General features: G+C 29.7%; 1 protein-coding gene across 1 annotated transcript; it reads right to left on the bottom strand.

The window, feature by feature from the left end:
- Positions 1-4926: 4926 nt before the first annotated feature.
- LOC135960810 (G-protein coupled receptor dmsr-1) lies at positions 4927-47947 on the bottom strand. Its single transcript, XM_065512202.1, has 6 exons — positions 47522-47947; positions 30711-30882; positions 26490-26616; positions 21970-22158; positions 6338-6493; positions 4927-5462 (listed from the first exon to the last, which is right to left on the bottom strand). Exons 1-6 carry the CDS (start codon positions 47843-47845, stop codon positions 5120-5122), a joined length of 1311 nt encoding a protein of 436 aa, XP_065368274.1. The 5' UTR covers positions 47846-47947; the 3' UTR covers positions 4927-5119.
- Between the last annotated feature and the right edge of the window lie 7886 nt (positions 47948-55833).

Raw genomic sequence — 55833 nt, 5'->3', positions numbered from 1 at the left:
ACACTTAATTTTGAAATCTGTGTTGAAGAAAGTCCTTTAAACTGTTTACAAATTCTTTCTATAATTTTTAATCCTTAATTTTTTCCTATTGTTTGTTCAAAATTTATTTTAGTATTAGTTTTAACACTACAATTTGGTATTTTATTAAATGCTTGTTCCACTAAATTATACTGTTCGATCATTGTAAGCCCAGCTGTTTGAAGTTTTTTAATAAATGTTTCAATAAATCCAAAATTTGACGTTATAAAAATTAAGTCATTTTTTATTGTAGGTGTATTTAAAGCATCTTTAGCAATGTTAATAAACTGAGACTCCTCAGCATTTAAAGCATTGATAACTTTTCAAAATTGTTGGCGTAATAACTAACAGCTGAAAGCCATGTTCCCCAACGAGTTACAACAGGCTCTGGTGGCAGTTTATCAAATTACGAAAAAATAATTATGAAACAATTTGTTTTTGATAAAGTCAAAGTATGCTATTAAACAGTAAAATATGCTCTAAAACGCAAAAATATGACATAAATAGGCTCATAAAACAAATATATGCAAAAATATACATTTAAGGGTAAAATATGCAAAAATATGCACTAACAAATCGATGCCAAAATTCTTAAATAGTTCTGAAACGTGTAAATATCTTATCCATGTGCCCACTAGACTCTCCAGAAAAAACATGCATTTGCATATTTTGGTTTCCCTGGTGATCACAGATGATCGTCCTTTTTTCATTTGGACCACTATTTACCGACTTATAAGCAATTTTAAGTTTTACTTGATTTTCATATAAAAATCGATCTTTGGTTGAAAATATAAGTGATCAAAGATGATCGCAATTTTTCCATTTGAACCACTATTAACCGAATTATAGCCAATTTTATGTTTTACTTAATTTTCATATAAAAATAGCTTTTTTTTTGGAAAATATTAGTGATCGGAGATGATCGTCCTTTTTCCATTTGGACCACTAATTACCGAATTATAGCCAATTTTATATTTTACTTGATTTCATATAAAAAAATCGGTTTTTGGTTGAAAATATAAGTGATCACAGATGATCGTCCTTTTTTCATTTGGACCACTATTTACCGACTTATAAGCAATTTTAAGTTTTACTTGATTTTCATATAAAAAATCGATTTTTGGTGGAAAATATAAGTGATCACAGATGATCGCAATTTTACCATTTGGACCACTATTAACCAAATTATAGCCACATAAAAATCGCTTTTTGGTTGAAAATAAAATGAACTATTTCACGACTTATTTTATGTTTTACTTGAATTTCATAATAAAATAGGTTTTTGGTTGAAAATATAAGTGATCGCAGATGATCGAAATTATTTCATTTCTACCATTATTTATCGACTTATAGCCACATTTATGTTTTACTTGATTTTCATATAAAAATCGATTTTTGGTGGAAAATGTAAGTGATCACAGACGATCGTCCTTTTTTCATTTCGACCACTATTTACCGACTTATAGCCAATTTTATATTTTACTTGATTTTCATATAAAAAATCGATTTTCGGTTGAAAATACAAGTGATCACAGATTATCGTCCTTTTTCCATTTGGACCACTATTTACCGAATTATAGCCAAATTTATGTTTCAATTGATTTTCATATAAAAAATCGATTTTCGGTGTAAAATATAAGTGATCACAATATTTTAGTTTTTTAGGTAAATATATTTATATGTTTGATTAAATAAAAATAAAGTACCTGTACGGAGACTTAATTGATTCAGTGTATATATTTCACGTTTTGAAGGATAGTGCCAAAAAAATTGTCATGTTCAAGTTTTGGTGTTCAAATTTCCTACATTTTGATTCTAGATACAATTTTTGTGCAAAGTTAACACTATAGCTCATTTAGTTAATTTTCGTAACAATCTGTTTTTCAAACTTCAATATATTCGACACGAATAAATTTGGTTACAGAATCACTTTATGCAATTTCCACTCATGTAAATTTTGTGAATTTAAGTAGTTTGATGAAAGTGGTCACACTGTAACCTTTGACCTCCATTATCTCATGTAGCTTGCATGTGGTTTATGGTGATCTTTAGCACCTTATTCAGAACATAAAGTTTTCATTTCACTATCATTCATTCCGCAATTTATATAATTTATTATAATTTCTTTCTTATTTTCTTCTTCTTCAGAATCACAATTTTTATTACAAAATTTTTTAAAATTATTAAAAATTTTCATGTATTTTAATTTCAATATAGACATATTTTATTATTATTTTTTGTTTTAATTATATTTCCACTAATTTTAATAGTAAGTATGTAGTTACAAAAAATATGTATAAAAAATTAATTGTTAATAATTACTTCTGTATATTAAATCTATAATAAATAAGTAATATTGAGAGATATTTTTACAGAATGTTATTTTTCACATACATTATAGGTATTTGTATGCAATTTATAGTTATTCATAATTATTCCCTGACCTAACTATGAAAAACAAGTTCTTTGCAAGTGAAATCATTTGAATTTTTTAACATAAGCTTAGTATTGTTCAAAAATTCGTTCGTAAAATATTTGCGAAATAATTTCGCAAAAGCAGTAAGTATTCTGTTCTTATTGTGAAAAACATGTGAAATAATAATTAACTACGAAATAATATAAGCAGCACTTCTTTCGCACGAAATTAAAACCAACAGTTGCATATAAAATTTATCGCAAATAGCAACAGAGTACTAGGCTGTAGTCGTTAAAAGCGATTCAGTACACTCATGATCTATGCAGCCTTTTAATAAAAAAACTTCACCACATGAGTGGCGAGGAAAAGAATGTTCTAAAGTTAATGTTTCTAATAAGTCTCATAGGTTTTTAAGGTGTTTTATTTTAAGAAATTGGCCTTATTTTGAATCCTATTACATCAAAAGGTTAACTTTGATAAAAAATTTAGTCATCAGTCTGACTCCATGGAATATTTCTTAGAAGTTGTATCAAAACGTGCTAATAAATACCAAACGATAAGATAACTTTTTATGAAAAATTAAAAAATATACATACATAAGGATTCCGAGCCAAAAGAACTGCTAATTTTTTTGAGGCCAATAACGAATCAAGCCAATATTGGATACTCTGTACTCAGATAGAGCGTTCTGCTTCGATCGAAATAAATACTAGTCGGCCGGGTTAAGGTCTGGACCAGGGCACACTTAGGTGACTGCCATGAAACAGCTGATTATTTTTTTATTCAGTTTGAATTATCAATTCACTTGTGGTTGTTGTGGCGAAAAATACAACAAACCCAAAAGCAAAAACAACAACAGGCAACTTTGACAGTTCACCTACTTTTTAACAAAAACAAAGTACCTGTTGTTTTTGTATTGTTGTAGTGATGCAGTCACCTTTCTAAGTGTGCCCTGGTCTGGACTATAAAGCGGGTTAGGCACATACGTTCTCTTATGCTTCGGGTTATCGAAATAGATTAATTTTTCATCTCAAGTGATGATACGGTGCATTTCGGATATGCAAAATCGTCATTCATGGTCTCTCGACTTTAATTTCCCTGTTTTTGGATGAATCCTGCAAAAGTTTTTGCTGCTTGAGTAGCTCCTAACTGGTATTTCTAAATGGCTAGTCCGATCGCGATAAAATTTGACGCATGCGTAGCCAAGCAGTATTTGAGTTTTAGTTATTAAAATGGGCCCTACAAATGGTACAGGGGAGGGTACCTTCGACATGTAAAATTGTTAAACACGTGCCATTTTTTTGTATCCCAAACGATTTCAAAGATTTTTATAGTTTTGGAAAGCGATTGCCTAGGTCTTGAAAAAAATGCATTCCTTATAATTTTTCGAGTTATAGGTATATCAAAATTGAAAGTTGGTCCGGTTTTTTAAAAATATAGGCCGTATTTGGACTTGAATTTTTTTTGTTAGTTAGACAACTAAATTACGAGTAATATACAAAAGATTTCAGAGCAATATCAATTATGGATCCAAAAATAAATGATTTTCAATTTAAAAAGTTCAAAAAATAGTAGTTTTTTACTGTTTTTTGGGAGAAAAGATGACTTAACTCTTTTTTTATTAAAAATAAAACTTTCTTTAAGAACATATAACATTTTATATTTTTATATAAGGTATCTTTTCATAGAATATTTTGGTATAAAAAATATGTCCTATTTTTTGAATATGTCGCACCTACGCCCTTCGGAATTTGACCTATTTTTTTCATAAAAATTTAAATTTTGGGCCACAGGTTCTAAAATCCCAAAGCTGGAATCAGAAAACGGAAAGCAGCTTTAGAAACCTTGATGTGTTCCCTATTTATACCCAAAGTAGTTTCCCCAGCCTCAAAGGAAATGTGGAAATGTGGAAATTTAAAAAAAAAAAAAAAATTTTATAAAGTGAAAAGTTATTTTGTGGAATAGGGAATCCTTAATAAAATCCTAGAGTAATTCTTAAATTTTTCGATTTGTGGAGTTTTGAAATTGTTATACAAAAAAATTACCTTTTTGGAAGCAGTTAGGAAGGAATTAACGTTTCAAAAAATATTTCAATAGGTCTTTTAGGAATCGTCAGAGAAATATAGAAAAATGGTTGATGCAACCGATTTTTTAGTTTAATATCTTTTCAGAAAGATAATTCTGTAGAATTATAATTCCGAAAATTATTAATTAATACCTAATTTTTAGCAAAAAACTGCAAAAATAAAACTACAGAGGTGTCTCGCGACAGAAGATAACCATGTTTTATATTTATCTCTTACTCACAGAACTGCCTTTTGATTTTGAAACGTCAAAATTGTCACCTCCGTATACTCTGTGGCGGTAACATTATCCGATTTGCTACAAGTTAGGTCAGAAACTTTCATTAATCCATGTTGAAAATACATACGAGTACATTTATTTAATTTTATATCAAAAAAAAAAAAAATAAGTAAAAAATAAGATTTCTTCAAAAATATCACACTCCTGTTTGAATTACTGGACTCTGGGGGCAAATACATCTGCTGTTGCGGCTGCTGCAACTATTGAGACTTCAGTCTGCTTAGTTTTCAATTTATTCCTGGTGAACAGTGTTGTGCTGGCTGTAGTAGTTTGTTGGGTATTTGTATTGTTATTAACAGCAAGCATTTCTTTTTTGTAAAATCATACACAGGTCGTTGTCAAACGTGTGGTACGTGTCAGTTCAATGCTGCCAAAGTGCCTTTTAAAAAATAACGACTTAAATGTGGTGCGGAATTGTTTTGACATCAAACCGTACAAAACGAAATCAATAGCGGCATTTATTAGCGCCAATAGATCCATCAATTCGCCAAAGGGTGGATAGCAGGCATTAAAGAAGCACTTCTCCATAATGCCAGACATTAAGCCTAGAATACCTTGAGGAAATTCCGTTATAAGAAAGAGTATGAGAACGGCAACCAAGAGCATGGTAGTACGATCCGTGCGACGATCACATTTGGGTGGCCTGCATAAATGAATGGCAACAAGAATAAACAAAATTTATTAGCACTTGAATATGAAAATGAATCAAGTAAAATATCCAAAAACTTTTATAAACAAGCTTTAGACTCTAAAGCAATCCCAATAAGCATTTTTACTGGAATTCAAGTTGAAAGCAAGTGTAAGTCAAGCCTTGAATTATAGTTAGTACCCAATAAACCCCAAAGACCCAATAATTCAAGCACTTGAACATTTTGATGGAATTTGACTTCAATGTAATTATGTTTTAAACTTGAAAAATATTTGAAAAATTAAATATTTTTCAAACAAAAAACATATGGCTTGAATTTATGTTTCCTTTTTACTGGAGAAATAAACTACTTTATATCAACCCAATAAGCACTTTTACTGGAATTCAAATTGAAAACAAGTGTAATTCAAGTCTAGAATTATAGTCAAGTAATTGAATTACAGTTGTATTAACTACTCTTTATTTCAATAACATTCTCTAGTAAAAAGGAAACATAAATTCAAGCCATATGCTTTAAGTTTGAAAAATATTAAATTTTTTCAAACATTTTTCAAGTTTAAAACATAATTACATTTGCATTCAAGTCTAATTCCAACAAAATGTTCAAGTGCTTGAAGTTTTGATGCTTTGGTGCTTATTGGGAACAGCATTCTCCAGTAAAAAGCAATCATAAATTCAAGCCATATGCTTTAAGTTTGAAAAATAATTAATTTGTTCAAACATTTTTCAAGTTTAAAACATAATTACATTTGCATTCAAGTCAAATTCCAACAAAATGTTCAAGTGCATGAATTTTTGATAATTAGGAATTGAATGTGGATTGGTTTTTCTATAAATTGTGTTTCTATGTACATATGTATATAATTTACCTGGTTTTTGGCAGACAAGGTTGCTGTGTCGTACTCTTGCTTGGATTACTGTATTCCTTGAGCTTTTGTTTGCGTTTCGATGCTTCACACAATACTCTTACCAGTACAAAACTAATGATGGTCAATATGCAGCAGGGTAATAATTTTATTATAACCGAATGTATCCAAAAGTTAATTCTGTCAGAAAAATACAAAAAGAAAGAAAATTTTATATTCGCTGTAATAAATATTTACGTTGATTGTTAAGATAAAGTTAAAATTCATCATTACTAGAATTGTTCCTATTATTATAAAAGAAAATCAAAAATTACATTTCAAAACATTTTATTGTTCTAATGTTCATCTTTCAAACTTTTAAACCAGACTGAGCTTTTAAGCATTTTTAAAAAATTTGTCTTATTTTGACCCCAAGTACATCTAAGGGTTAAATAATATAAATAGAAAATACTAGCTTAACCCGATACTCTTTGCTACTTGTATCGTTGTAAAAATATGAAAGAATTTTATACAAAACTAGTTGACCACCCCGGCTTCGCCCGGTAGCTATTTACTAATGTTAGTTCTTCAAGTTTCTCCAAAAATTGTCTCTTATTAAGAAAAGTAATAAGTGGAAAGAAGGCAAAAAAATTAAAATTTCAGAATTTTTGATCTTTTTCTTTACAAAGCATCTCCTGAAAATTTCGAATCGAATAAAAAAAAATCATTCAAATCGCTCCAGCCGTTATCACGTGATGCCATTACATACGTGAACCATTTCATTTTTATATATGGGGCATTTCATGTCAAGTGAACCAACTTTTGAAATCGATGTCTTCCGATTGGGATGAAATTTGCACAAAGGTTAGTTCTATTGGATAGTAACTCAGACACAATTTTTCGGAGTTATAGGGGGTCAAATTTTGACATTTTGGTCAAACAGGGGTTTTTTCTTATCCATGTAACTTATTATACTCTTCACCTTCGTGAGAAGGGTATATATAAGTTTGTCATTCCGTTTGTAATTTCTACATTTTTCATTTCCGACCCTATAAAGAATATATATTCTGGATCCTTATATATAGCGGAGTCGATTAAGCCATGTCCGTCTGTCTGTCTGTCTGTCTGACCGTCTGTCTGCCTGTCTGTTGAAATCAATTTTCTGAAGACCCCAGATATCTTCGGGATCCAAATCTTCAATAATTCTTTCAGACATGCTTTCGAGAATTTTGCTATTTAAAATCAGCAAAATCGGTCCACAAATGGCTGAGATATGAGGAAAAAACCAAGACAACCGCGATTTTTGTATGGATATCTAATGATAGATATTTCAAAGACATTTGCAACGTATATAAGACCATAGTAAGTTGGACCTACAATGGGTCAAAATCGGAAAAAAAAATTTTTAACCCGAATTTTTTTTTTTCAAAAAAAAAAAATTTAAAAGACAAAAAAAAAATTTTTCAAATTTAAAAGACAAAAAAAAAATTTAAAAAATTTAAAATAATCGAAAAAAATTTTTTTCCAAAAAATTAAAAAATTAAATTTTGTTTACCTAAAAATATTTAAAATTTTAAGGTATAATTTGGTGAAGGGTATATAAGATTCGGCACAGCCGAATATAGCACTCTTACTTGTTACCTATTGTTCTTAGCAAAATGTGTCCCAAATAGTTTAGATAGCTCTTTCTTCAATCTTTCGAAAAAAATATTAAAAAAAAAATAAAAAAATTTTAATATTTTTTTTCCGAAATCAATGGGCCCTTTTTTTCTTAAAATAAAGCTTAGATATTTTCCTTGAAGACCTATTTGGTCGCTTAGTGGGATGCGAGTGGGATATCTATCAAAATAAATATTTTGTAACTCAAGACATACAATGTTTGACTTTTTTTTTTTTTTTTCAAAATCGAAATTTCTTTCCAATATGGGCCGAAAATCGGTCCACAAATGGCTGAGATATAAGGAAAAAACCGGCTAAAAATTAACCCTTTAGTGCGATTTGGCTGATTTTTTTTTTATTCGATTCGAAATTTTCAGGAGATGGTTTGTAAAGAAAAAAAAATTCTGGGTAAAACTCGGAAATTCTTTTTTTGTGAGTCCAGTCAACTGTAATAACAAAGCTCCCTAAAGTATGCAGTACAAATTTAGATATTTTATTTGCAAATAAATAAGAACAGGCTGGTGTGAGTGGGTTGGAGAAACTTGAAGAACTACCATTATTAAATGCTACCAGGCAAAGCCGGGGCGATCAACTAGTAATAAATAAAAATCAACTAAATATTTGATACTTTATGGAAAAATAAAAGTAAGAATCATACATTCAAGTGTCAAAAAAAAAATTTAAAAATATAATTGGAAAAAAAAATTCGAAATTTTTATTTTAAATTTTGTTTATCTAAAAATATTTAAAATGTTTATTTTAAAGTATAATTTTGTGAAGGGTATATATGATTCGGCACAGCCGAATATAGTTCTCTTTCTTGTTATATCTGTTATGTGCAATAGTAACGAAATAATTCATTTCATTCTCCAGATATTGAGAATCACTAAGTCGATCCCGCCCAACTTCAGTCAAACATCTTAAAAATATATGAAAGTGATTCAGACAAAGCTTAAAAACTCTCGAAATTACAATTTTCTTTGTAATGCAAGTCCTTACATTTACTGTTGCGATCTCTTCCAAATTTTAGCTAAACATCGTACAGTGATTGATTACAATTATTGTTCTTCAAATAATCGAAAATAACTAAACCAATCTGGCACATACATAAATTCCCACTTAGTTATCGAAAACGTCCAATTTTTTACCAACAAAGCGTCATATGCGGGAAGTTTTGCTTTACTTCTTAAAACTGTCGCTGAAGGTTTCAACTTGCGAGAGATGGTTTGTTCGGTTCAGAACGCAACTGATTCGTTTGAAGTGTTGCATTTGCAGAAAAACGCTCAAAATATGTGGCCAGATATGAAAACGTAATATTCTACCATAATAACGCTCGAATTTTAAGCCATTACTTTATAATGCAAACTTTTGCTGGGCGGTTAACAATATGAGGCACGTGTTAGTGTTAGTCTTTTTTGGGTCCCTCGAGTATTTATGCACAAGTTTCATTATCTTAATATCAAAATACTTGTATGTTTATAAAAAAGAAAAATCAACACAATGTCCTAAATTATTGACAAACTATTTTGAATATAAATTGCGGTTGTCTTTAATATTTTTTCCCCCCATCTACATAGATTTGTATTTATGTCTGTAAAACATTTTAACGACTGATTTTATTAGTCGAAATATGAAAAGCAAACAAAGCTATAAATAAATTTTAATTTTATGCATAGACCGACAAAAACGTGCCAAAATAATTGTTTATAATACAATTAAACATTGGAGCTATTAATCAAATTTGAATGGGCAATTCCACGATAATCGCTACCACGACTGAAAACACAAAAACCCTTGAAACTTTTTTTCAAGATGATTTGAATAGAAGAAAATAATAAAATGTTACTATGTGAATATATTTAGATTATATTACAACATTTTAAATACAAAAATAATAGTTTAAACTGATTATATTTAATTTTTTAAAGTTTTAGGCTAAAATTGCGGCGAAAACTAGGCTCCCAGTAAGCTTGTAGTATGAAATGAATTGACTCTGATTGTTTTTTTGCTATTGTCAAATTGTTTATTGAAACCGAATGTATATTTTCTATTAATTTTTTTAGTTTTTGTATGCATTTATTTACAGGATATATATTGTTTTATTATAAGAGAAAAATCTGTCACGTACGGTATGTCACGTACGATATTAAATTTTATTTATTATAAAATCATCCAAATATTGTTTTTATTTAAATATGACGGTTTGTAAAGGAAAAATATTTCGTTTAGTGGAAGAAATTAAAAGAAAACCTAATGCCTCTCACGATTCGAATATTTTTGCATATTTCTACATGTACCTCAAAATGAGTTCCGTTTTATGTCACGTACGATATACGCTTATTTCGCTCTATATTTTGGACAACAATATTTCGAAAGAACTTTTTATTATTTTAAAATATAGTACCCTCTGAATGGAACATAAAGACCAAATTATTTTTCAGATACTCTTATTTTTGCAAAATCTATTCCACTCTATAGGCGTACAAATGTCACGTACGATGATATGGAATTGCCCATATGTAGGTGTAAACCAGGGATGACACAAATAGAAAATGTAATTTTATGCACTTCATTTTTGCGTTGTAATCTGATTAGCTATATTGCGATTGCGATGTTTGTTTAAAATTTTATAATTTGTAGGGACTTCGTTGACATTCGTGTAGTTTACAGGTATGTAAATGGTTATATTTGTGGTCGTCACTCATAGCCACCAGGGCTATGAGTGACGACCACTAGTTTAAAGGGCTGTTATGAATACTAAAATGTTTTTTATAAACTAAATTAAATTAAGATTATTATTAGCCAATCCATAGGTAATATATAAAATTCTAAATTTATTATCGGGTTCAAAGGTGAAATTTTAGAATTTTTATGATTTTACATAAAAACGTATGGAATTAGCATTTAATGAAATCAATAATCCATAAAGTCTGAAGATTAAATTTTATGCATAATTAACCCTGTGATATATCGACTTGGCTACAAAATAAAGCAAATTTTATCAAAACGCAGACTGATTGAAATGTTTGAAAAATCAACTTTAGAACATTTTTTTTTATAGATTTTTGAAAAGAAAAATTTAATATTAAACATTTTATTTACTTGACGTAAAAATTGGCCAAGATATGTTGTTCAGTAATTTTGCTACCAATTGCTCTTAAAATGGTCAATTTCCTACAATCTAATTCCTAAACCTTGGATACGTAAATTTCCTTTAGGTACACTTCAATAAATTACAAATTTAAACTCTGAAAGTATTTTGTTTTGTTGTTTATTTCTTTGTTAATTCATTGCATCTAAAAAGGGTTAATATGAAATTATATGTATTTACGTACATTAGTATTCTAGGGTTAAACTAATTTTCAAGTGTTTAAACTTAAACCATTGACCCAGTAAAGTCATTTAAATATATTTTCTATAGATTGAGTAATGATTTACTAAATTTGAACAAAATTATCAAAAAATATTACACATTGACTAAATGATTGCCAAAATTCTAGTTTTTCGAAATCAATCAAGTTTAAAAGGTGGGTAAGGCAAAATTATGCGTGGCAAAGATGTAATTATATTTGATTTCTATTCTTGTATATATCCCTAACAAAATCTTGAAGAGCTTTTTATAAGATTGTAAAAACTCGTTTCAGCTGTGCCGAATCTTATATACGCTTACCAAATTATACTTTAAAATAAAAAATTTAAATATTTTTTGGTAAACAAAATTAATTTTTTTATTTTCAAAATTTTCTTTTAATTTTTTTTTAAATATTATTTTTATTTTAAAATTTTTTTTAAATTTACGAATTAGTAAAAAAAGTCAGCAAAAGTTTTTTTGGTGAAAAAAGAAATTCGGGTTAAAAAATATTTTTCCCGATTTTGACCCATTGTAGGTCCAACTTACTATGGCCTTATATTCGTCATTGTAAAGGACTTTGAAATATCTATCATTAGATATATATATTGTCTATATTAATGACTTAGTTATCCAGATATATTTTCAAAATAGTTGAAAACTCGAGGTTGTCCTGTTTTTTCCTTATATCTCACCCATTTGTGGGCCGATTGTCTCGATTTTAAATAGCAGCCGAAACGGATCTATAGCGGATATATTGATGTATAATTCATGTATGTAAATTATTTGGGGGCTACGGAAAGTTGATTTCAACATACAGACGGACAGACGGACGGACACGGCTATATCGACTCCGCTATCTATATATATATACTTTGTGGGGTCGCAAATGAAAAATGTAGAAATTACAAACTCATGGTGGAGGGTATAATAAATAAATGTTAAATAAAATACTGAATTCATAAATTTAATTTGTTTATTATAGGATTGTATTATAATTAGAGTGACTTAACTCATTGAGGAAAAACCCCAAGTTTAAAATTGTTTAATATTATTTGAAATATATCCATAATTGGCTCCCATAAAAAGTAAATATGTTTTTTGTTTAAGATTTAAAGAATGTTGTTGTCATTGGTGGCATAATATTTTATCGTCTCAACTCATGTGCCCCAATATTTATAGCATCAGGTTCAGCGTTGCCGCTTTGGTCCAATTGGACCAAAATTGGTAGTTTTAAGTTAACAAATTGACTTTTGGTAGTTTGGTTGGTTTGTTCCGATTTTTGTCGCATTTTGGTAGGTTTTTTGAATATGTATTTTTAAGAACAAATTAACAAAAAACTTAACAAAAAAACTATGTTAATCCAAAATAATAAAATTATTTATAAAATATGAAGACAGATGTAAATGTGAACGTATTTAGTAGTGTTCAGTTCAAAAAATGCCAAAGGCCTTGCAATACTAAAACTTTTAACGTATTATAATACATTTAATTTACACATTTTAAATATTTCAAAATTATAACACATGTTATTTAAATTGAGTGTAATTATGTTAAATTGTGAAATTTATGAAATTTATTTGTGTTGAATTTTGTCGGGACACCAACACTTATTTATGAGTGGCAACGCTGATCAGGATAGAGACGAATTTCTGAAAACATTTCTACTCTCTCTAATTTTTTTACAAAAAGAGATTATTCTTTGAAATTAAGTTGAACACATATGTATTATAGTGTCCCTTAGAATTAAATTTTTTGAAATTTTGACACGGTACACCCTGAAAACATTCGTAATGACCTAAAATACCACCAAAAAAATTTTATGTTTAGCTTGTTCTAAGAAGGGCAACACGTGCCGACTTTCGATTTAGTTTTGAGGTGCATTTACAAAAATTGCATTTTTTATTTTTTTTTAAAAATTTTGCTATTAAGTGATTACTTTTGCAACTTAATTTAAAAGAATCGAAATGTGTACGTTATTGTCGTTCTAATGAGATATAAAAGACACAAATTTGTTACAAAATGTTGAAGTTATTAAAAAATCGCCAGACCAATAACGTGTTTCAGGCCACTAGAACAAGAAATGTAGGAACAAAAAAAAATTATCATATTTTGAGAAATATTAAAACAAATGTTTATTATACTCTTCACCTTCGTGAGAAGGGTATATATAAGTTTGTCATTCCGTTTGTAATTTCTACATTTTTCATTTCCAACCCTATAAAGTATATATATTCTGGATCCTTATAGATATCGGGAAAAATATTTTTTGAGCCGAATTTTTTTTTCATCATAAATTTTTTTTCCAAAAAAAAAAAAATTTTTAAAAAAATGTTTATAAAAAAAAAAAAAAATTTTTAAAAAAATGTTTATAAAAAAAGAAAAAATTTTTTTTAAAAAAAAATTTCGAAAAAAAAAAATTTGAAAAACAAAAAAAAAAATTTAATTTTGTTTACCTAAAAATATTTAAAAAAATTTATTTTAAAGTATAATTTGGTGAAGGGTATATAAGATTCGGCACAGCCGAATATAGCTCTCTTACTTGTTCTTACTTAAAATATATCCATATTAACTTGTATATGAGTTTTTATCTTCATAGGATACAGTTAGCCTATTCGCAGGTATAACCAAAAAAAAATATTTTTTTTAACGGCAGTTTCAAAACTGCAATTTCAAATTTTTAAAATTTTGTTAAACAAATTTCAGAATTTTTTGATCATCTCATGGGGATTCATTTACAACATAATAGGGAATAAACATTTTAAAAAGTATGTCAAAAAGTCCTATAGTTTTTCCGCACCTGCGATATAAATTTTGAGATTTTCGAGAAAAGTTGATTTTTTGGCCATATTTTGGCGAATAAGCCCAATTTCCTTAATGTTATTAATTTTAAATAAAATCTGTTCAAAATATTATAGTTCAGGTAATTTTAAATATAGTCTGAAAGTTTTCCTAAAATCGGAAAACGTTAACCCTTAAATCGTGAAGGTCAAAGATCAAATTTTTCAATATTTGGAATTTCTAATTGAAAGATAGCGAAATGTTATATATTTTTTGATGAAACTTAAGAAAAATATAACATGAAGTCTAGTATTTACAATAACAGTACAAAAAGGGTTAATACCCTAAAGATTACTTGGGGTCAAAATGACTGTGTTTTTCGTGATTTTAAAAGTTCAGGGTCATTTGGACCCAAGGGTTAATTTCCATTTTTGTACTGTTATTGTAAATACTAGAAATTAACAAATAGTATGCAATAAAAATATGCAGTTAAATGTCAAAAATATGCTTTAATATGCAAAATATGCTGTAAAGAGCAAAATATGCAAAAATATACACTAACAAATCGAAGCAAAAATTCTTAAAAATTTCTGAAATAATTACTATTACTTCTGGATGAATTACTAACTTATATATTTATACGACTCATTGCAAAAAAAATATAATATTGTTTATTTTTGGTTGCCCTAGTATAATAATCCCACAAAAAAACCATATGAATTGGCATTAATTTCAAGCTGAACGCAATTTGAGTACTTTTAGTATTAACGATTCATCACATTCGCATTTACATAGCATTTTTACTTATTTAGAATCTATGTATTTCTAAAAACTTGGCAACGGAAAATTACTTTCATATCCGCGGGCATTTCAATACAACAGCTATTTGTAAACAAATTGAACGTAGTCATATATTGTTTTGCCTGCAAAAATACCAATATTTGTTTTTTAGTACTTTTTTTTATTTGACTTGATTCATTGTCTATTCAATTGTCAATATATTTCCAAATATCTCCTCTATTGATTCCGTTGGAATTCATATAGAAAAAAACTGTTGTTTTGTTCACCTAAAACGCAGTTAAAAAAAACCATAGATTTTTGAAATCCAGGCAACGCTATAGAGTTTCATTAACAATGAGAAAACAAAAACTCCTTTGGGCCATTAATAATTTAATCTACAACGAAGCTTACATTTTCCCAATTACTTTTCATATTTAGCAAATAACCTCAGACCTTTTAGGGAATAACCACATGTTTGCACTTGTAGTAGATGTAATACAAAAAAATACAATATAAATATATATGAATATTATGCGAGTACATAGTAAAATAAATCAGAGACTGTGTCGAATTTCATATACCCTCCATCAAGTGGAAAAAATACGATGTTTGTAGAACAATTTTTCAAAAAGCTCTAGAAATTGAACATTATAGTTTTGTCCGTTAGATAATTCATGAAATTACTAGCAGATGGCACTGTGTATATAAATAGTAGCAGCGGTTACCAATGTATTCTTGTACATTATAAACTTATATTAAAATAAAGTGACTATTTAAATTATTGTGTAAATTTAAATAAATAAAGAGTTGTTACAAATTTTAAACTACTGATCGCTTTTATATGCAAATAAGACAATTAGTTTTAAAAGAAGGAAACCACCGTTTTTAAAAGGTAAAAACGGGTATTTCATTAAGTGCTTCCTATCTTTAAATTTAAATAAAACCAAGTGTGTGTGAGAATCATCTACATTTATTAATCGTTTGAAAGGCCATTGATGCCATTATGTATGAAATATAACATTGCTGAGTGTCGCCCATCCGAAATGTCCAATTTTATCATTTGCACGTGGTGGTGTTGAACCTATATCCGTCCATTCTGATTTGCAAAAAAAACAAACTGAATAATAGCTAATTCGACAGATGTAGCTTCAACAATATGGCCGCTATCAACTGTCAAAGTTCGGCAGTTCCTATTGGAAGATCCTTTATATGTGTTTAGTATACGAGATATAAACCAAAATATTTCCAAAATATTTATATTTTTCTTGTTACTGATTTTCTACACCAATCTTCTGAGGAATATATCTGATATATTGATACCGCAAATGAGAGGTCCGTATCTGGGATCTTATTCAAATCAACATGAGATCACAAATGAAAATTGTGTAAAATACAAACGGAATGACAAACTTATGGACACATTGTGTAAATAAGGTTATAATAAATTAACTTGCTAAATAATTCCACACAACAGATGCATATCTAGGCAAAAGTGGTTGACAAATTGTATAAGTAAATGAATTTAGAGCATAAATACTGCTGCAGGCATAAACTAATATAGAGGGTGGTTCAAATACAAGTATCGTTTTGAAAAATAAATTTGTTTTGGTATATTATGGCTTTAGTAGAAATAAAAAATATATCCATTATTAGTGAAATACGATTTCATTAATGTGGCTGTCACTACTGGCTTCGCAGAAGCTAATTTTCAAGACTTTGTTGATGGTTTCTGCATCTATCTTTCGGATGGCTCGAACGATATGAAGGACTTTAAGGGTGTAAATCGTTTCTAGAAGCGATGATAACATGATTACCGAACTTAATGTAATATTTCCTAAAGTTGATCGAGTATGACTTAAAACAACTGCTCATATTTTGAGGCCAAGAACGAATCAAGCAAATATCGGATATCTTATTAAAAAGTGAAGCGTATCTTAGATAGAGCGTTCTGCTTCAAGGTCTGAATATAAAGCGGGTGAGGCAAAACTTCCCAATCACTTCTTTCTAAATAGTTTTTAATAGGTATTGTAACATGCGGCCTAGCGTTGATGGAATACGTATTATTGTTTCTTGTCTGGTCGCATATTCTGGGCGTTTTTCATCAAATGCTCGCTTCAAACGAATTATTTGCGTTCGGTACAGGTTCTCTATGATGTTCTGGCCAGATTTCAGCAGCTCATAATAGATAGGACCCTTTTGCTCCCGCCAACTACACAGAATTACCTTGGCGACACCTACACCGAATTTTGACAGAACTTTTAAGACCAGAATACCGACAAGGGATGATTGGGCCGCGAACTCTGTCCTAAAGGATGACGTGATCTCAATCTACACTGATGGTTCAAAGACAGAAAGAGGCACGGGCTCGGGAATCTTCTCAGATGAACTGGACCTTTTGATGTCTATTCGATTACCCGATACCTGCACGGTTTTCCAGGCAGAGATTTATGCCATCGATACAGACGCGAGAAGAATCCGGGAACTGAATCTCGAAAATTCGACTATACATATATACTTGGACAGTCTTGCATCAATCAAGGCTCTTAACTCCAACGTGATCAGGTCGAAATGTCTTCTCAATTGTATCAAATAACTGGCACAACTGACACAACATCACGTCGAGTTGATATGGGTTCCAGGACACGAGGGCATCCGGGGAAATGAAGTATCTGATGAGTGCGCAACCAACGGGTCGTCCCTAGCGCAAAGGGATATTCACACTCCCCTGGTAACAGTATCGAGATTGATAGATGAATGGGCTTTGAGCGAGACGGAACTCAGGTGGTCAAATATCATCACTTGTAGAATATCCAGAATGCTCTGGCCCAATCTGACAGAGGATAGAACTAGGACTCTTTTGTATCTTAGCAGGAATTCGATCAGGCTTCTTACGGGTATAATTACTGGGCACTATATGATTGGACATATGTCGGAACGTATGGGTTACCCACGTTATAGCTACTGTAGAAGTTGTTTAGACGAAGAAGAGGAGGAATCGGTACAGCACCTTCTATGTGAATGCCCAGCCTTACAAGAGCATAGACTACTACATCTTGGTAGAGCTCTTTTCCATGATCTGGACTGTCTCAGAGATGTGTCACTAGTAAATATGATCAGGTTTATTAGAAGTACCGGTTGGTTCCCACGGGGACCACAGGAATCACATGGTCAACGAAATTAGGGAGGGAAACTATTCTCACTTTATGTACGAATTTTCAGCATAAGGGAATAGTATTTTAAGGGTATCACAATGGGCCACAAGGCCTCCGAGTGAACTCGCTAAATTGCGAGCAACCCACGTAACCTAACCTAACCTACCTTGGCGACATGGATATTTGGCTTTGGTGTCGATTCGGCTGGTTGAAATGGCTTCACATACGAATTGATTTTACAAACATACAAAATCGTCTTTTAAGGTCTGTCAGCTTCAATTCATGAGCTACTTAATGTAACTGCTTTTGGAAGAAAATATATATTCTGGATCGTTATAGATAGCGAAGTCGTCCGTCTGTATGTTGAAATCAACTTTCCGTAGCCCCTAATTATCTTACATACATGATTCATACATTAATATATCGAGAATTCTTCCGGCTCGGTTGCCGGCAAATCGACAAAATTGGCCCACAAATGGACAACCTCGATTTTTGCCCAATTTTTAGTCAGTTGGACCTCAATAGGTCAAAATCGGAAAAATATTTTTTAACTCGAATTTTTTTTCATCAAAAATTTTTTTTTGTAAATTCTTCTTTTAAAAAAAATAAAAAAATTTACAAAAAACTTTTTTTAAAAAAATTAAAAAACAATTTGAAAAAAAAATTAAATTTTTGTTAAATAAAAATAACCCGGTGCACTTCGCTACCCCTACCCTAGTAAAATTAAAAAAATATGAATGGAAATACCAAAATAACACATACAAAATTTGAGAATCTCTCAATTACAGTTCACTTGATATTCGAAAATAACTAACTAATTCTATATGGGAGATACCACTCCACTGCTCTGATCTCACCCATTTTTAAACCTTTTATGTAAATATCAAGCTTTACTTTAACTTTCCTTTATAAGGGAGGGGTCATTCCTATTAAGCCGATCATGCTTAGCTAAACTTCGAACAGGGATCAGGAATAAATTCGTTTTTAGCTAACCTTCTTAGAATGGTAATAAATTGATTGATACAGAGTTTAAATTCTTTTCGAATTATAGTTCTCCAGATATTCAAAATTAATTATTTACTTTGCGCCATAACCACTAATGCAATCCCGACTATTTTCAGCTAATCTGTATAAAATGGTTAGAGATCTATGCGGACAAAGTTTGAAGAACCGTGCAATTATTACTTTGTATGGGAGGTGACTCACATCCTTTTCCGACTTCTCCCATTTTGGGAGCTATGCCCTATAATCTAATTCCGTCTATATTAAGCTAAACTCCGCACAGTAATAAGAAATTAATTCGCTAAAAGTTTAAACACTTTTACAATTATAGTTCTACAGATATTCGAAATTAATTATATACTTTGTATAGGGTGTGCCACGCCTACTATTCCAATCCCGAACAATTTCAGCGAAACTTTGAAAATTTATAAAAGAGCCATTTAGACTAAGTTTGAAGAATATTGCAATTATATTTCACAAAATATTTAGAAATAACTATTTACTTTGTATGGGAGGCAACTCACCATTTTTTCCGACCCGTCCCATTTTTCATTAAACTTCATGCAGTGATAAACCGTTGAAAATCGTCACAATTATAAAATAACTATTTACTTATCTACAATTACATATTTACCCCCATATGCATAAATAGTTTTTTAAATTTGTCAAACGTTTAAAAATTTAAAAATTGTTTATAATTATGGGAGTTAGAAAATAAAAAAAACACCTTCAAAATATATTTATTAAAGCGAATTTAAATTACTAAATTCTTCTTCTTTGTTTTCTATAACAACTCTCACTTAAAACAGAGCGAAATCAATACGGTTTAATTTTTTATTTACAACAACAAATTGAACAAACACGCATTGCTTTGTTTACTTTTTAGCTTAAGGTTCACATGTACACATTTTTGCATATATGTTAGTAACATCTTTAAACGCTTATAACTCCTAAAAAACTGAACCGATTTCAATATAATATATATTCAGCACTTCTGTGAATAAATCCCTTTAAAATGGTATTTATAATGTGAGAGTAAAAGGGGTATAAAGAAATCGACTTGCCTATTAATATTATGATTTGGTGAAGGGTATATAAGATTCGACACAGCCGAATATACATAGCTCTCTTACTTGTTTTTATCTATATCTGGATTACTAAGTCATTAATATAGACAATATGGATATCTAATGATAGCTATTTCGGAAAAATATTTTTTAACTCGAATGTTTTTTTTCACCAAACAAATTTTTTTGTCATTAATTTTTTTCACTAATAAATTTAAAAGAGACAATTTCGAAAAGAATATATATTTTGTTTACCTAAAAATATTTAAAATTTGTATTTTAAAGTATAGTTTGGCAAAGGGTATATAAGATTCGGCACAGTCGAATAATAGCTCTTTTACTTATTTTCTGTATATATTTTTTACGTCAAAAGTTCGAATATGAAAATAATTTCGTTACTGTGACGAATTGAATTAACTAAACGTTTTATAAAATCGTGGTTCATTTAATTTTTTATACCCTACACCACCATAGTGGGAAGGGTATTATGCGTTTGTGCAGATGTTTGTAAAAATATTAGTCTAACACCCACCTTAAAGTATACCGATCGACTTAGAATCACTTTCTGAGCCGATTAAACGATGTCCGTCCGTCCGTCTGGTCGGCTGGCTGGCTGGCTGTCCATGTAAACCTTGTGCGGAGATTACAGGTCGCAATTTTGAAGATATTTCGATCTAATTTGGTACATAGGACCCAGCCCAAGGACCCAGCCTATTGAAACTGGCTGAAATCGGTCCATTATTTCACCTAGCCCCCATACAAATGTCCTTCCGAAATTGGAATTTATCGGTCATAAATGTTTAATTTATAAATGCATCTCCACAAATTGCGCTCCAAATAAGTTTTATATATACAAAATTCATGTCACCAAATTTTGTTACGATCGGTCCATAATTAGTCATAGCTCCCATATAGACCCGCTTCCGAAAATGACTTTAACGTGCATAAATCACTTAAAAATTTTGGTATACTCACAAAATTCAACATAGTAAACTTTCATATAGACATAAATCACGCTACCTAATTTCATGGTGATCGGTCCATAATTGGTCATAGCCCCCATATAAGGCCCACTTCCGAAAATCACTCAAAACTATAAATTATTGAAATTTTAAAAGAAAAATGTTTTTGATCTTTTACTTAGTGTAGGGTATTATATGGTCGGGCTTGACCGACCATACTTCCTTACTTGTTTTTTTTTTAAATTCATGCAAAATATTCAAAACTTCAAAGCAAATGTGCAATTACTCGATTTTGCTGAAATTTTCAGTATTTTTAGATAAAGAAGAACTAATTTAAAGCTTGGAAATCGAAAAAGTACTGTATGAGAGCCATCCTGATATGAATATGTTGTATACATTTTACATAATATGTAGTAGGTATTATGTACAATTAGAGTGTCAATTATTCGACTTTTATTGTAATCGAATAAAAGTTAATATTTTTTATTATACGAGTGATCGATTAGTTTTTAAAATTTCCTCGATTATTCGAACGAATAACGAGTCGAAAATATTATTCGAATAATTTAATATAATACATATATTTAAAAAACAAAATTGATAATATCTAGCCATTTAAATAAAGTTTCATGATGTTCTGATCCTGAGGTTTTAATCCAAAGTCGATTCTAATAAAATATTCAATGTAACAAACTGACAATAACATAATTAACTATGGGGCTTGTCTATTTATAATAGTTTTGTCTAAATTTTTGTTTATATAAACAATTTTTTTTTAATTTGAAAATTAATTTATTCGATTAATCGAATAATTTTTTATGCAAAATTTGAAAAATGTTATTCTTCTTTCGAATAAAAAATGTAATTTTTCCTCAATTATTCGAATAATTTTTAGTATGTAAGTATGTTTGTATTTCTCACTTACCTGTACAATTGTGTTGCTTTATCCGCATCAACATGATAGAGTGGCACATCGCTGTCCCTCACCATTCGTTCACGCACTTTAAACACAAACAGTGTGGGAAAACAAACAATCGGCGAGATGATGAATGAAAACAATATGGATTCTTTGCAGTGAGACAGCAGGAAACTGGCACAAGGTCCATGTGGATGTCTGTAAAAACAAGATTGCGATAATAGAAACAAACGTTGGCTACACTTGCAAGCGGATCGTTTGTTCGGGTGCACACCACAAAATAAATTGCAGATAAAACAAATTATAAAATCAAAAAATAAAATGGAACGAAAGAAATGGAGAAAGAAAACAATACAATGGTTTTATATTAAAAGTTTATTATTATTTTTTATTGCCAGCCACTTAATTGTATGTAATTAACGTTCAACAATATAAAGAAGGCGAAGAAATTTAACAAGTACATACATCCATACTTATATATAGAATACGTAAAAAAATAACACTCAAACCATAAAGTAGACATCATAGAATAAATATACTCGTTCATAGAAGGGGTAGAAAGAGAGATAATGACAGTGAAAACAAAATTAAACAAATGATTACCATATCAGGACTCGTTCCACCTTTGCACTTCTGGGTAAATTTACAAATGGGTTAACGGGTATTGCCAACATTAAACCTACGTATTCTGAAAATATTTGTGAATGACTGGTACATCAGGGTACCAGACTGATTAAGCAGTCTACTGGTTTTAGCATACATGACCTTTGGGGTCCTTGTACTAACAACACTTGGTGGCATAAGGAGTCTAATCAAGTATGGAGAATAGCGAAACTGATGCGGGTATTTACTCACTCAATATTTCAGGCGGAAATTTAACTCATCTTTATTTGATATTGATAGTGCTTAAGGAGAAAGATAATCATAGTGCTCAAGGAGAAAGATAATCACCCTAACCATAAAAGAAATTTTAAAGCTAATTATTGTTAAAATCGACTTTATTTTAAAATATAACTTTTGTTTTTTCGTACCATAAGAAAAAAAGCGTTCAAACTTTTTCAAATAAATGAAAATAGTTGTCAATGAATGTAAATAAAAAAGTAATTTCAAAAAATTAAAAAAACAAAAAGCTTATTTTAAAATAATAAAACAATATTTTAAATTATATTTGAAATTTATTTTTTGGTACGAAACAAAGAATAATAACAAGAAGTGAAACGCTGTCAAAAAAAACCTAAGTCGGTTGTCAAAAAAACCTAACTCTTTGGATGTATTGGTATCATTTTATTTATATGTATTGGTTTTCAAACCACTTTAACCACACTCCTCAAACACACAGAGTTGTATAAAATCGACCTTAAAAATTATAACAAAATTTTATTACAATTAAATTTAAAAATTCAAACAATTCTCAAATTATTTGAATTGTATTTGATCTGGAAAGGTTTTATAAATAGATTTTCCGGTTTTTATTCCATAATTTCTGCAAAAATTAAGTTTATTTGAACTTTTTTATTAATTTCCAATACGAAATTTTACAAATGTGTTTTTTTTTAGTTTTAATTTCAACGCCTATAAAATTAATGTCAAAAAAAATAAAAAAATATTTTTTTCGTTTGTGCAAAATATACATTTCGGTAATGGTTTAAATGTGTGGAAAAAAATAATAGAAATATTATGTGATGGTGAAAGTGTGTGTTAGAATTGCAATTTTGTGCAATTTTCAAAAAAAAGTTTTGAAGTTAAATCTCTTTCAAGTGTGTTGAATTCACATACTACTTGTATGTGAGAAGAGAGAGAAGTTTTTGTTGTAGAAAAAATGAGAGGCTTCCCTTCTTGTTATTCTTTGGTACGAAATTTAAAATAATAGTCAACTTTATGGACTTAACCCTTAAATGCTTGATTTTTACTTTTATTTTTCTATAAAGTATCAAATATTTAGTTGATTTTTATTTATTATATTTCCTTTAGATTTAGTTTAATTTAGAATTTCGTTAGCTGAAACTTTTCGTACTCCATTTGATTTTTCTGAATTAGTATCAAGCTTATATTCGTCTAAAATTAAGTGGAACTGGAATGTAGACAATTGGCAACAATATGCATTAAAGGGTTAAAATCGACTTTAGGCTTTTGTGGTTAGGCTGAATGAGTTCAGCAGTTCTTGTGATTTCGAATAGTCAGGCTTTATTCAGGCTTTATTAGAATTTTCCAATTGAATTTCAGAAATTTTCATTGGTATTTCTACAGAATTTTCTGAAATGCAAAGGGAAATTTCAAAAATACAATTAAACAATTATGAAATGCATTTGGAAGTTTCTGAAATACAATTAGATATTTCTGAAATTTAATTAGAAAATTCTGAAATACAAATGGAAATTTATGAAATTCAATTGGAATTTTCTGAAATATGTATAATTAGAAACTTCTTAAATTCAGTGGAAAATCTCTGAAATTCAATAAGAAATTTCTGAAATATTGGGCGTATTACTTAAAAATGTGGAATTTACAATATATGGCGTATCTTTTGAACGCGCTTTTAATAACTTTTTAATAACTTTTATGTCATTTTGAAGGAAACATATCTGTTATTATTCTCACTGAGTTATTGAACATTAAAGCATAATAAAGCGTCATATGCGGGAAGTTTTGCTTTACTTCTTTAATTTGAATAAGAGTTCCGCTGAAGCACACCGATAGCTGACCGAAGCTTATGATGAATGTGTTTCATCGGTTTCAACTAGCGAGAGATGGTTTGTTCGGTTTAGAAGTGGTGATTTTGACACGGAAGACAAAGATCGCCCAGGCCAGCCAAAAAGGCTTGAAGAGTTGGTGGCATTACTCCATGAAGATTGTTGTGAAACTCAACAAGAACTTGAAAAATCATTCGGAGCTATTCAAACAACAATCTCAAAACGTTTGCAAGTAGAGGGATTCATCCAAAAGCTGAGAAATTGGGTACCGAATTGAAGGCCAGGCAAAAAAGCTTGAAGACCAAGAATTGGAGGCACTACTCAATAAAAAATGGTTGTGAAACTCCACAAGAGCTTGCAAAATCATTGGGAACTGGATTCATCCAAAAGAAGAGAGACCTTGAAAGACGATGATGTCAGAAATTATGTTTGAAAAATGGATCCATTACAATAACCCGAAGCGTAAGAGATCGTATGTGAAGCTCGGACAAACCAGCCGAATCGACACAAAAGCCAAATATCCATGGCGCTAAGGTAATTCCTTGTATTTGGTGGGAGCAAATGGGTCCTATATATTATGAGCTTCTGAAATCTGGTCAGACCATCACAGAGATCCTTGTCCGAATGCAATTGATTCATTTGAATCGAACATTTTGCCGAAAAACACCCAGAATATAAAGATTTGAAAGATCACGACAACGTTCGAAGAACTATTGCAATATCTGTTTAAAAGTATTTAGAATAAGGTGGTTCGGAAGTTTTGCCTATTTGTTTCGATCGATGCAGAACGCTCTCTCTGGGATACGTTTCACTTTGGAACAGAGTATCCGATTTTGGCTTGATTCGTTCTTGGCCTCAAAATATTTTTCTTAAAAAAATAAATTTTTTTCTTAAAATGTTTAAGTGTTCACATCTAGAATTGTTCCTTTTAGTGTAGAAATACGATTGCAAAAGTTTTAGCTCAATCGGACTTTGCCATCCCTTGCCGAAAGAGTCCTGAAGTTTTCAAAAAGGCTATCGCTAACAGCTTCTGACTGACTTTTTAAAACTTCGAGGCACTTTCGGCACAGGAAGGCAAAGTCCGATTGAGCTAAAACTTTAACAATCGTATTTTTACACTAAATGGCACAATTCTAGACGTGAGCATCTATAAATATCGGAAATCGATTTTATAAAACCACCCTAATAAGCAGTTCTTTTATCCCGGAATCCATATGTTGCCAGAAAGATGGGGAAAGGTTAAAGCTTACAATAGCCAATACTTTGAATAGATTTATATCGTACAAATGTTTCGAAATAAAAGCTAAAAATTTGAAAAAATTCCGCATTTTTAAGTCATACACCAAAATACAATTGGAAATGGTGTAATATGATTGCAAAATTATGTATGAATGAATAGTAGAGAAGGAAATAACAAACGGATTATTTTTTACCCATGATGAAGTGTAAAAAAAACAAACAACTTTTTATTTTTATTTATTAATTAATACAAACGTTGTTAGGCATCATTATCTCATCTTGGAATGAAATCATGTTAGTTAAGAGCTGTCTACATGAAACTAACGAATACATAAAATACATAAAATAATACTGTAAAAAATTGGCTTCAAAATAATTAATGATAAAATTCATACACATCAACATGCGTCAAGTCCGTACCACAAAGCAGCCTTTACACTATTTAAGTTTTTATCTGAGTGCTTCAACAAAAATTTCTCAAAGTTACCTTAACTGAGAACCTCTTCTGAATACTGCCTTAGCACGTCACAAATGTTCAACTCAGATACGAACTTTGATAGTGTAATGGTAGCTTTAGAAGGCTTTAAACATCTTTCTTACCTTATTGCAACATAACGCCATATAGCCAAAGTCACCGTTAGTCCAATTGAAATTGTGTGCAACACTTGGGTAAAGTGCATGTGGAATAGGATGTATAACGCCCAAGCATAACTGAAGTCTTTTTCGCCTGTAATTGAAAGCAAATTATAATTACAGAAATTTGTAGATATTAAAATATCTACACAGTGGTATAGAAAAAAAATGGGTAAATAACTCTGTAACTTCTATACCCTTCTCCGATTTGAATTTGAAGCACATGGGCCTACCAGGGGTGTGGCCAAGGGTCCCCAAAGTAGGACACCTCTGGTATGTTCAATTTTTAAAACGATCCTATTTCTTCGTCTGTGTTACAATTTCAAAAATGTTACAAATATAGCATCTCCTCGTCGAGCAAAACAAAAAACCTTGTTATACCCATCACCTTTGTGAGAAGGGTATATATAAGTTTGTCATTCCGTTTGTAATTTCTACATTTTTCATTTCCAACCCTATAAAGTATATATATTCTGGATCCTTATAGATAGCGGAGTCGATTAAGCCATGTCCGTCTGTCTGTTGAAATCAATTTTCTGAAGACCCCAGATATCTTCGGGATCCAAATCTTCAATAATTCTGTCAGACATGCTCTCGAGATGTTTGCTATTTAAAATCAGCAAAATCGGTCCATAAATAACGGAGATATGAGCAAAAAACCGGGACAACTTCGATTTTTGACCTATTTTTGATCTATATATGGATTACTAGGTCATTAATATAGACAATATGGATATCTAATGATAGATATTTTAAAGTCCATTGCAACGATGTAGATAAGGTAAGTTGGACCTACAATGGGTAAAAATCGGGAAAAATATTTTTTAACCCGAATTTTTTTTTCATCAACAAATTTTTTTGTCATAATTTTTTTTAAAAAAAAATTTAAAAACTAAAAAAAAAAATTAAAATTTTTTTAAAAAAAATTTGGAAAAAACTTTTTTTTAAAAAAAACTAAAAAACAATTTCGAAAAAAAAATTTTGAAAAACAATTAAAAAAAATTAAATTTTGTTTACCTAAAAATATTTATAAAAATTTATTTTAAAGTATAATTTGGTGAAGGGTATATAAGATTCGGCACAGCCGAATATAGATCTCTTACTTGTTTTTTTCAACATTATTACCCGGGGTCCAAATATTTCCCGATTTTCTGCGAGTTCTTATGTTTTCCCTAATTAATTTGCCCCGTAACAAACATGAGGTAGACATGTTATATATCAATATAATTAATTCTGAGAATTAAAAAATGGAATACTTTTTTTTAAAAATATGACAAAAAATATTTTTATAAGGTTTTTGCAATATATAAATTTTTCAAATTAAAATTAAATTTTTATTTATGAATATTTTTTAATGAAATATTACAGTTATATAGATTTATCTACCAAAAATGGAAAAATTAAAAGAAATTTTTAAATTTGTAATCAAGAATCCCGCAATTCCCAAAAAGGTGTTGAAAAATTTCAAAAAAGGGATTTTTTAGTTTTTTGGCTATAATATCCACACGAGAAGCAGAGTTATTGGAACTCTTTACAAAATAATTAAAAACTTATTGGGACATCTAAAATCTGTTACTATATTTTGATATCAACTAAACGATTTGAGAATTTTTGACCTAAATTTGAATTTTACATAAAAAATAGGAGTTTTTTGGATGGAGCTGGGCCCCTCGGTATCAACATTTTTCAAATTTGTTTTCATTTAAAATATTTAATGTAAAGTTAATTTTTCAAAAAGTATAAATTCCTAACACATCTGCTTAGAATTTTTTTAAATAAATTAAAAAGAAAAAATTACTTTTTTTTCCCAAAAAATAGCGAAAAATTGCCTTTTCTAAAACGTTTAAATTCAAATGAATATAACTTTATGACTGACTCCAAGATTTTTAAAAAAAATTCTTTTATTTGTTTGACACATACAATTGGTTTTAGTACAATAAAAGCAAAATGGACATAATTGGGAATATATGGACCCGCTATTATCAAAAAACTGGAGTAGGATGGGTATGGTATGAGATATTTGAATATCTCCTAGGTTAGGTTAGGAAGGGGTGTACAGTATGTGCACTTCCTTGAGGTCCATTGTGATTCCCTTCAAATAGGTTGACAAAGAGGATAGCCTTAAAGTAATATAAGAGACCAAAGTACCGCCTGTTGAAAAGAGAAAGGAAGAAAGAAAGCAAGAAAGAAAGAAAGAAAGAAAGAAAGAAAGAAAGAAAGAAAGAAAGAAAGAAAGATAGATCTTTTCACGGATTTGGAATCGCTGTAGAACGTCGCTTAAATAGCCACCCTATTCCCTTAATGAAACCTAGTATGTTGCTTAGTTTGCAGCCAGCAACACTACCAAGTTCGTCAAGAAATCTATTTCCTAGCCATCTAAGTCTGTGACCCTGTTACCTAGGGCAGTGGCACATAATGTGCTCTACTGTCTCTAGTTCCTCTGCATCCCCACACACTCTACATAAGTCCCGTGTGCCATTATCCCATTTACCCTTAAAGGCTCCAATTGAGCAATGGCCGGTTATCACTCCTACTAGAATCCTGAGATTATACCTATCGATCTCTATCAGTGTTTCAGTCGCGTTTGCATCCAGTTTTGGCCATAAGGCCTTGGACACTTTGCAATCTGACCTACTGCCCCAGGATTGATTTGTATAGTAGCGGAACTTTTCGTAAATTAACCTATAGTAGTAACAAATGGGTGGTTTAACATCCCGTTCCCTAGTATCGTGATCCAGATCAGAGCCATGTGTCTAGTCAGTTCATCTGCTACCTCATTTCCCTGTATATCACAGTGCCCTGGTACCCAACACTATCTTCCTGAGTAGTGTACCAATAGCTCCTCTAGAGCTCTCCTACAGTCTTCTACTAGGTTGGAATGTATTAGATGACACTCCAGAGCCTTTAGTGCCGCCTGACTGTCTAAGTATATTGTCACACTCCTAAGCTGTAAGAGATAATTGATAGCTCCGAATAGTTTTTTTATAGTACTCGACGAGAAGATTCTATATGTGTATTTTTTTGGAAATCGGAAACCAAACGAAGAAATAGGATCGTTTTAAAAATGTAACATACCCGAGGTGTTATACTTTGGGGACCCCTGGGCGCGCATCTGGTGGGCACATGAGGTCGAAACTCAAATATTAAACTCGACAACAATTCCGCTTTGGGCACGTCAAATATCATTGAAATCGGACTAAGTGTCTAGAAGTTACAGATTTATTTCCCTATATATTTTTTTCTAACTGTGCATCGCACAGTGGAGCAGAATCAAAATGTTTTGGAAATAAATCTGGCATTTCTAAACGGCTGGTCCTATCGGGATAAAATTTGAGTTGGTCATAGACAAGGAGTATTCGAGTTTAAGTTATTAAAATAAACCCTACAAATTCTCCAGGGGCGGCACTATGGGGGCTCAAAGGAGGGTACCTTCCACTATTTTTCTATTTCCCATCCGATTTCAATAGCGAAAAATCGCCTTTTTTTTAAATGTTTAAATTCAAATGCATATGTATATGTAACTTGGAGTCAGTCACGATTTTTAAACAATTCTTTTTTTTTGTTTGTCATATACATTTGTTTTTAGTCCAATAAAAGCAAAATAAAGGAAATGGGGAAATATTTGGACCCGCTGTTATCAAAAAAACTGTAGTAGGGTGGGTAAAAATGTTGAATATTTAATTGCCCGCACAGAACACCCATTATGATGAAACAATTTTATCATTTGCACGTGTTGTTGAAAGCTATAACCGTCCTTGATGATTTGGCAAAACAAACTGAATAAATAACAGCCAATTCGACAGATGTGGTGTTAACGATACGGCCGATATCAACTGTCAAAGTTCGAAAGTCCATATTTAGGTGATGAAGAGCAATTTTAGAACTTTAGGAGCTTTGAAAATCGAAAAATAAATTGTTTTCACCAACATTTGTTTTTCAATTAAAAAAAATACTGTTTTTAATCTGTATCTCAAAGTCTTATTTATTGGGTATATGACTTTAAAACGCGGGATTTGCAATAGATTTAAGGGCATTTGGGCTCTGCCCTTCCTTTGTGTATATATTCTATATATGGCCATGTAAAATTTTATTTTATTTAAGAAAAAGTTACAGATTTATTTCATGTTACAGATTTAGGGGCATGATATTTTTTTAATTTTTTTTTTATTTGTTTTTATTTTAACTTACCCGGTTTCATATAAATATATTGATACGATGCAAATGGTATGTATTCAATCATAACAAACATATCGGCTACTGCTAGCCATTTTAAAATTTTATTAATGGGCGCTTTGGCCATATCCTTTTTTGTCAAAACCATTATATTCAAAATGTTCGCTATTGTGCCGAAAATACAAATCTGTAAATAAAAATACAAAAAAAAAACATAAATGACAAAAACACAAAAAGGTTTTATTTACACAAATCTGTGGAATTAAAACTATTAGGGTGGTTGTTGGTGGTTAAGGGAAACATAAGCAGGATTATAATGGTTTTAACTACATAGAAAAACGTTTCAAACTTCTAAAGTAACCAGCAAAAACTTTCATTAACAACTAATGAATTTAAAATAGCATTTTAACTCATTATTTTAACAATTTAAATTTTACTAAAAGCTGTTACAAGTAATGACTTCAATAATACATTAATTTATATTTCTTACAGGCGCCTATAACAAACAGTCGTATAATGATTTAGTATAGAGAATATTTAAATCATTATACGACTTATTCCAAGTAATGCAAACGGTATGTAGTAGTCATTGTTTTATCAAGTTTTTGCTGGGTATGATTTGATTGCATTGAATTGAATTCAATTCATAACATTTATAAATAATTGCTTGAATAATATGATTTCTATCAAATTTTATTTTTCAATTAAATTATTTCATTCTATTTCCGTTTATATTTTGATGCTGTTCTTTGGAAATTTTTACTTTACATATTTTTATAACTAAAAAAATTCATTTCAATAATAAAATTATTTTTTTTCTATTTAAATGCATCATCACAAAGACCTGCATTTTTTTAATATACAGAAATAAAGGAAATTTTTTAAATTCTTTAAAATATAAGGAAAAAATTTATTTTTATATTAAAATATTCTGGAAAAAATATTATATTTACGAAATATTATACTTTAGTTTAAAAATTGCATCTACAATGAATAACAAAAAATGTATAAAATTTATAAAAAATCAAGTAAGAGTAATGTGTGAGAAGTTAAATTTCGAAATTTATAATCCTAGACACAAACCAGTTGAGTTAACAGAGTTCTGCTTAAAAGCTAAAATAGCACTGTTAAACATTGTAAATCAAGAAAAATGTATTCAAAATGGAATTATAACCACACGGTTTGATCGAATGGACTACTAATGATGCAAACGGGAACTAATCTCCTGCTAGAAGCTATAAATTATCTCTTATTAAATTTTCATAATTTTTACCCACCCTACTCTAGTTTTTTAATAACAGCGGGTTCAAATATTTTCCGATTTTCTCCATTTTCTTTTATAGAACTAATAAGAAATGTGTACATCAAACAGAAAAAGAATTGTGTAAAACTCGTGATTGACTCCAAAGTTATGTGGGCAAGTCCATATCATCGTACGTGACATTTGTACGCTTATAGAGTGGAATAGATTTTGCAAAAATAAGAGTATCTGAAAAATAATTTGGTCTTTATGTTCCATTCAGAGGGTACTATATTTTAAAATAATAAAAAGTTCTTTCGAAATATTGTTGTCCAAAATATTGAGCGAACATAAAACGGTACGTGTAGAAATTTGCGAAAATATTCGAATCGTGAGAGGCGTTAGGTTTTCTTTTAATTTCTTACACTAAACGAAATATTTTTCCTTTACAATCCATCATATTTAAATAAAAACAATCTTTGGATGATTTTAGAATAAATAAAATTTAATATCGTGACATACCGTACGTGATAGATTTTTATCTTATAATAAAACAATATATGTATATTCTGTAAATATGTATATGTATACAAAAACTAAAAAAGTGAATAGAAAATATACCTTCGGTTTCAATAAACAATTATTAACAATAGCAAAAAAACAATCAGAGTCAAATTTATTTCGTACTACAATCAAATTGGGAGCCTAATTTTAGCCTAAAACATACCTAAAACATTAGAAAATTAAATATAATCAGTTTAAACTATTATTTTTGTATTTAAAATGTTGTAATATGATCTTCTATTCAATTCATCTTGAAAAAAAGTTTCAAGCGTTTTTGTGTTTTCAGTAGTGGTAGCGATTCTCGTGGAATTGCCCATATGCATTTAAATTTAAATAATTCGATTTTCACTAGTTTTTGGGGGCAAAAAAAGTATTTTTATTTCTTTTTAAGTTATGTAAAAAATTTCTAAGAAGATGTATTAGGAATTTATACTTCTTGAAAAGCCAACTTTACACTAAATATTTTATATGAAAAGAAATTTGAAAATTATTGTTACCGAGGGGACCAGGTCCATCCAAAAAACGCCAATTTTTTATGTAAAATTCAAATTTAGGGCAAAATTTCTAAAATCGCATTGTCGATATCAAAATATAGTAAACCATTTTAGATGGCCAAATATGTTCTTAATTATTTTGTAAAGGCTTCCGATAACACCGCCCCTGGTATGGATAATACAGCCAAAAAACTAAAAAAATACCATTTTGGTATATTTCAAAACTTTTTTTTGGGAATTTTGGGATTTCTGATTACAAATTTCATAATTTGTTTTTAGTTTTGCATTTTCAATAGACAAATTTATATGTATAACTGTAACATATCATTAGAAAATATCTATATATATAAAAGAGTAACGTTACTGACTCACTGACTGATTGATTATCGCACAGCCCAAACGACTGAAGCTAGAATCATGAAATTTTAACTGTGGGTTCCTCCCTCCCCAAAACGATCATATAAGAAGGGATTTTTGGAAATTCGAACGTTTAGGGGGTAAAAAGGGTAAAAACGGGTAAATTCGGTAACCTTATATCTTCAAAACTAATGAAGATACAAAAAAACTTAAAATTGCATGTTACTCCATTTAAAAAATAAGCTGACAAGTGTTTCGTACTTTTTCAAAATTTGAAACATTTAGGGGAGAAAACGGGTAAAAACAGTATTTTGGTACTTTTTTTGCACTCTATGTATCTTTTAAACCAATAAACATAGAAACAAATTTTAAATTGTATTCTTTACTTATCAAAAAATAAAAAATATAAGTTTGGTACTTTTTGGAAATTCGAACCCTTAAGGGATAAAAATTGTGTTTATTTTTGGTACTTTTTCATAAAATATGTTTTTCTATAGTTTGACATAGACATACGAATATTTTATTATGATCAGAAATTTAATTGAATAAAAATTTACCAAAGCTATGGGGATAAAAAAGGTACCAAAAAGGGGATAAAATCGAGAAAATACATTTTATTTGAAATTATTAAGCCAATTTTGATAATTTTTTTAACATTGGTTCCTGGATTCATACAACAATTAACAATTATTTGGAACTCGAAAAAATTAAAACATATTTTTTCTTGGGCACATTAACACAGACTTTAATATTTTGAGACATGCCTGTAGCATAAACAATTTTGGCAAAATGGAATATTTTTAAAGTTCGAACTTGAGGGATGTTCAAGGAAGAAAAGGGATATTGGTACTTTTCTCCTAATGGTACTTTTTTTTAAATATTTTAAATTATTTCACTTATCGACATTAAAGTTAGCTGATATGTATCTGAGTGAAGTTTGTGTTAGGAATAGGGTACAATATTTAGGTACCAAAATATGAGAACTGAACTATAGGTACTTTTTTATTAATCTAATGGTACTTTTTGAATTTTATATGACAATGGACTTAGACACATGAAATTAAGCATATATGGTCCTAAGTGAGTGTGAATGTTAGGGGTAGACTTTTTGGTACTTTTTCTTTAATCGAATGGTACTTTTTGTAATTTCTTCACCAATGAACCTAGAAACATGAAATAAAGCTTATATGGACCCGAGTGAGTGGGAATCCACAAGTGGCTGCTTTTTGGTACTTTTTCTATATTCTAATGGTATTTTTTGAATTTTCTGTAATAATGAACATAAAAATATGAAATTAAGCGTATATGGTCCTAAGTGATGGAGAATTGTAGGGGCAGACTTTTTGTTATTTTTTTTATTTCTAATGTTACTTTTTTGAATTTTCTATAACAATGAACTTAGAAACATGAAATTAAGCATATATGGTCCTAAGTGAGAATTCTAGGGGCAGACGTTTTGGTACTTTTTCTTTATTCGAATGGTACTTTTTTTAATTTTTTGTAATAATGGACATAGAAATATTAAACTAGGCGTATATAGTCCCAAGTTAGTGAAAATTCAAGGGCATACTTCGTGGTACTTTTTCTTTATTCTCATGGGTACTTTTCTGAATTTCCTATAATAATGGACCTAGAGTTTCCAAAAAAATCAAAGAATTTCAAAACCGCGGTTTCGGTTTTAAAAAATTAAAAACCGATCGGTTTCGGTTTTGTGATAATTTATTAAATATTAAGTATTATAGAAACAAAATTAGTTGATAATATAGGAAATGATATACAAATCTAAAATTCAAACTTGACGGGTTATGGTTTAGTGAATTCGAAATTAATAGTGATAATCAATGGTACTATTTCCTTATTGCAATGGTACTTTTTGAATATTTTATAATAATAAACCTAAAAATTTAAAATTAGGAACACATTTTGCATTTTCTATAATAATGGACCCAGAAATATGAAATTAGACATTTACAATTAGATTCACAAAGTGTGACTTGATAGTACTATTTCTTTCTTCTAATTGGGGTGGCGAAGCGCACCGGGTCAGCTAGTTCATAAATAAAAATTTAATTTCAATTTGAAAAATTTTTTCTCTTTGCAAAAACTTTATAAATGCTTTTCTGTCATATTTTTCAAAAAAAGTATTCCATGCATTTTTTAATTCTCAGAAATTAGATGTAATCATTTTTGAAAAATAGACAAAATCCCCTATCCATTGATGTATGTATAACATGTCTACCTTTTGTTTTTTAAGTGGCAAATTAATTTGGGAAAACTTAACAACTCGCAGAGTTTTTACCTTTATTCAAATTTACACAACAACAATGTTAATAATCACTCTGTGTTTTTATACACCCTCTACCCCCCATTTTCTCAATATCTGGTTATCGTTTTTCGTAACGATAAACCTCCAATTAACATTTTTTTTGTATGAGAACTGTCAGTTTATCCTCAAGATAAAAAATAACCAGAGATTGAGAAAATGGGGGTTAGTGTAATAGATTACACTGGCAAAGCAGTTGATGTTAATTTTAACCTATTATACACTGAACTGATTTCAACAGCTGCCACTATTTCTAAACAGTGCCATCTCCCTGCTGTTTCATGAATTATCTTAACGGACACAACTAGAATGTTCTATTTTTAGAGCTTTTATCAGCTTCAATATTAATGTTGCCATACTTACAAACAATTATAATAACTGCAGTTGATAGTTATCAACATTGTTGATAAGTAGATGTTTCTACATATGGAAATGTTTATAAACATGATTAATGTTGCTAGCAGTCGTTAAATAGACCGTTAATGCAACTTCGCAACAATATAACCCTATTTTGAATTGGATTTTTTACTTCAAATAAAATGTGTTTAGAGGTTAAACATTATCTGATTTTGCTCAAATGTTCAGTATTTGTTTCATGGATGATGGAGAACGTCCAATATAAGGATCAACCTATTGTGTATATATCTACATATGCACTAATAGACAAAGTTTTTTAAATCACAATAATAATGAACAGATTTTATTTGCAAAAGAGCAAAAGAGCACTGGAGCATAAATCCGAAATAAAATGTAATATTGAAACAAAATATTCTTGGAAATAATATTTACAGGAAAAAATGTACAAATTAACAAAGAAGATTGGTCAACAGCAGCACACAAATAATAAATAAATAAATCGCAATACAGAAATCAACAAACGGAAAATGTTTGATTAAGTATTGAAATATGTATGTATTTATACATAAATATCTGACAGAATAACATGTTATTGCTGTATATGATTAAATATTCTGCAAAAACATGTGTAAACATTAATATCTAACTAAATGTAAAAGGTTTCATTGTTGTCCTTAGGCTGAAACATGATTGCCTGGTACTTGTAACATGAAGCATCAGTATTTTGAATGCTACGCCTCAATCTGCTACAGCCATTAGTCTAGTTCTGCTACAAATATTTCTTTGTGCAGCATTTCCTTGAACATAATCTTCTTTAAATAAACAACTCAAGTTTCAAGTAGATGTGCTGCAGATACATTTTCGTTTTACACTATTTTTACCCGTTTTCTCCACTAAAAGGTACGAATTTCAAAAAAAGTACCAAACACCTGTTTGATAACACAGTGCAACACGAAAAAAAATAACCATATACAGAAACCACTACGTGATAAAAAACCAAAAAAAAGACCCGTGTCTTCCAGTTTTGCCCAAAGTCATGCACTTTTTTTATGGGCCGCCAAAGTTTTGGGGCCTCGGTGTCATGTGATATTTTTCTCAGGCTCATATCTTGCAAACCGTTCGGAATTTTGATTTACTCTGTGAGGCAAAGTTGTAGCCCTTGTCATAAGGAACATAGCCCTTGTCATAAGGTCTCCCAGTTTTGCCCAAAGTCTTGTACTTTTTGTTTTATGAGCCCCCAAAGATTTGGGGACTCGGTGTCATTTTTGCAAAAAGTGATATTTTTCTCAGGCTCATATCTTGCAAACGGTTCGGAATTTTGATTTACTCTGTGAGGCAAAGTTGTTGCCCTTGTCATAAGGAACAAAAATTGTGAACATGTAAAATAAAAAAAACTTCATCTTCAAGATCAAAATCGCAAAAAAACTTTAAAAATTCGATTTTTTACCTTTCTTCCCTGTTCAGGCCCATAGGTAGCAAATCGTTCAAAATTCAAGGAAACACTTAAGTACAAAAATGTACCTTAGATCTCAGTAAACAACTTTCTAGAACATATGAACTTCCTAGGAATGATTCTTAACATCGTTTAGGTAGGTCAATATAAGTTAGTAAGAAAAAACTAAAGGAATTAAGTGTTAAATTATTATAAACTAAAGCATACTTTTAGGCAGCTTTAAAAAAATGTATTTCTAAATTTATTTCGAATTTTTTAAAGTTTTTTGCGAATTTGATCTTGAAGATGTAGTTTTTTTGATTTTATATGTTCACAATATTTGTTCTTTATGACAAGAGCTACAACTTTGCCTCAGAGAGTAAATCAAAATTTCGAACTGTTTGCAAGATATGAGCCTGAGAAAATTATCAATTTTTTGCAAAAAAATACAACGAGGCCCCAAATCTTTGGGGGCCCATAAAACAAAAAGTGCATGACTTTGGGTAAAACTGGAAGACACGGGTCTTTTTTTTCTTGCTCTCATGGAAATATGGTTATATTTCCATGACTCAAAAAATTACACACATTGTAATTTTTGAAGTAGATAAAGATGCATTTTAACCCTTAAATGCAAGATTTTTACTTTTATTTTTCTATAAAGTATCAAATATTTAGTTGATTTTTATTTATTATATTTCCTTTACCCCCTGTCTATACTTGACAAATATTCATCATAACAATAAGTGTCATTTGTTGTCAAGACAAAATTGTCTAAGCAAAAGCACTAACAATTTTATCATAACGAAGCAATAATACTAATAAATGGAGACTATACCTGATAATTCTTTATCTAGACAACCATTTTGAAGTTTATCATGATAAAAATTTGTCAGGTATAGACTGGGGTTTGATTTAGAATTTCGTTAGCTGAAACTTATCGTACTCCATTTGATTCTTCTGAATTAGAATCTGAATTAGTATCAAAAGCTTATATTCGTCTAAAATTAAGTGGAACTGGAATGTAAACAATTTGGCAACAATATGTATTAAAGGGTTAAATTTTTTTTTGTATCTATATTAATTTAGAAGATATTTATAAGGCTACCGAATTTACCCGTTTTTACCCCCTAAACGTTTGAATTTAAAAAAATCCCTTCTTTGACGATCTAAATAGGGAGAGGGAAACCTGGGCGATGTTGAATCAGTCAAGTAAAAAATTGTATGTCTTGAGTTACAAAATATTTATTTTGATAAAACCAAAAGCAACCAATAGGGTATTCAAGGAAAATATCTAAGCTTTCTTTTGAGAACATTTTTTTTTAAATTGGCCCATTTAAAAAAAAAAAATCAAAAAGGTTTTTGATTTCGGAAAAAAAATTCAAAAATGTTTTATTTTATTTTTTCATATTTTTTTTCGAAAGATTGAATAAATAGTTATCTAAACTATTTGGGGCACATTTTGCTGAGAACAATGGGTAATAAGTTACAGAAAAAACACCTGCTTGGCCAAAATGTCAAATTTTGAAAGTTCTCCACCGATCTTGTTGAACAATTGTGTCTGAATTACTATCTAATAGAACTAAATACAATTTCATACGAAACGGAAGACATCGATTTCAAAATTTGGATCACTTGACTTAAAATCCCCCATATACATATATTGATATATAAAACACTAACTAAATCTAACAAACAACTCATTCCTCAAACAGAAGATGAACAACTCTGAAGCCGATAAATTTTCTTATACTGGGAATTTGTTAATATCACTGTTGTTGATATTACAATTCTGTATGCATTTCAAAGAATAAAAATATAAATAACTAACTGAATATAAAAGTTTTGTTTGTTGCCTTAAGGTTGAACCATGTTTGCATTTTATACTACAAGTGATGCATTTTTCGTGCTAGTCCCATCCATCCATTCAATCTATGCCACAAAAAATCTTTCTCTTGCATAATTTCCTTGAATAGAATATTCTGCAAGTACACAAGTACTTTGCAAACCTGCCACCTTTAAATTTAAGCTGCAAACAAAGTTTTCCTGTCCTTTCACACTTTCATGTAGGTGGTACTGATAATTTTGTTTATACTGGGAATTTGTCTCACTGGGCTTGGGTCTGAAATTCTTTATGAATTTCGAAGAATTGTGTGAAATTCATTAAAATAAACAACAGTAGGTATTTATTTAAAAATATGTATAAATGCAAGTGAATCTTAATTTATGAAAAACACAAAGTATATATAAAAAAATTTAATTATGAAATAATTCTAATATTACACGTTTCCTGTTAACGTTTCCTGATTCCAGCCAAATCTTTACTATGAATTTTTAATGGCTTAAGTCATAGGATTCTGAATTAGTTTTATTAAAATTAAACAACAACATTATAAATACTGGCATATTGAACAAGTTATTAGAAAACATTTGTCGAATTCACAATCGGTGTCGTAGCGTTGTAAAGGTAGGGTCAGACTACGCAAATTATTTGACACAAGATGTTTCATGTGTTTGATCAAAACTACATCAAATAATTCATGGGTTGATTTTGTGTTCACACTGTACACATTTATTTGCCATATTTGTTTAATCAAACTACACCGAAATACTATCAAACACACAAAGGGGAAATTATATTTGACTTGTGGTCACATTTATGGTAATATTTGTTCTAAATAATTATTAAATAAAGCTGCAAAACAACTTTAATTTCTTTCATCAATAAAAAAGACATTTCTAGAAAGTAAAATATTACAAGATTTTGCTTTACATTTGAAAGAATTATGAAATTTCAGTACTTTTATTTAAGCGTCAAATATTTTATGTTTCTAGTTTGAACACAAAATATTTTTGCACTGCAAACAAGAAAACAGCTGAATTTGGTCAAACAAATTTATTTGCCAATATGAAAACATTCTTGTAATGTGACCAATGTGTGACCACTAAACAGCAAATATTTTCCTGCATTTTGGGTATTTTTTTATTTGATCTTGCAAATGAATTGCAAGATCAAATAAAAAAATACAGCGTCAAATAACAGCTGATGCATCATGTGTTATCGCAAAAGTATTGTTGCTATATCTTAAATTAAAAATCGCTAAATAATGAAAACAAATCGCGAAAAGAACACAACTTGAACAATTTAATAATATAATTATTAAATGTTTATTTATTAAATTATATTACTATCACAATTCATAATTGAAATTGAATGGAAATGTAATCATGTTTTATACTTGAAAAATATTTGAAATATTAAATATTTTTCAAACAAAAAACATATGGCTTGAATTTATGTTTCCTTTTTACTGGAGAATGCTATTGAAATAAAGTGTAATACAACTGTAATTCAATTGCTTGACTATAACTCAAGGCTTGAATTACACTTGCTATCAACTTGAATTCCAGTAAAAATGCTTATTGGTTTTTTAATACATATTATTAATCGAACACGACTTTTTCCAAACTTTTTTCATTCAGAATAAGAACATGTTCACAAATATTGTTAAATTTTATGGAAATGTTTACCTTTTTTACATAATTTTTTAATTAATTCCAATTCAATCGCATTATCTAAAAATTTATAATAAAAATTTTTGTATGATACTAAAATCAGAAAAGTGAAAAATGCTATTAGACATATTCTTCTTCTGCAGTAAAAAAAAATTAAACAGATTATACTGTTTAAGAATTATTTTTTAATTACAATCAATTCATACTATTTATGTATGTATGAAAAATTTTCTTTGATTTTAAATTCAATCTGTATAAAATTTCAGTTAATATTCCAATGTACATATGAGCAATTTTAAATTTTGAAAATAGACAAACTCCATGTATAAATAAACAAGTAAAAGTGCTATATTCGGCTATGCCGAATCTTATATACCCTTCACCTTTGTTGTGGATGCATTATTATTTTTTATAATTAGTATATATGTATGTATGTACATTGCCCACTTTCAGCGTACAGCATCCTAAATTTATCAAGAACACAAAAAACAACAACAACGCCAAACGAAACAAAACACCAAAAGAAAAAACAAAATACACAAGCCAATGAAACCAACACACATCCAAACATACGTTTAATTGTATAAAAAACAACAACGCCAAAAGAAACAAAACACAAAAGAAAAATAAAATACGCAACGCATGCACATCCAAACATACGATTTGTTGCTTTTTTGTAAAAAAAACCAACACACAACCAAACAAACGTTTAGTTGTATAAAAAACAACAACAACGCCAAAAGAAACAAAACACAAAAAAAAAACAAAATACACAAAACTTGCACATACAAACATACGTTTTGTTGTTTTTTTGTCAAAGCATGCAATACATTGTGTTTTTTGATGAAATTTTCAGAGGTTGTCTCGGATTTTTGCTCATATCTCCGTTATTTATGGACGGATTTTGCTGATTTTAAATAGCAAAATTCTCGAAAGTATGTCTGACAGAATTGTTGTAGATTTGGATCCCGGAGATATCTGGGGCCTTCAGAAAATTGATTTCAACAGACAGACGGACAGACAGACAGACATACAGACAGACAGACAGACAGACAGACAGACAGACAGACAGACAGACAGACAGACAGACAGACAGACAGACAGACAGACAGACAGACAGACAGACAGACAGACAGACAGACAGACAGACAGACAGACAGACAGACAGACAGACAGACAGACAGACAGACAGACAGACAGACAGACAGACAGACAGACAGACAGACAGACAGACAGACAGACAGACAGACAGACAGACAGACAGACAGACAGACAGACGGACATGGCTTAATCGACTCCGCTATCTATAAGGATCCAGAATATATATACTTTATAGGGTCGGAAATGAAAAATGTAGAAATTACAAACGGAATGACAAACTTATATATACCCTTCTCACGAAGCTGAAGGGTATAAAAATAATGAAACATCAGACTATGTTAAACGTATAAAAATATAAATCGCATAAAATTGCAAAAATCGCAACATAGACTTCATGTCTTCATTTAGTTTTTCTCCCAGTATGTCATCCTAGGCTGAATGACTTTTATGTGAAGAAGAAGACTTCATTTATTGATGCAATTATTTAGTGAAAATAATTTAAATAACAAATATTCAAGAAATATTGAATATGTATTTATGTTTAAAAAAAAAATAGTGAATTTGTGTCTTTAATTTAGTACGAAAAATATTTAAATAATCTCCTCTTATTTTTCCGCCATGCTGAGCAAATAATTTTCTGTTTTTTTCTATTTGTTATTTATTTTATGAAAGTGTTTGATATAGTGTGACCACACGGCAAATATATTTTCTGATTCTTTTTCGCAGCAGTTTGGTCAAACAAAAATTGAAAAATTAAATTCAATATATGATAACAAAATTCAATAAATCTCTAATAAAATGATTACTTTACAATTCGAAATAAGTGCTTTAACCTTAAAAATATTTGCAAGATCTAATTATATATTTTTTAGGTATTTATGTAGCTAGTGGTCACACTTTGTTCACATTAAGAAAATATTTTGTTTGCCGACAAATAATTTTGTTTGACTAAAATCATCTGTTTTGTTGTTTGCTCTAAATTTTATTTGTGGTCAGATTCAGGCAATGAAATATTTGACGATAAACGTCAAATATGAGCTGTGTGTGACCGTACCTTAAGTTGTATGTCATAAATATTTTCCAAACTAAATTTTACGACACAAAAATAAAACATTAATAATAAAAAAATTACGACATACAACCATACAACAAAATCGAAAAAATTTTAGAGGCTTTTGTTCCAGTACTTCAAATATGGTCCAAATTCTAAATTCTAAGGAGAAGTTTTTTTTAAATTTTTTTGTAAAATTGTGAATTTTTTAGACGTTTCTGCACATAATTTATGATAACTCAAAAAGATTTAGTCCGATATTATAAAAACGGATAACTTTTAATCCGTTTATATATTGCGTTTCAATCGGTTCAGTAGTTTCGGAGTTATAATAACAAATTGAAGCAATAAATATATTTTTTACGTGAGAATAGCAAATTTTTTTGTTTTAAAAAAATCATGAAAAATCGAAAACGATAGAAATTGTACAGATTTATTACTTTATCACAAAGCCACATAAAATAGCAACTAAAAAGATATCGATCATAAAAATCGATTGATTCTTTTCGAATTGATTCACAATTAAGTGAATTCGCTCATTTCCACAAAATTTTTGTTTTTTGTTTGATACACACAAAATTATGTAGTTAATGTTCTTCTTTCGAATCATTAAATTTCGAAAAAAAATTTCCCATGCCATGTACAAGTTTTTACGTATATATTGCTTTTCAATCGGCTCAGTAGTTTCGGAGTTATAATAACAAATTGAAGCAAAAAAAAAAATTTTTACATTAAAATTTAAAATTTTTTTGTTTTAAAAAAATCATTAAAAATCGAAAACGATAGAAAGTGTCCAGATTTATTGGTTTATCACAAAGCTACATGTAATAGGAACAAAACGAGATATCAACCATAAAAATCGATGGATTCTTTACGAATTTATTCAGAATTAAGTGAATTCGCTCATTTTCACAAAATTTTAGTTTTTTCTTTGATATACATAAAATAGAGTAGTTAATGTACTTCATTCGAATGATTGAATTTCGAAAACATTTTCCCCATGCTATGTACAAATTTTTACATATACATTACTTTTAAATCGGCTTAGTTTCGGAGTTATAATAACAAATAGAAGAAAAAAAAACATTTTTTACGTGAAAATATAAAAATTATTTGTTTCAAAAAATCATGAAAAATCGAAAACGCTAGAAATTGTTTAGATTTATTACTTTATCAAAAAGCCACATGTAATAGGAACAAAATGAGATATCAATCATAAAAATCTATGAATTCTTTTCGAATTTATTCACAATTAAGTGAATTCGCTCATTTTCACAAAATTTTAGTTTTTTGTTTGATATACAAAAAATTTAATATTTAATGTTCTTTCGAATGATTGAATTTCGAAAACTTTTTCCCCATGCTATGTACAAATTTTTACATATACATTACTTTTAAATCGGCTTAGTTTCGGAGTTATAATAACAAATAGAAGAAAAAAAAACATTTTTTACGTGAAAATATAAAAATTATTTGTTTCAAAAAATCATGAAAAATCGAAAACGCTAGAAATTGTTTAGATTTATTACTTTATCAAAAAGCCACATGTAATAGGAACAAAATGAGATATCAATTATAAAAATCTATGAATTCTTTTCGAATTTATTCACAATTAAGTGAATTCGCTCATTTTCACAAAATGTTTGTGTTTTCTTTGATATACATAAAATTCAGTAGTTAATGTTCTTCTTTCGAATGATTGAATTTCGAAAACTTTTTCCCTCTGCTATGTAAAATTTTTTACATATACATTACTTTTAAATCGGCTTAGTAGTTTCGGAGTTATAATAACAAATTGAAGCAAAAAATGTATTTTTTACGTGAAAATATAAAATATTTTTGTTTTAAAAAAATCATGAAAAATGGAAAACGATAGAAATTGTTCAGATTTGTTGGTTTATCGCAAAGCTACATGTAATAGGAACAAAATGAGATATCGAGCATAAAAATCGATGGATTCTTTACGAATTTATTCACAATTAAGTGAAATCGCTCATTTTCAAAAAATTTTTGTTTTTTCTTTGATATACATAAATTTCAGTAGTTAATGTTCTTCTTTCGAATGATTGAATTTCGAAAATATTTTCCTCATGCTATGTACAAATTTTTACATATATATTATTTCTCAATCGGCTCAGTAGTTTCGGAGTTATAATAACAAATTGAAGCAAAAAAAATATTTTTTACATTAAAATTTAAAATTATTTTGTTTTAAAAAAATCATGAAAAATGGAAAACGATAGAAATTGTTCAGATTTGTTACTTTATCGCAAAGCCACATGTAATGGGAAGAAAATGAAATATTAATCATAAAAATCTATGGATACTTTTCGAATTTATTCACAATTAAGTGAATTCGCTCATTTTCACAAAATTTTTGTTTTTTCTTTGATATACATAAAATTCAGTAGTTAATGTTCTTCTTTCTAATGATTGAATTTCGAAAACATTTTCCCCATGCTATGTACACATTTTTACATATACATTACTTTTAAATCGGCTTAGTATTTTCGGAGTTGTAATAACAAATTGAAGAAAAAAATAAATTTTGTACGTATGAAGCAAAAAATATATTTTTTACTTCATAATATAAAATTTTTTTGTTTTAAAAAAATCATGAAAAATCGAAAACGGTAGAAATTGTTTAGATTTATTGCTTTATCGCAAAGCCACATGTAATAGGAACAAAATGAGATATCGGTCATAAAAATCCATGGATTCTTTACGAATTTATTCACAATGAGGTGAATTCGCTCATTTTCACAAAATTTTATTTTGGAAATTTAAATTTTTCTATCATAACAGGCACTGTTAAGGGTTATAACTAGGGGGCGGATTTTCATGCATTTATTATTGGAAAATATGCGCCTAAAAAATGCTTCAAAAAAATCAAAATATGACCTAAAAATTTAAAAAATATGCACTTATATTTTTGTGCAGAAACATAAAATAAATTAAGTATGGATTTCGAAATGTCTTAAAAATACACAACACTGTTGCCAGCAGTTCGAACTCTTTAAATTATACTAGGAATTAAACAATTAAAGTTCTAAAACTATTTTTAACATAACTTTTCTTCTAAAAAACGATGGATATTTATATTAATTGTAATATCTTGGTATAAATCACTTGTTTAAAGCCAAAAGCTTCTATATTGTGACTTTCCCTTTAAAATTATCAATATTTTGATCGTGCTGTAAAGTAGCATCCAACCTTAATATTTATCTCGTCAATTGGTTACATTATACATCTCATGTAATCTAGCATAAAGACAATTGTCACTTAAGTGTCTCTATGTAATCTATAGTGTAGGGACTTTAAACATTAATTGTGTAGTGCATTTGTCTCTAAGTTATAGAACTGTAGAACTGCTTGGAAATGACTGTCGGGACTGTGTAGGTGAAGTTACAAAATCTTTCGATAACGAAATCTCTTATAAATCGAATGTGCAATGAAAACAAATATCAATGTTTTCGACACATTTAATGAATTTTTGATACTTGATAGAGAAATGAAGAACTTAATGCCAGTTTCTCGATGTCGAAAGAAGTTAGTCGATAAAATTTACTGCTATTTCTATAACAAATTCGACAAAAAATGTTTGTCGAAACAATGTCGACGACAAAAATTATATTTTTATTAAAAATTGGCATAATATGCATATAAATATGCATTTTGAAGTAAAATATAACAAAATATGCATTATCAATAAAATATGCAAAAATATGCACTAACAAATCGATGCCATTTTGCAGCAAAATGTGCGATTCGGATAGATAATTAATCTACATTGTATTTGGACGTTCGAGAAAAAACATGCATTTGCATATAAATCCGCCCCTTAGTTATAACCATGGGTTATGATAGAAAAACACAGTGGCTATAAATTCCAACAAGATTCATTTTCTCCCGTTTTCCAGGACTTTCAGAGATTCTTCCATCAAAATTATAAGTAAATTTTAAAAATTCCGAAAAAATATAAAAATATGTCTGACATTTATGATTTGACTTAGTTTTTGGAAAAAAAACAGCAGATTAGTTCCCATTTCCATCATTGGTGGTAATTTTGTTCCAACAGTGTGGTTATTATTCCATTCTGAATACACTTTCCTTGATTTACAGTGTTTAAAAGTGCTATGTTAGCTTTTAAACAGAACTCTGTTAACTCAACTGGTTTGTGTCTAGGATTATAAAATTCGAAATTTAACTTTAAGCACAAACGAAATGTCTTTTGTACCAACCCAATAAAGCGTATAACAAAAATGTAATTCATTCTCTATGTAGTAAACTGTTGATGGACATGTTTGTCAATTAAGTTAATGAGGAAGGGAAATACATAATTTCCTGATTTAACTGCGTACCGAACGACCGTTTATTATAGTGTATGTACTTACCATTAGGGCAACATAACCATGTATACCGTTGTAAGCTCTCAGCATTTGATAGAAATCTCCTTTACAGTAATCCGCACACTCGTGTGTTGTCTTATAGAGCTGCATGTATTCGACAAACAGGCGGAAATCGTTCTCGGTGATGTCTAAACTTGAGTTTTTATTAGCCATATCCAATAGATGGAGGCTCTTATTGGACTTTAAGAGAGATGTCGCCATTGTTGATGCCATCGCTGTGGGTGAAAAGGTTGTTGTACTAAATGTATCCATAATCGTATGTGTTGGCTTGTCTTCCATGTATGGCAAAATCATGGGGTCGTATGTCATGGTTTTTTAACCTTTGGTTTCTTTCCTCTTATTGTTTTTACAAATGTTATTTTCTATTGATTCGTTGTTGCTGTAGTTTTTTTTGTATTGGCTATTGCGTGTGCTGTTGTTATTGGCTTCAGTTCATATTTCAGTCGAGGCTTTATGTTCATTATTTTTATTATTTCTTGTTTGACATAGTTAGGTGGTTATCTGTAGGAGAGAAGACAATAAATAAAATAAAATTACTGCTCGTTTTCAATATAGATTTATGTAATTGAGATGTGACATTTACAAAAAGCAGTTGTGACAACCATTTTCTTTGTCTGACTCTAGTTAATTGCGTTAAGTAAGTGCTTAAGCTGTTTTGTTTGAAGGTTTAAATAACAGAAATCATTATTATTTAGAAAGAAATACGTTTAAATTTAAGTTTTGAATAAAAACCGAAATTACCCTGAACTCTTAGCCTTTGATTAACATAATTATATTAAACAAAAGTTTTTTCTAAAAATATTTTATAATTATTTTTGTCTTATAAACCTTTAATTAATATTAATCATACGCTCTAGGTATTAAAAATATAATTTTATGTTAAAGAGCGCAGTATTTGATTAGTTATAGCCTATAATCCAATGTTTAGCTAAATTATATCGGGAAAAAGATAAATCTGCAATTACTGTTGGGTGTATGACTTAAAATTACGGGAGTTCAAAATTTACGCCATCTATTGATGGCGGTTCTTTTGAACTCGATGTTTGTTTTTAATAACTTGTAAGTCATTTTGAAAACAACATATCTGTCATTTACTCTCACTTAGTTACTGAACATTATAGTGTAAAAAACAAAGTTTTGTTTTGCTTCGAAAATGACTAATTTTGTACCCACATAGGGTCATATGCGGGAAGTTTTGCTTTACTTCTTTAATAAAAAAAAGTGACGCTGAAGCACAACGATTGCTCCCCAAAGCTTATGGTGAATTTGTTCCATTGGTTTCAACGTGCGAGAGATGGTTTGTTCCATTCAGAAGTGGTGATTTTAACAAGGAAGACAATGATCGCCTAGGACAGCGAAAAAATTTTGAAGACCAAGAATTGGAGGCATTACTCCAGGAAGATTGTTGTAAAACTCAACAAGAGGTTTCAGAATCATTGCGAGCTACTGAAGCAGTAATTTCAAAACGTTTGACTGCAACAGGATTCATCTAAAAGCTGGGAAATCGGGTACCACACGAATTGATGCCGAGAGACCTTGAAAGACGAGTTTGTATGTCTGAAATGCTGCTTGAACTCTATAAAAGAGAATAATTTTTACACCGAATCGTTACTTGCAATGAAAAATGGATCCATTATAATAACCCGAAGCTGAAGAAATCGTATGTGAAGCCCAGCCAACCAGCCGAATTAACACCAAAGCCAAAAGCGTCCTATCTATTATGAGCTGCTAATATCTGACCAGACTATCACAGGGAACCTGAATTGGAGGCATTACTCCAGGAAGATTGTTGTCAAACTAAACAAGAGGTTTCAAAACCAACCATTTCAAAACGTTTGCGAGTAGCAGGGAAATTGGCTACCATACGAAATGAAAGTCGTTGAAAGATGATTTTTTATATCTGAAATGCTGCTTGAACGTTTTAAAAGCAAAACATTTTTGCACCGAATCATTACTTGGGATGGAAAATGGATCCATTACAATAACCCGCAGCGAAATAGATCGTATGTGAAGCACTGACAACCAGCCGAATCGATCGCAAAGCCAAATAGCCATGGCGCTAAGGTAATACTCTGTGTTTGATGGGAGCAAACTGACTTAGCTGCTGAAGTCTGACCAGACCATTACAGAAAACCTGTACCGAACGCAACTGATTCGTTTGAAACGAGCATTGGCCGAAAGACACCCTGAATATGAGGCCAGACATGAAACCGTAATATTCCATCATGACAACGCTCGGACGCAATACCTGTTAAAAAGTGTTTCGAATGAAGTGGTTGGGAAGTTTTGCCTCACCCGCTTTATAGTCCAGACCGTACACTGTGTCCCGACCGTGCTTTGTTACGATCGATGTAGAACGCTCTCTCTGGGATATGCTTCATTTTGAAACATAGTATCCGATATTGGCTTGATTCGTTCTTGGCCTTAAAAGATGAGCAGGTTTTTGGGCTTGGAGTCCATATGTTGCCAGAAAGATGGGATGCTGGATCTTAGGAGCTTCGAAAATCGCTAACGTCCAATATGAGGGCTACACTAATAAACAATTTTCTGAAGCATTGCTATTTTTCTCATACATTTCTTGATGACAGATATGGATCCTCTTTGAGGGATCACAAATGAAACTTGTTGAAATAACAAAATGAATGACAAACTTATATACATGAACCCTTATCTCTCATGGCAAAGGCTATTAAAATATGCAACAGATACACATATTTGATACTTTGGAAATAATAACTAAATATGAAATATTTTACATTTTCCAAAATTCTAAGGAAATTTATAATTATGGTAACATGAAATTGGGTTTAAAAGAATGCAAATGAAAGAAACACAATCACGCCCAAATAATTTTGTGGTAAATATTTATTGAAAGTAATACAAGAATTATTTTTTCTTTAATAAATTCACTATCAAAGTAGCAACTTATTTATTTTCTTGGAATTTCTTTAATTCATTCATTCAAACATGAGTTGGTTTATTTTTAACTGTACTAAATATAGCTGAGATTGTTGTACAAAGCAACAGGATAAAAAAAACAATAGGAAAACTTCTTTGGAAGACTTACATCACACATTTTCGAATTATTGCTTTTAGTATGGTTTCTTTTGTTTTGAAAATCCTTTATATGAGGAAAATCAAAAATGTTTTTAGAATTTTACATACAAATTTATTCTTATGATACTTAATTGCTTAAACTTTTCCTTAACTTAAATTTTGCTTAAACTTTTTAGTGTTCAAATTATTTTCCCCTCATCTCAGACCTCTGGGAAACGGAGTCTCTACACAGTGAACTTCAAGTAGTAGTAATTTTCAAAAATCCCCAAGAAAGGTGACCTCAAGGATCGAAACAATTCTCAGCATGATTAATAAAGTAATAGCTCATATTAAAGTGTAAAAAAAAAACTTTTCAAAAGGTCAAAGGGAATCCCGTAATTCCTAAAAATTTTAGTGAAAATCCCAAAAATAGCATTTTTACAATTTTGCCCTTCGGAACTGGGATAATACTTTGGGGATTAATAGGGACCACATAACGGATTCAAAGGCTGCTTTCCGTTTTCTGATCCCAGCTTTGGGATTTTAGAACATGTGGTCCAAAGCTAAAATTTTGATATAGGTCATATTCCGAAGGGCGTAGGAGCGACATATTAGAAAATTTGGACATGATTTTTACACCAAAATGTACTCCGTAAAGATACCTAACAGAAAAATATAAAGTTGTTATATGTTCTTAAAGAAAGTTAATTTTTAATAAAAAAAAACAGCAAAAATCAACTATTTTTTTAATATTTAAATTGAAAATCGTTTATTTTTGGTTCCATAATTGATATTGCTCTGAAATCTTTTGCATGTTATTCGTATAGGGTTACCAGATTCAGATTCGCAAAAAGCTGGACATTGGGAACAACTCAAAAAAAAAAAACTGGACATAAAATATAAATATATATATATATATATTGTAATCCATTGTAATTACACGGTGCACAGCGGTATTTTTTTTTGGCAAAAAGTCTATTTTTTTACAGTTATTTTTTTAGAAATCTAATGATGCAATTCAGTAGAGAAATGTTCATTAGTAGAAAACCATGATTTGTTTTCGAAAAAAGTTATCTAAATATTATACAACGAAAACTGATGAAAATTTTACTACATTTCAGTTGTTTAAACAATAAATATGGTTCAACTAGCAATTGTTTTAGAGTATTTTTATTAAAATATAGTATTTTAGATTTAATAGGAAAGAAAATATATTTAAATTACATATATAGTTTAAGAGATCTGAGCAAATCAAAATGGCTCCAATAAATTTAGCATTTACAGTTTTCATTAGAAAAAAATAAGTTAGCTCGGTCTACCTCCGTGTTAGTAATACTACTAAATGAAAATTTGGAATATTTTCTTTCATTTTATGTAAAAAAATTCTGCGACTTTTTGCGATCGCTGAACAAACTTATAAATTTTCTGATAAAACTCACGTATTTTTTATGAATATTTACAATAAATTGCAATGCATATTTACAATAAAAGGTTTTGCATACTTTTAGGCTTTTACTTTTTATATGAAACTTAACATATAGATTTGGGTTTATATAAATATTTGGGGGATTCAAACGATGTCCTATTAGGTCGTATTGTCATAATGTCATAAAATATTTTTTTAGTTTAAACAAATCTTGTTGGGTTTCAAACAAAAAAGTTATAAACTAATAAGACTTTTTGAACTATGTTTATTGGTTTATTTATTTTTTTTGTTTAAACTAAAAAAATATTTTACGACATTATGACAATACGACCTAATAGGACATCGTTTGAATCCCCCAATTGTTTATGTCGATTTTCATCACGATACTATTATTTTTATGTGAGTTTTGAACGATAAAACTATTTTCCGAAAGAGACCTATATGTCGACAAGGTTCAAATATGGACCGATTTTCTTCATACTTTGTAGTATGATATCTGGGGAATTGGAACTAACATATGCAAAATTTAAATAAGATCGCTGCATTATTTAAGAATTTATGACTGATACAACGTTATATTGGAAGGACCCTTGTATGGGAGGTACCCCTAGGGACTATCCGATATGAACCAGTTTTAATATTTAGCTTTTCTATATGAAACTAGCCAAGCGTACCAAATTTTATTATCATAGGAGCACTCCTTCTACTTTTTGCCAAAAAATGTATGAACCCATACCAGTGCACATAGGTCTAGAAATACACAATTTATGGCCAAAACTCAAATCTTGCGATGACATTTTTGGTACTGCAATGTTGAAGTAAACACTTGAAATATACTTATTTGGACTTCTGTTTTTTGAAAAAACCTACTACACGTTAAACCGCGATAAAACAAAAATTTTTCATATTTTTCGTTGAGAAAAATAGGGTCATTAATGGAACTGTGGTAGTGGGATATCTGAAATAAACATTTTTTTTAATACAGACTTAAAATAAGAATAAAACGAAATCTTGAAAAGTGTTGAGAGAAATAAGTCTAGTTTTAGAGTGTGAAATATTAGCACATTAATAATAAATTATTTAATTAAATTTTTTTTTTCAAAATTTTTATTGGTCACAATAGGTTAAATAGTGCTAAAATTTATTTCAACCTCTCACTTATTAGTATTCAATTAATTTTCAACGAAAAAAGAAAGTATATGGTAATGGCCAAAAATACTCCACTCCAGACTTATGTGCATGGGGAAAAAAAAATAGGTTTTCATAGAAAAAATTATAATAACTATTTCTTGGAAAATACATTTTATGAATTTACGTTTAACAATTGCCCAATATATCTCGATTGGAAGAAGATTTGGGCAATTTGACGAAGGTACCCTACTTTGAGCCCCATAGCTTAAACTCGAATAATCCTTGGCTACGTTCACTTCAAATTTATCTCGATCGGGCCTGCAGTTTAGAAATGCCAGATTTATTTCCAAAAAATTTTAGTTTCTTCTTTAATGGGAGGATTTCCCCAAAAAGTGGATGAATTTATAATTACCGAGTAATATGCCAATATTTTAATGTAATAAATTTATAAATAAATTTACGTATGTATTTTTTATGTTTTCCAGCAGCACATGTCACATTTTATGTATGTATATTTTTTGCAATGATAGTTATATTTAATTAATAATTTTCAATTCAATCAGCTAACAAAATCTCCCGGGGGAAACAATAATAACAAATTGTTTGTGAATATTTTAAGTTAGGCAAATCTCGGAAAAGTGTTAGGAAAAACCTCATATAAAATAAATTTCTGTGTAATAACACGTATTCAAAATCATGTCAACAGTGTTATTTATATTTCAATATTTATTTAATATTATTTCTACATGGCATTTAATAGATACTCAATCCCAAATGAATATTCAAGGTAAAAGCATATGGATATGGATAGCTTTTAAATAGTTATGCATAAACTAATTAACCTAAAAGTTGGTGAAATTTAATTTATATGGGATAGATTTTAATGTACATATGTAGGTATGTACATAACATTCGTAACATATTTCCACATTTTGCAATAATAGCTATGTATGTACATATATTTGTGTGATTCTCATGAAATTCTAAGTAATTTTAGCTATGCCTGATCTCTGTAAATGTGTAAAACACTCCCCAGCAGTCAATGTATCCCTTATAGACAGTAATTATCACTAAGGTCTGATCACTTGTCTGGCTCAAATTTATATATGTATTTTGCTATTTGTAGAGCTGAGAGAAGACAATTGGTTACTTTATACATCCCAGGTAATCTAGTGTGAAGTCAATTGTCCTTTAAGTGTCTCTAAGTAATCTAGAGTGTAGTCACTTTTTGAGTAATTCGTACAAACTGGTTTTATGCAAATTGTGTTAGTATAATTCTCATACGGTTTATTTTTATTTTTGCTTAAGTATTCTAATATTCCATGTAACCTACCGTGATGACAATTGTCACTTTAGTGTCTCTAAGTAACCTAGAGTGTAGACACTTTAAATATTTATTTTGTACTGCACTTTAGAAAGTAGTTCTTTTACCCACCAAATCTAGTGGAGAGTTGTCGGAGGAAGGTTTGTTTACAAGAAATCGTTTATTGGTCTGTCTGTGATATGTCTTTTTAGCAGACTATTCGAGGTCAATTAGCACCCCTATATGTTAAAATAATTAGTTATGTAGCTAATCAATTAATCAGTTAGGTAGCTAGTAAGATAACTGATACTATGTAACCAGTATGTGAATGCAATCAGTTGACTACTTTGGACCAGCTATTAGATAGGCTCATTGTAATCTAAAAGGTCAAATTTACCCTCTGCTTAGGACATGCACGTGTTAAAATATCATGTTACGTAGTTAGTTATATAACTAGTTGTCACCCTAAATGATAGATAATATCACTAGTTCGGAACTGTCTCCTAAAACTGCTGGGTCTTTGTCCAAAATATACAACAGAAAATAACGATATTCACACGAACATTTTTACCATTGTCCTAAACATTTTGGTATGGAAAATTTGCAAACTCGTTTCAGTAGAAAAAAAGTTATGGTTCATAACAAAGTATAACAAGTAGTCTAACTCTTTGACAGCAGTACCTAACTCTATACATGTGTTAGTGAAAAAGTACCTAAGTCTAAATATGTGTTAGTTACAAAAATGTATATGTGTTGGTTCCTTTTGAATTTTCACCATACACACAGAGTTCTAAAAAAATGTTTAAATTTTAATTTATTTAAATTTTGTTCTATTTTCAATACCAAAAATTGAAACTCTGTTCTATATTTTAAAACCTACCACAAACAAAATAAAACGTCAAAATTAATAAAAAAAATATTTTTTAGTTTGTGCGAAATGGACTTGCTTCGGAAAAGAAAAAGTGCTAAATGTGTTGAAAAAAATTATAAAATAATGTGTGTTAGTGAATTTACGCGTATCAAACTATATTTATTGGACAATTTATAGTTAAAATTTCGAGACTTTTGATGTGTATAATTCTCTCACAAGGGTGTTGAATTTACACAGTACCCGTATATGTGAGAGAGTAAATTTATAAAATAGAGAGTTGGACTACTTGGTATACTTTGGTTCATAATGTAAAACTAAAATATACGCAATATTTAAATTTGAGCAGTAGAGTATCGACAAGCAAAAGGAAAAATAAGTTTGACAGGTGACAGTTTAGGGTTAGTTAAAATGCACCATTACAAGAGAGAACAAAGCATTTGCATTGTTGAACAATATTTTAGAAATATGTAATGAAAGTTTGGCGGTCACATTTTCTGGCAAAATCAGTTTTGGTCATGAAGCACATTTTA

Source organism: Calliphora vicina, chromosome 5 (assembly GCF_958450345.1).
Source record: "Calliphora vicina chromosome 5, idCalVici1.1, whole genome shotgun sequence".
In the NCBI taxonomy this organism is placed as follows: domain Eukaryota; kingdom Metazoa; phylum Arthropoda; class Insecta; order Diptera; family Calliphoridae; genus Calliphora; species Calliphora vicina.
This window is presented reverse-complemented; position numbering and strand designations above follow the sequence as displayed.

Coding starts and splice junctions, on each gene's coding strand:
- LOC135960810 (XM_065512202.1), bottom strand. CDS start 47,845: ATGACATACGACCCCATGATTTTGCCATACATGGAAGACAAGCCAACA. Junction 26,617..30,710: donor ATATATTTATATGAAACCGG/GTAAGTTAAAAT, acceptor TTTCAATTACAG/GCGAAAAAGACTTCAGTTAT. Junction 5,463..6,337: donor AGCAAGAGTACGACACAGCA/ACCTTGTCTGCC, acceptor TTTGTTTATTCT/TGTTGCCATTCATTTATGCA.